The sequence below is a fragment of the Diachasmimorpha longicaudata genome, chromosome 7 (assembly GCF_034640455.1).
Source record: "Diachasmimorpha longicaudata isolate KC_UGA_2023 chromosome 7, iyDiaLong2, whole genome shotgun sequence".
NCBI lineage: Eukaryota > Metazoa > Arthropoda > Insecta > Hymenoptera > Braconidae > Diachasmimorpha > Diachasmimorpha longicaudata.
In genome coordinates, this window is record NC_087231.1 from 977,352 (window position 1) to 1,047,887 (window position 70,536).

A 70,536-nucleotide genomic window follows, 5' to 3' on the forward strand; every position below is an offset into this window, starting at 1 on the left:
AGAGAGAGACAGAGAGAGACAGAGAGTTAGAGAGAGGCAGGGACAGACAGAGAGTGACAGAGAGAGACAGAGAAACAAAGAGAGCCAGAGAGAACGGAGAGCGGCAGAAAGCTAATGATCAAGACAGACAGAGAGAGACGGAGAGAGACAGAGAGAGACAGAGAGAGACGGAGAGAGGCGGAGAGAGACAGAGAGAGACGGAGAGAGGCGGAGAGAGACAGAGACAGACAGAGAGAGACAGAGAGAGACGGAGAGAGGCGGAGAGAGACAGAGAGAGACAGAGGGAGACAGAGAGAGGCAAGGAGAGACAGAGAGGGACAGAAAGAGAGAGAGAGAGACAGAGAGAAGTAGAGAGAAACAGCGAGAGATGGAGAGAGGCAGAGAGGGACAGAGAGACACCGAGGAAGACAGAGAAAGACAGAGAAAGTCAGAGCGGGACAGAGAGGGACAGAGAGAGGCAGATAGACAGAGACGGAGACAGACAGAGAGAGAGAGAGACAGAGAGAGACGGAGAGAGACAGAGAGGCAAGGAGAGACAGAGGGACAGAAAGAGAGAGAGAGAGACAGAGAGAAGTAGAGAGAAACAGCGAGAGATAGAGAGAGACAGAGAGGGACAGAGAGAGGGTGATAGAGAGAGACGGAGAGAGGGAGAGAGAGACAGAGAGAGATAGAGAAACAAAGAGAGCCAGAGAGAACGGAGAGCGGCAGAAAGCTAATGATCAAGACAGACAGAGAGGGACAGAGAGAGGCAGAGTGAGGCAGTGAGAGACAAAGAGAGACAGAGAGAGACGGAGAGAGACCGATAGAGGCGGAGAGAGACAGAGAGAGACAGAGACAGAGAGAGAGAGGCAAGGAGAGACAGAGAGGGACAGAAAGAGACAGAGACGGAGAGAGACAGAAAGAGACATAGAGGGACAGAGAGAGGCAGATAGAGAGAGAAGGAGACAGACAGAGAGAGAGACGGAGAGAGACCGAGAGAGGCGGAGAGAGACAGAGAGAGACAGAGACAGAGAGAGAGAGACAAAGAGTGACAGAGAGAAGTAGAGAGGGACAGAGAGAGGCAGATAGAGAGAGACGGAGAGCGGCAGAAAGCTAATGATCAAGACAGACAGAGAGAGACCGAGAAAGATAGAGAGAGACAGAGAGAGACGGAGAGAGGCGGAGAGAGACAGAGGGAGACAGAGAGTGGCAAGGGGCGACAGAGAGGGACAGAAAGAGGCAGAGAGGGACAGAAAGAGACAGAGAGAGACAGAGAAAAGTAGAGTGAGACAGAGAGAGGCAGAGAGATGCAGAGAGAGAAAAAGAGAGAGAGAAAGAGAGACAGAGAGAGGCAGAGAGAGACAGAGAGAGACAGAGAGACACAGAGGGAGACAGAGAGCGGCAAGGAGAGACAGAGAGGGACAGAAACAGAGAGAGAGGGACAGAGAGAAGTAGAGAGAAACAGCGAGAGATGGAGAGAGACAGAGAGTGACAGAGAGACACCGAGAAAGACAGAGAAAGTCCGAGCGGGACAGAGAGGGACAGAGAGGGACAGAGAGAGGCAGATAGACAGAGACGGAGACAGACAGAGAGAGAGAGAGACGGAGAGAGCCAGAGAGAGACGGAGAGAGACCGAGAGGGACAGAGAGAGACAGAGGGAGACAGAGAGAGGCAAGGAGAGACAGAGAGGGACAGAAAGAGACAGAGAGAGACAGAGAGGGACAGAAAGAGACAGAGAGAGACAGAGACAAGTAGAGAGAAACAGCGAGAGATAGAGAGAGACAGAGAGTGACAGAGAGACACCGAGAAAGACAGAGAAAGTCAAAGAGGGACAGAGAAAGACAGAGATAGACAGAAAGAGACAGAGAGAGACAGATAGAGAGAGACGGAGAGAGGGAGAGAGAGACAGGAGGGTAGAGACAGAGACCGGGAGAGACAGAGAGAGACAGAGAGAAGTAGAGAGAAGCAGGGAGAGATAGAGAGAGACAGAGAGGGACAGAGAGAGGCAGATAGAGAGAGACGGCGAGAGGGAGAGAGAGACAGAGAGAGACAGAGAGAGACAGAGAGTTAGAGAGAGGCAGGGACAGACAGAGAGAGACAGAGAGAGGCAACGAGAGACAGAGAGGGACAGAGACGGAGAGAGACAGAGAGAGACGGAGAGAGACGGAGAGAGGCGGAGAGAGACAGAGAGAGACAGAGAGAGACAGAGGGAGACAGAGAGAGGCAAGGAGAGACAGAGAGGGACAGAAAGAGAGAGAGAGAGACAGAGAGAAGTAGAGACAAACAGCGAGAGATAGAGAGAGACAGAGAGGGACAGAGAGAGACGGAGAGAGGCGGAGAGAGACAGAGCGAGACAGAGGGAGACAGAGAGAGGCAAGGAGAGACAGAGAGGGACAGAAAGAGAGAGAGAGAGACAGAGAGAAGTAGAGAGAAACAGCGAGAGATGGAGAGAGACAGAGAGTGACAGAGAGACACAGAGAGAGTCAGAGAGAGGCAAGGAGAGACAGAGAGGGACAGAAGGAGACAGAGAGAGACAGAGAAAAGTAGAGAGAAACAGCGAGAGATAGAGAGAGATAGAGAGGGAGAGAGAGGGGCAGATAGAGAGAGACGGAGAGAGAGAGAGAGAGACAGAGAGAGACGGAGAGAGGCTGAGAGAGACAGAGAGAGAGACGGAGAGCGACCGAGAGAGGCGGAGAGAGACAGAGAGAGACAGAGAAAGAGAGAGAGAGGCAAGGAGAGACAGAGAGGGACAGAAAGAGACAGAGACGGAGAGAGACAGAAAGAGACATAGAGGGACAGAGAGAGGCAGATAGAGAGAGAAGGAGACAGACAGAGAGAGAGACGGAGAGAGACCGAGAGAGGCGGAGAGAGACAGAGAGAGACAGAGACAGAGAGAGGGAGACAAAGAGTGACAGAGAGAAGTAGAGAGGGACAGAGAGAGGCAGATAGAGAGAGACGGAGAGCGGCAGAAAGCTAATGATCAAGACAGACAGAGAGAGACCGAGAAAGATAGAGAGAGACAGAGAGAGACGGAGAGAGGCGGAGAGAGACAGAGAGAGACAGAGGGAGACAGAGAGTGGCAAGGGGCGACAGAGAGGGACAGAAAGAGGCAGAGAGGGACAGAATGAGACAGAGAGAGACAGAAAGAAGTAGAGAGAGACAGAGAGAGGCAGATAGAGGGAGAGAGAGGCAGAGAGAGAGAAAGAGAGAGAGAAAGAGAGACAGAGAGAGGCAGAGAGAGACAGAGAGAGACAGAGAGAGACAGAGAGACACACAGAGAGGCAAGGAGAGATAGAGAGGGACACAAGGAGACAGAGAGAGACAGAGAAAAGTAGAGAGAAACAGCGAGAGATAGAGAGAGATAGAGAGGGACAGAGAGGGGCAGATAGAGAGAGACGGAGAGAGGGAGAGAGAGACAGAGAGAGACGGAGAGAGGCGGAATACAGAGAGAGACAGAGAGAGGCAAGGAGAGACAGAGAGGGACAGAAAGAGACAGAGAGAGACAGAGAGGGAGAGAAAGAGACAGAGAGAGACAAAGAGAAGTAGAGAGAAACAGCGAGAGATAGAGAGAGACAGAGAGTGACAGAGAGACACCGAGAAAGACAGAGAAAGTCAGAGAGGGACAGAGAGAGACAGAGATAGACAGAAAGAGACAGAGAGAGACAGATAGAGAGAGACGGAGAGAGGGAGAGAGAGACAGGAGGGTAGAGACAGAGACCGGGAGAGACAGAGAGAGACAGAGAGAAGTAGAGAGAAACAGGGAGAGATAGAGAGAGACAGAGAGGGACAGAGAGAGGCAGATAGAGAGAGACGGCGAGAGGGAGAGAGAGACAGAGAGAGACAGAGAGAGACAGAGGGAGACAGAGAGAGACAGATAGAGACAGAGAGAGACAGAGAGAGACAGAGAGTTAGAGAGAGGCAGGGACAGACAGAGAGAGACAGAGAGAGGCAACGAGAGACAGAGAGGGACAGAGACGGAGAGAGACAGAGAGAGACGGAGAGAGCCAGAGAGAGACAGAGAGAGACGGAGAGAGGCGGAGAGAGACAGAGAGAGACAGAGAGAGACAGAGGGAGACAGAGAGAGGCAAGGAGAGACAGAGAGGGACAGAAAGAGAGAGAGAGGGACAGAGAGAAGTAGAGAGAAACAGCGAGAGATGGAGAGAGACAGAGAGTGACAGAGAGACACCGAGAAAGACAGAGAAAGTCCGAGCGGGACAGAGAGGGACAGAGAGAGGCAGATAGACAGAGACGGAGACAGACCGAGAGAGAGAGAGAGACAGAGAGAGACGGAGAGAGACAGAGAGAGACAGAGAGAGACGGAGAGAGGCGGAGAGAGACAGAGAGAGACAGAGAGAGACAGAGGGAGACAGAGAGAGGCAAGGAGAGACAGAGAGGGACAGAAAGAGAGAGAGAGAGACAGAGAGAAGTAGAGACAAATAGCGAGAGATAGAGAGAGACAGAGAGGGACAGAGAGAGACGGAGAGAGGCGGAGAGAGACAGAGCGAGACAGAGGGAGACAGAGAGAGGCAAGGAGAGACAGAGAGGGACAGAAAGAGAGAGAGAGAGACAGAGAGAAGTAGAGAGAAACAGCGAGAGATGGAGAGAGACAGAGAGTGACAGAGAGACACAGAGAGAGACAGAGAGAGGCAAGGAGAGACAGAGAGGGACAGAAGGAGACAGAGAGAGACAGAGAAAAGTAGAGAGAAACAGCGAGAGATAGAGAGAGATAAAGAGGGAGAGAGAGGGGCAGATAGAGAGAGACGGAGAGAGAGAGAGAGACAGAGAGAGACGGAGAGAGGCTGAGAGAGACAGAGAGAGAGACGGAGAGAGACCGAGAGAGGCGGAGAGAGACAGAGAGAGACAGAGAAAGAGAGAGAGAGGCAAGGAGAGACAGAGAGGGACAGAAAGAGACAGAGACGGAGAGAGACAGAAAGAGACATAGAGGGACAGAGAGAGGCAGATAGAGAGAGAAGGAGACAGACAGAGAGGGACAGAGAGAGACAGAGAAACAAAGAGAGCCAGAGAGAACGGAGAGCGGCAGAAAGCTAATGATCAAGACAGACAGAGAGAGACGGAGAGAGACAGAGAGAGACAGAGAGAGACGGAGAGAGGCGGAGAGAGACAGAGAGAGACGGAGAGAGGCGGAGAGAGACAGAGACAGACAGAGAGAGACAGAGAGAGACGGAGAGAGGCGGAGAGAGACAGAGAGAGACAGAGGGAGACAGAGAGAGGCAAGGAGAGACAGAGAGGGACAGAAAGAGAGAGAGAGACAGAGAGAAGTAGAGAGAAACAGCGAGAAATGGAGAGAGACAGAGAGGGACAGAGAGACACCGAGGAAGACAGAGAAAGACAGAGAAAGTCAGAGCGGGACAGAGAGGGACAGAGAGAGGCAGATAGACAGAGACGGAGACAGACAGAGAGAGAGAGAGACAGAGAGAGACGGAGAGAGACAGAGAGGCAAGGAGAGACAGAGGGACAGAAAGAGAGAGAGAGAGACAGAGAGAAGTAGAGAGAAACAGCGAGAGATAGAGAGAGACAGAGAGGGACAGAGAGAGGGTGATAGAGAGAGACGGAGAGAGGGAGAGAGAGACAGAGAGAGATAGAGAAACAAAGCGAGCCAGAGAGAACGGAGAGCGGCAGAAAGCTAATGATCAAGACAGACAGAGAGGGACAGAGAGAGGCAGAGTGAGGCAGTGAGAGACAAAGAGAGACAGAGAGAGACGGAGAGAGACCGATAGAGGCGGAGAGAGACAGAGAGAGAGAGGCAAGGAGAGACAGAGAGGGACAGAAAGAGACAGAGACGGAGAGAGACAGAAAGAGACATAGAGGGACAGAGAGAGGCAGATAGAGAGAGAAGGAGACAGACAGAGAGAGAGACGGAGAGAGACCGAGAGAGGCGGAGAGAGACAGAGAGAGACAGAGACAGAGAGAGAGAGACAAAGAGTGACAGAGAGAAGTAGAGAGGGACAGAGAGAGGCAGATAGAGAGAGACGGAGAGCGGCAGAAAGCTAATGATCAAGACAGACAGAGAGAGACCGAGAAAGATAGAGAGAGACAGAGAGAGACGGAGAGAGGCGGAGAGAGACAGAGAGAGACAGAGGGAGACAGAGAGTGGCAAGGGGCGACAGAGAGGGACAGAAAGAGGCAGAGAGGGACAGAAAGAGACAGAGAGAGACAGAGAGAAGTAGAGAGAGACAGAGAGAGACAGATAGAGGGAGAGAGAGGCAGAGAGAGAGAAAGAGAGAGAGAAAGAGAGACAGAGAGAGGCAGAGAGAGACAGAGAGAGACAGAGAGAGACAGAGAGACACAGAGAGAGGCAAGGAGAGATAGAGAGGGACACAAGGAGACAGAGAGAGACAGAGAAAAGTAGAGAGAAACAGCGAGAGATAGAGAGAGATAGAGAGGGACAGAGAGGGGCAGATAGAGAGAGACGGAGAGAGGGAGAGAGAGACAGAGAGAGACGGAGAGAGGCGGAATACAGAGAGAGACAGAGAGAGGCAAGGAGAGACAGAGAGGGACAGAAAGAGACAGAGAGAGACAGAGAGGGAGAGAAAGAGACAGAGAGAGACAGAGAGAAGTAGAGAGAAACAGCGAGAGATAGAGAGAGACAGAGAGTGACAGAGAGAGGCATGGAGAGACAGAGAGGGACAGAAAGAGAGAGAGAGGGACAGAGAGAAGTAGAGAGAAACAGCGAGAGATGGAGAGAGACAGAGAGTGACAGAGAGACACCGAGAAAGACAGAGAAAGTCCGAGCGGGACAGAGAGGGACAGAGAGAGGCAGATAGACAGAGACGGAGACAGACAGAGAGAGAGAGACGGAAAGAGCCAGAGAGAGACGGAGAGAGACCGAGAGAGGCGGAGAGAGACAGAGAGAGAGAGAGGCAAGGAGAGACAGAGAGGGACAGAAAGAGACAGAGACGGAGAGAGACAGAAAGAGACATAGAGGGACAGAGAGAGGCAGATAGAGAGAGAAGGAGACAGACAGAGAGAGAGACGGAGAGAGACCGAGAGAGGCGGAGAGAGACAGAGAGAGACAGAGAGAGAGAGACAGAGAGTGACAGAGAGAGACAGAGCAACAAAGAGAGCCAGAGAGAACGGAGAGCGCCAGAAAGCTAATGATCAAGACAGACAGAGAGAGACGGAGAGAGACAGAGAGAGACAGAGAGAGTCGGAGAGAGGCGGAGAGAGACAGAGAGAGACAGAGGGAGACAGAGAGAGGCAAGGAGAGACAGAGAGGGACAGAAAGAGAGAGAGAGGGACAGAAAGAGACAGAGAGAGACAGAGAGAAGTAGAGAGGGACAGAGAGAGGCAGATAGAGGTTAGGAGAGACAGAGAGGGACAGAAAGAGAGAGAGAGAGAGACAGAGAGGGACAGAAAGAGAGAGAGAGAGACAGAGAGAAGTAGAGACAAACAGCGAGAGATAGAGAGAGACAGAGAGGGACAGAGAGAGACGGAGAGAGGCGGAGAGAGACAGAGTGAGACAGAGGGAGACAGAGAGAGGCAAGGAGAGACAGAGAGGGACAGAAAGAGAGAGAGAGAGACAGAGAGAAGTAGAGAGAAACAGCGAGAGATGGAGAGAGACAGAGAGTGACAGAGAGACACAGAGAGAGACAGAGAGAGGCAAGGAGAGACAGAGAGGGACAGAAGGAGACAGAGAGAGACAGAGAAAAGTAGAGAGAAACAGCGAGAGATAGAGAGAGATAGAGAGGGAGAGAGAGGGGCAGATAGAGAGAGACGGAGAGAGAGAGAGAGAGACAGAGAGAGACGGAGAGAGGCTGAGAGAGACAGAGAGAGAGACGGAGAGAGACCGAGAGAGGCGGAGAGAGACAGAGAGAGACAGAGAAAGAGAGAGAGAGGCAAGGAGAGACAGAGATGGACAGAAAGAGGCAGAGAGAGACAGAAAGAGACAGAGAGAGACAGAGAAAAGTAGAGTGAGACAGAGAGAGGCAGAGAGATGCAGAGAGAGAAAAAGAGAGAGAGAAAGAGAGACAGAGAGAGGCAGAGAGAGACAGAGAGAGACAGAGAGACACAGAGGGAGACAGAGAGCGGCAAGGAGAGACAGAGAGGGACAGAAAGAGAGAGAGAGGGACAGAGAGAAGTAGAGAGAAACAGCGAGAGATGGAGAGAGACAGAGAGTGACAGAGAGACACCGAGAAAGACAGAGAAAGTCCGAGCGGGACAGAGAGGGACAGAGAGGGACAGAGAGAGGCAGATAGACAGAGACGGAGACAGACAGAGAGAGAGAGACGGAGAGAGCCAGAGAGAGACGGAGAGAGACCGAGAGGGACAGAGAGAGACAGAGGGAGACAGAGAGAGGCAAGGAGAGACAGAGAGGGACAGAAAGAGACAGAGAGAGACAGAGAGGGACAGAAAGAGACAGAGAGAGACAGAGACAAGTAGAGAGAAACAGCGAGAGATAGAGAGAGACAGAGAGTGACAGAGAGACACCGAGAAAGACAGAGAAAGTCAAAGAGGGACAGAGAGAGACAGAGATAGACAGAAAGAGACAGAGAGAGACAGATAGAGAGAGACGGAGAGAGGGAGAGAGAGACAGGAGGGTAGAGACAGAGACCGGGAGAGACAGAGAGAGACAGAGAGAAGTAGAGAGAAGCAGGGAGAGATAGAGAGAGACAGAGAGGGACAGAGAGAGGCAGATAGAGAGAGACGGCGAGAGGGAGAGAGAGACAGAGAGAGACAGAGAGAGACAGAGAGTTAGAGAGAGGCAGGGACAGACAGAGAGAGACAGAGAGAGGCAACGAGAGACAGAGAGGGACAGAGACGGAGAGAGACAGAGAGAGACGGAGAGAGACGGAGAGAGGCGGAGAGAGACAGAGAGAGACAGAGAGAGACAGAGGGAGACAGAGAGAGGCAAGGAGAGACAGAGAGGGACAGAAAGAGAGAGAGAGAGACAGAGAGAAGTAGAGACAAACAGCGAGAGATAGAGAGAGACAGAGAGGGACAGAGAGAGACGGAGAGAGGCGGAGAGAGACAGAGCGAGACAGAGGGAGACAGAGAGAGGCAAGGAGAGACAGAGAGGGACAGAAAGAGAGAGAGAGAGACAGAGAGAAGTAGAGAGAAACAGCGAGAGATGGAGAGAGACAGAGAGTGACAGAGAGACACAGAGAGAGACAGAGAGAGGCAAGGAGAGACAGAGAGGGACAGAAGGAGACAGAGAGAGACAGAGAAAAGTAGAGAGAAACAGCGAGAGATAGAGAGAAATAGAGAGGGAGAGAGAGGGGCAGATAGAGAGAGACGGAGAGAGAGAGAGAGAGACAGAGAGAGACGGAGAGAGGCTGAGAGAGACAGAGAGAGAGACGGAGAGCGACCGAGAGAGGCGGAGAGAGACAGAGAGAGACAGAGAAAGAGAGAGAGAGGCAAGGAGAGACAGAGAGGGACAGAAAGAGACAGAGACGGAGAGAGACAGAAAGAGACATAGAGGGACAGAGAGAGGCAGATAGAGAGAGAAGGAGACAGACAGAGAGAGAGACGGAGAGAGACCGAGAGAGGCGGAGAGAGACAGAGAGAGACAGAGACAGAGAGAGAGAGACAAAGAGTGACAGAGAGAAGTAGAGAGGGACAGAGAGAGGCAGATAGAGAGAGACGGAGAGCGGCAGAAAGCTAATGATCAAGACAGACAGAGAGAGACCGAGAAAGATAGAGAGAGACAGAGAGAGACGGAGAGAGGCGGAGAGAGACAGAGAGAGACAGAGGGAGACAGAGAGTGGCAAGGGGCGACAGAGAGGGACAGAAAGAGGCAGAGAGGGACAGAAAGAGACAGAGAGAGACAGAGAGAAGTAGAGAGAGACAGAGAGAGGCAGATAGAGGGAGAGAGAGGCAGAGAGAGAGAAAGAGAGAGAGAAAGAGAGACAGAGAGAGGCAGAGAGAGACAGAGAGAGACAGAGAGAGACAGAGAGACACAGAGAGAGGCAAGGAGAGATAGAGAGGGACACAAGGAGACAGAGAGAGACAGAGAAAAGTAGAGAGAAACAGCGAGAGATAGAGAGAGATAGAGAGGGACAGAGAGGGCAGATAGAGAGAGACGGAGAGAGGGAGAGAGAGACAGAGAGAGACGGAGAGAGGCGGAATACAGAGAGAGACAGAGAGAGGCAAGGAGAGACAGAGAGGGACAGAAAGAGACAGAGAGAGACAGAGAGGGAGAGAAAGAGACAGAGAGAGACAAAGAGAAGTAGAGAGAAACAGCGAGAGATAGAGAGAGACAGAGAGTGACAGAGAGACGCCGAGAAAGACAGAGAAAGTCAGAGAGGGACAGAGAGAGACAGAGATAGACAGAAAGAGACAGAGAGAGACAGATAGAGAGAGACGGAGAGAGGGAGAGAGAGACAGGAGGGTAGAGACAGAGACCGGGAGAGACAGAGAGAGACAGAGAGAAGTAGAGAGAAACAGGGAGAGATAGAGAGAGACAGAGAGGGACAGAGAGAGGCAGATAGAGAGAGACGGCGAGAGGGAGAGAGAGACAGAGAGAGACAGAGAGAGACAGATGGAGACAGAGAGAGACGGAGAGAGGCGGAGAGAGACAGAGAGTGACAGAGAGACACAGAGAGAGACAGAGAGAGGCAAGGAGAGACAGAGAGGGACAGAAGGAGACAGAGAGAGACAGAGAAAAGTAGAGAGAAACAGCGAGAGATAGAGAGAGATAGAGAGGGAGAGAGAGGGGCAGATAGAGAGAGACGGAGAGAGAGAGAGAGAGACAGAGAGAGACGGAGAGAGGCTGAGAGAGACAGAGAGAGAGACGGAGAGAGACCGAGAGAGGCGGAGAGAGACAGAGAGAGACAGAGAAAGAGAGAGAGAGGCAAGGAGAGACAGAGAGGGACAGAAAGAGACAGAGACGGAGAGAGACAGAAAGAGACATAGAGGGACAGAGAGAGGCAGATAGAGAGAGAAGGAGACAGACAGAGAGGGACAGAGAGAGACAGAGAAACAAAGAGAGCCAGAGAGAACGGAGAGCGGCAGAAAGCTAATGATCAAGACAGACAGAGAGAGACGGAGAGAGGCGGAGAGAGACAGAGAGAGACGGAGAGAGGCGGAGAGAGACAGAGAGAGACGGAGAGAGGCAGATAGACAGAGACGGAGACAGACAGAGAGAGAGAGACAGAGAGAGACGGAGAGAGACAGAGAGGCAAGGAGAGACAGAGGGACAGAAAGAGAGAGAGAGAGACAGAGAGAAGTAGAGAGAAACAGCGAGAGATAGAGAGAGACAGAGAGGGACAGAGAGAGGGTGATAGAGAGAGACGGAGAGAGGGAGAGAGAGACAGAGAGAGATAGAGAAACAAAGCGAGCCAGAGAGAACGGAGAGCGGCAGAAAGCTAATGATCAAGACAGACAGAGAGGGACAGAGAGAGGCAGAGTGAGGCAGTGAGAGACAAAGAGAGACAGAGAGAGACGGAGAGAGACCGATAGAGGCGGAGAGAGACAGAGAGAGAGAGGCAAGGAGAGACAGAGAGGGACAGAAAGAGACAGAGACGGAGAGAGACAGAAAGAGACATAGAGGGACAGAGAGAGGCAGATAGAGAGAGAAGGAGACAGACAGAGAGAGAGACGGAGAGAGACCGAGAGAGGCGGAGAGAGACAGAGAGAGACAGAGACAGAGAGAGAGAGACAAAGAGTGACAGAGAGAAGTAGAGAGGGACAGAGAGAGGCAGATAGAGAGAGACGGAGAGCGGCAGAAAGCTAATGATCAAGACAGACAGAGAGAGACCGAGAAAGATAGAGAGAGACAGAGAGAGACGGAGAGAGGCGGAGAGAGACAGAGAGAGACAGAGGGAGACAGAGAGTGGCAAGGGGCGACAGAGAGGGACAGAAAGAGGCAGAGAGGGACAGAAAGAGACAGAGAGAGACAGAGAGAAGTAGAGAGAGACAGAGAGAGGCAGATAGAGGGAGAGAGAGGCAGAGAGAGAGAAAGAGAGAGAGAAAGAGAGACAGAGAGAGGCAGAGAGAGACAGAGAGAGACAGAGAGAGACAGAGAGACACAGAGAGAGGCAAGGAGAGATAGAGAGGGACACAAGGAGACAGAGAGAGACAGAGAAAAGTAGAGAGAAACAGCGAGAGATAGAGAGAGATAGAGAGGGACAGAGAGGGGCAGATAGAGAGAGACGGAGAGAGGGAGAGAGAGACAGAGAGAGACGGAGAGAGGCGGAATACAGAGAGAGACAGAGAGGGACAGAAAGAGACAGAGAGAGACAGAGAGGGAGAGAAAGAGACAGAGAGAGACAGAGAGAAGTAGAGAGAAACAGCGAGAGATAGAGAGAGACAGAGAGTGACAGAGAGAGGCATGGAGAGACAGAGAGGGACAGAAAGAGTGAGAGAGGGACAGAGAGAAGTAGAGAGAAACAGCGAGAGATGGAGAGAGACAGAGAGTGACAGAGAGACACCGAGAAAGACAGAGAAAGTCCGAGCGGGACAGAGAGGGACAGAGAGAGGCAGATAGACAGAGACGGAGACAGACAGAGAGAGAGAGACGGAAAGAGCCAGAGAGAGACGGAGAGAGACCGAGAGAGGCGGAGAGAGACAGAGAGAGAGAGAGAGGCAAGGAGAGACAGAGAGGGACAGAAAGAGACAGAGACGGAGAGAGACAGAAAGAGACATAGAGGGACAGAGAGAGGCAGATAGAGAGAGAAGGAGACAGACAGAGAGAGAGACGGAGAGAGACCGAGAGAGGCGGAGAGAGACAGAGAGAGAGAGACAGAGAGTGACAGAGAGAGACAGAGCAACAAAGAGAGCCAGAGAGAACGGAGAGCGCCAGAAAGCTAATGATCAAGACAGACAGAGAGAGACGGAGAGAGACAGAGAGAGACAGAGAGAGTCGGAGAGAGGCGGAGAGAGACAGAGAGAGACAGAGGGAGACAGAGAGAGGCAAGGAGAGACAGAGAGGGACAGAAAGAGAGAGAGAGGGACAGAAAGAGACAGAGAGAGACAGAGAGAAGTAGAGAGGGACAGAGAGAGGCAGATAGAGAGAGACGGAGAGCGGCAGAAAGCTAATGATCAAGACAGACAGAGAGAGACGGAGAAAGACAGAGAGAGACAGAGAGAGACGGAGAGAGGCGGAGAAAGACAGAGAGAGACAGAGGGAGACAGAGAGAGGCAAGGAGAGACAGAGAGGGACAGAAAGAGAGAGAGAGGGACAAAGAGAAGTTGAGAGAAACAGCGAGAGATGGAGAGAGACAGAGAGTGACAGAGAGACACCGAGAAAGACAGAGAAAGTCCGAGCGGGACAGAGAGGGACAGAGAGAGGCAGATAGACAGAGACGGAGACAGACAGAGAGAGAGAGACGGAAAGAGCCAGAGAGAGACGGAGAGAGACCGAGAGAGGCGAAGAGAGACAGAGAGAGAGAGAGGCAAGGAGAGACAGAGAGGGACAGAAAGAGACAGAGACGGAGAGAGACAGAAAGAGACATAGAGGGACAGAGAGAGGCAGATAGAGAGAGAAGGAGACAGACAGAGAGAGAGACGGAGAGAGACCGAGAGAGGCGGAGAGAGACAGAGAGAGACAGAGAGAGAGACAGAGAGTGACAGAGAGAGACAGAGCAACAAAGAGAGCCAGAGAGAACGGAGAGCGGCAGAAAGCTAATGATCAAGACAGACAGAGAGAGACGGAGAGAGACAGAGAGAGACAGAGAGACTCGGAGAGAGGCGGAGAGAGACAGAGAGAGACAGAGGGAGACAGAGAGAGGCAAGGAGAGACAGAGAGGGACAGAAAGAGGCAGAGAGGGACAGAAAGAGACAGAGAGAGACAGAGAGAAGTAGAGAGGGACAGAGAGAGGCAGATAGAGAGAGACGGAGAGCGGCAGAAAGCTAATGATCAAGACAGACAGAGAGAGACGGAGAAAGACAGAGAGAGACAGAGAGAGACGGAGAGAGGCGGAGAGAGACAGAGAGAGACAGAGGGAGACAGAGAGAGGCAAGGGGAGACAGAGAGGGACAGAAAGAGGCAGAGAGGGACAGAAAGAGACAGAGAGAGACAGAGAGAAGTAGAGAGAGACAGAGAGAGGCAGATAGAGGGAGAGAGAGGCAGAGAGAGAGAAAGAGAGACAGAGAGAGGCAGAGAGAGACAGAGAGAGACAGAGAGAGACAGAGAGACACAGAGACAGGCAAGGAGAGATGGAGAGGGACACAAGGAGACAGAGAGAGGCGGAGAGAGACAGAGAGAGACAGAGGGAGACAGAGAGAGGCAAGGAGAGACAGAGAGGGACAGAAAGAGACAGAGAGAGACAGAGACAAGTAGAGAGAAACAGCGAGAGATAGAGAGAGACAGAGAGTGACAGAGAGACACCGAGAAAGACAGAGAAAGTCAGAGAGGGACAGAGAGAGACAGAGATAGACAGAAAGAGACAGAGAGAGACAGATAGAGAGAGAGACAGATAGAGAGAGCCGGAGAGAGGGAGAGAGAGACAGGAGGGTAGAGACAGAGACCGGGAGAGACAGAGAGAGACAGAGAGAAGTAGAGAGAAACAGGGAGAGATAGAGAGAGACAGAGAGGGACAGAGAGAGGCAGATAGAGAGAGACGGCGAGAGGGAGAGAGATACAGAGAGAGACAGAGAGAGACAGAGGGAGACAGAGAGAGACAGATAGAGACAGAGAGAGACAGAGAGAGACAGAGAGTTAGAGAGAGGCAGGGACAGACAGAGAGAGACAGAGAGAGGCCAGGAGAGACAGAGAGGGACAGAGACGGAGAGAGACAGAAAGAGACAGAGACGGAGAGAGACAGAGAGAGACGGAGAGAGCCAGAGAGAGACAGAGAGAGACGGAGAGAGGCGGAGAGAGACAGAGAGAGACAGAGGGAGACAGAGAGAGGCAAGGAGAGACAGAGAGGGACAGAAAGAGAAAGAGAGGGACAGAGAGAAGTAGAGAGAAACAGCGAGAGATGGAGAGAGACAGAGAGTGACAGAGAGACACCGAGAAAGACAGAGAAAGTCCGAGCGGGACAGAGAGGGACAGAGAGAGGCAGATAGACAGAGACGGAGACAGACAGAGAGAGAGAGACAGAGAGAGACGGAGAGAGACAGAGAGGCAAGGAGAGACAGAGGGACAGAAAGAGAGAGAGAGAGAGACAGAGAGAAGTAGAGAGAAACAGCGAGAGATAGAGAGAGACAGAGAGGGACAGAGAGAGGGTGATAGAGAGAGACGGAGAGAGGGAGAGAGAGACAGAGAGAGATAGAGAAACAAAGAGAGCCAGAGAGAACGGAGAGCGGCAGAAAGCTAATGATCAAGATAGACATAGAGGGACAGAGAGAGGCAGAGTGAGGCAGTGAGAGACAAAGAGAGACAGAGAGAGACGGAGAGAGACCGATAGAGGCGGAGAGAGACAGAGAGAGACAGAGACAGAGAGAGAGAGGCAAGGAGAGACAGAGAGGGACAGAAAGAGACAGAGACGGAGAGAGACAGAAAGAGACATAGAGGGACAGAGAGAGGCAGATAGAGAGAGAAGGAGACAGACAGAGAGAGAGACGGAGAGAGACCGAGAGAGGCGGAGAGAGACAGAGAGAGACAGAGACAGAGAGAGAGAGACAAAGAGTGACAGAGAGAAGTAGAGAGGGACAGAGAGAGGCAGATAGAGAGAGACGGAGAGCGGCAGAAAGCTAATGATCAAGACAGACAGAGAGAGACCGAGAAAGATAGAGAGAGACAGAGAGAGACGGAGAGAGGCGGAGAGAGACAGAGAGAGACAGAGGGAGACAGAGAGTGGCAAGGGGCGACAGAGAGGGACAGAAAGAGGCAGAGAGGGACAGAAAGAGACAGAGAGAGACAGAGAGAAGTAGAGAGAGACAGAGAGAGGCAGATAGAGGGAGAGAGAGGCAGAGAGAGAGAAAGAGAGAGAGAAAGAGAGACAGAGAGAGGCAGAGAGAGACAGAGAGAGAGACAGAGACAAGTAGAGAGAAACAGCGAGAGATAGAGAGAGACAGAGAGTGACAGAGAGACACCGAGAAAGACAGAGAAAGTCAAAGAGGGACAGAGAGAGACAGAGATAGACAGAAAGAGACAGAGAAAGACAGATAGAGAGAGAGACAGATAGAGAGAGACGGAGAGAGGGAGAGCGAGACAGGAGGGTAGAGACAGAGACCGGGAGAGACAGAGAGAGACAGAGAGAAGTAGAGAGAAACAGGGAGAGATAGAGAGAGACAGAGAGGGACAGAGAGAGGCAGATAGAGAGAGACGGCGAGAGGGAGAGAGAGACAGAGAGAGACAGAGAGAGACAGAGAGTTAGAGAGAGGCAGGGACAGACAGAGAGAGGCAACGAGAGACAGAGAGGGTCAGAGACGGAGAGAGACAGAGAGAGGCAACGAGAGACAGAGAGGGTCAGAGACGGAGAGAGACAGAGAGAGACGGAGAGAGCCAGAGAGAGACAGAGAGAGACAGAGGGAGACAGAGAAAGGCAAGGAGAGACAGAGAGGGACAGAAAGAGAGAGAGAGAGACAGAGAGAAGTAGAGAGAAACAGCGAGAGATGGAGAGAGACAGAGAGGGACAGAGAGACACCGAGGAAGACAGAGAAAGACAGAGAAAGTCAGTGCGGGACAGAGAGGGACAGAGAGAGGCAGATAGACAGAGACGGAGACAGACAGAGAGAGAGAGACAGAGAGAGACGGAGAGAGACAGAGAGGCAAGGAGAGACAGAGGGACAGAAAGAGAGAGAGAGAGACAGAGAGAAGTAGAGAGAAACAGCGAGAGATAGAGAGAGACAGAGAGGGACAGAGAGAGGGTGATAGAGAGAGACGGAGAGAGGGAGAGAGAGACAGAGAGAGATAGAGAAACAAAGAGAGCCAGAGAGAACGGAGAGCGGCAGAAAGCTAATGATCAAGACAGACAGAGAGGGACATAGAGAGGCAGAGTGAGGCAGTGAGAGACAAAGAGAGACAGAGAGAGACGGAGAGAGACCGATAGAGGCGGAGAGAGACAGAGAGAGACAGAGACAGAGAGAGAGAGGCAAGGAGAGACAGAGAGGGACAGAAAGAGACAGAGACGGAGAGAGACAGAAAGAGACATAGAGGGACAGAGAGAGGCAGATAGAGAGAGAAGGAGACAGACAGAGAGAGAGACGGAGAGAGACCGAGAGAGGCGGAGAGAGACAGAGAGAGACAGAGACAGAGAGAGAGAGACAAAGAGTGACAGAGAGAAGTAGAGAGGGACAGAGAGTGGCAGATAGAGAGAGACGGAGAGCGGCAGAAAGCTAATGATCAAGACAGACAGAGAGAGACCGAGAAAGATAGAGAGAGACAGAGAGAGACGGAGAGAGGCGGAGAGAGACAGAGAGAGACAGAGGGAGACAGAGAGTGGCAAGGGGCGACAGAGAGGGACAGAAAGAGGCAGAGAGGGACAGAAAGAGACAGAGAGAGACAGAGAGAAGTAGAGAGAGACAGAGAGAGGCAGATAGAGGGAGAGAGAGGCAGAGAGAGAGAAAGAGAGAGAGAAAGAGAGACAGAGAGAGGCAGAGAGAGACAGAGAGAGACAGAGAGAGACAGAGCGACACAGAGAGAGGCAAGGAGAGATAGAGAGGGACACAAGGAGACAGAGAGAGACAGAGAAAAGTAGAGAGAAACAGCGAGAGATAGAGAGAGATAGAGAGGGACAGAGAGGGGCAGTTAGAGAGAGACGGAGAGAGGGAGAGAGAAACAGAGAGAGACGGAGAGAGGCGGAATACAGAGAGAGACAGAGAGAGGCAAGGAGAGACAGAGAGGGACAGAAAGAGACAGAGAGAGACAGAGAGGGAGAGAAAGAGACAGAGAGAGACAGAGAGAAGTAGAGAGAAACAGCGAGAGATAGAGAGAGACAGAGAGAGACAGAGAGGGACAGAGAGAGGGTGATAGAGAGAGACGGAGAGAGGGAGAGAGAGACAGAGAGAGATAGAGAAACAAAGAGAGCCAGAGAGAACGGAGAGCGGCAGAAAGCTAATGATCAAGACAGACAGAGAGGGACAGAGAGAGGCAGAGTGAGGCAGTGAGAGACAAAGAGAGACAGAGAGAGACGGAGAGAGACCGATAGAGGCGGAGAGAGACAGAGAGAGACAGAGACAGAGAGAGAGAGGCAAGGAGAGACAGAGAGGGACAGAAAGAGACAGAGACGGAGAGAGACAGAAAGAGACATAGAGGGACAGAGAGAGGCAGATAGAGAGAGAAGGAGACAGACAGAGAGAGAGACGGAGAGAGACCGAGAGATGCGGAGAGAGACAGAGAGAGACAGAGACAGAGAGAGAGAGACAAAGAGTGACAGAGAGAAGTAGAGAGGGACAGAGAGAGGCAGATAGAGAGAGACGGAGAGCGGCAGAACGCTAATGATCAAGACAGACAGAGAGAGACCGAGAAAGATAGAGAGAGACAGAGAGAGACGGAGAGAGGCGGAGAGAGACAGAGAGAGACAGAGGGAGACAGAGAGTGGCAAGGGGCGACAGAGAGGGACAGAAAGAGGCAGAGAGGGACAGAAAGAGACAGAGATAGACAGAAAGAGACAGAGAGAGACAGATAGAGAGAGACGGAGAGAGGGAGAGAGAGACAGGAGGGTAGAGACAGAGACCGGGAGAGACAGAGAGAGACGGAGAGAGCCAGAGAGAGACAGAGAGAGACGGAGAGAGGCGGAGAGAGACAGAGAGAGACAGAGAGAGACAGAGGGAGACAGAGAGAGGCAAGGAGAGACAGAGAGGGACAGAAAGAGAGAGAGAGGGACAGAGAGAAGTAGAGAGAAACAGCGAGAGATGGAGAGAGACAGAGAGTGACAGAGAGACACCGAGAAAGACAGAGAAAGTCCGAGCGGGACAGAGAGGGACAGAGAGAGGCAGATAGACAGAGACGGAGACAGACCGAGAGAGAGAGACAGAGAGAGACGGAGAGAGACAGAGAGTGACAGAGAGACACCGAGAAAGACAGAGAAAGTCCGAGCGGGACAGAGAGGGACAGAGAGGGACAGAGAGAGGCAGATAGACAGAGACGGAGACAGACAGAGAGAGAGAGAGACGGAGAGAGCCAGAGAGAGACGGAGAGAGACCGAGAGGGACAGAGAGAGACAGAGAGAGACAGAGAGAGGCAAGGAGAGACAGAGAGGGACAGAAAGAGACAGAGAGAGACAGAGAGGGACAGAAAGAGCCAGAGAGAGACAGAGACAAGTAGAGAGAAACAGCGAGAGATAGAGAGAGACAGAGAGTGACAGAGAGACACCGAGAAAGACAGAGAAAGTCAAAGAGGGACAGAGAAAGACAGAGATAGACAGAAAGAGACAGAGAGAGACAGATAGAGAGAGAGACAGATAGAGAGAGACGGAGAGAGGGAGAGAGAGACAGGAGGGTAGAGACAGAGACCGGGAGAGACAGAGAGAGACAGAGAGAAGTAGAGAGAAACAGGGAGAGATAGAGAGAGACAGAGAGGGACAGAGAGGGACAGAGTGAGGCATCTAGAGAGAGACGGCGAGAGGGAGAGAGAGACAGAGAGAGACAGAGAGAGACAGAGAGTTAGAGAGAGGCAGGGACAGACAGAGAGAGACAGAGAGAGGCAACGAGAGACAGAGAGGGACAGAGACGGAGAGAGACAGAGAGAGACGGAGAGAGCCAGAGAGAGACAGAGAGAGACGGAGAGAGGCGGAGAGAGACAGAGAGAGACAGAGAGAGACAGAGGGAGACAGAGAGAGGCAAGGAGAGACAGAGAGGGACAGAAAGATAGAGAGAGGGACAGAGAGAAGTAGAGAGAAACAGCGAGAGATGGAGAGAGACAGAGAGTGACAGAGAGACACCGAGAAAGACAGAGAAAGTCCGAGCGGGACAGAGAGGGACAGAGAGAGGCAGATAGACAGAGACGGAGACAGACCGAGAGAGAGAGAGAGACAGAGAGAGACGGAGAGAGACAGAGAGAGACAGAGAGAGACGGAGAGAGGCGGAGAGAGACAGAGAGAGACAGAGAGAGACAGAGGGAGACAGAGAGAGGCAAGGAGAGACAGAGAGGGACAGAAAGAGAGAGAGAGAGACAGAGAGAAGTAGAGACAAACAGCGAGAGATAGAGAGAGACAGAGAGGGACAGAGAGAGACGGAGAGAGGCGGAGAGAGACAGAGCGAGACAGAGGGAGACAGAGAGAGGCAAGGAGAGACAGAGAGGGACAGAAAGAGACAGAGACGGAGAGAGACAGAAAGAGACATAGAGGGACAGAGAGAGGCAGATAGAGAGAGAAGGAGACAGACAGAGAGAGAGACGGAGAGAGACCGAGAAACAAAGAGAGCCAGAGAGAACGGAGAGCGGCAGAAAGCTAATGATCAAGACAGACAGAGAGAGACGGAGAGAGACAGAGAGAGACAGAGAGAGACGGAGAGAGGCGGAGAGAGACAGAGAGAGACGGAGAGAGGCGGAGAGAGACAGAGACAGACAGAGAGAGACAGAGAGAGACGGAGAGAGGCGGAGAGAGACAGAGAGAGACAGAGGGAGACAGAGAGAGGCAAGGAGAGACAGAGAGGGACAGAAAGAGAGAGAGAGAGAGAGAGAGAAGTAGAGAGAAACAGCGAGAGATGGAGAGAGACAGAGAGGGACAGAGAGACACCGAGGAAGACAGAGAAAGACAGAGAAAGTCAGTGCGGGACAGAGAGGGACAGAGAGAGGCAGATAGACAGAGACGGAGACAGACAGAGAGAGAGAGAGAGACAGAGAGAGACGGAGAGAGACAGAGAGGCAAGGAGAGACAGAGGGACAGAAAGAGAGAGAGAGAGACAGAGAGAAGTAGAGAGAAACAGCGAGAGATAGAGAGAGACAGAGAGGGACAGAGAGAGGGTGATAGAGAGAGACGGAGAGAGGGAGAGAGAGACAGAGAGAGATAGAGAAACAAAGAGAGCCAGAGAGAACGGAGAGCGGCAGAAAGCTAATGATCAAGACAGACAGAGAGGGACAGAGAGAGGCAGAGTGAGGCAGTGAGAGACAAAGAGAGACAGAGAGAGACGGAGAGAGACCGATAGAGGCGGAGAGAGACAGAGAGAGACAGAGACAGAGAGAGAGCGGCAAGGAGAGACAGAGAGGGACAGAAAGAGACAGAGACGGAGAGAGACAGAAAGAGACATAGAGGGACAGAGAGAGGCAGATAGAGAGAGAAGGAGACAGACAGAGAGAGAGACGGAGAGAGACCGAGAGAGGCGGAGAGAGACAGAGAGAGACAGAGACAGAGAGAGAGAGACAAAGAGTGACAGAGAGAAGTAGAGAGGGACAGATAGAGGCAGATAGAGAGAGACGGAGAGCGGCAGAAAGCTAATGATCAAGACAGACAGAGAGAGACCGAGAAAGATAGAGAGAGACAGAGAGAGACGGAGAGAGGCGGAGAGAGACAGAGAGAGACAGAGGGAGACAGAGAGTGGCAAGGGGCGACAGAGAGGGACAGAAAGAGGCAGAGAGGGACAGAAAGAGACAGAGAGAGACAGAGAGAAGTAGAGAGAGACAGAGAGAGGCAGATAGAGGGAGAGAGAGGCAGAGAGAGAGAAAGAGAGAGAGAAAGAGAGACAGAGAGAGGCAGAGAGAGACAGAGAGGGACAGAGAGAGACAGAGATAGACAGAAAGAGACAGAGAGAGACAGATAGAGAGAGACGGAGAGAGGGAGAGAGAGACAGGAGGGTAGAGACAGAGACCGGGAGAGACAGAGAGAGACAGAGAGAAGTAGAGAGAAACAGGGAGAGATAGAGAGAGACAGAGAGGGACAGAGAGAGGCAGATAGAGAGAGACGGCGAGAGGGAGAGAGAGACAGAGAGAGACAGAGAGAGACAGAGAGAGACAGAGAGTTAGAGAGAGGCAGGGACAGACAGAGAGAGACAGAGAGAGGCAACGAGAGACAGAGAGGGACAGAGACGGAGAGAGACAGAGAGAGACGGAGAGAGCCAGAGAGAGACAGAGAGAGACGGAGAGAGGCGGAGAGAGACAGAGAGAGACAGAGAGAGACAGAGGGAGACAGAGAGAGGCAAGGAGAGACAGAGAGGGACAGAAAGAGAGAGAGAGGGACAGAGAGAAGTAGAGAGAAACAGCGAGAGATGGAGAGAGACAGAGAGTGACAGAGAGACACCGAGAAAGACAGAGAAAGTCCGAGCGGGACAGAGAGGGACAGAGAGAGGCAGATAGACAGAGACGGAGACAGACCGAGAGAGAGAGACAGAGAGAGACGGAGAGAGACAGAGAGAGACAGAGAGAGACGGAGAGAGGCGGAGAGAGACAGAGAGAGACAGAGAGAGACAGAGGGAGACAGAGAGAGGCAAGGAGAGACAGAGAGGGACAGAAAGAGAGAGAGAGAGAGACAGAGAGGGACAGAAAGAGAGAGAGAGAGACAGAGAGAAGTAGAGACAAACAGCGAGAGATAGAGAGAGACAGAGAGGGACAGAGAGAGACGGAGAGAGGCGGAGAGAGACAGAGCGAGACAGAGGGAGACAGAGAGAGGCAAGGAGAGACAGAGAGGGACAGAAAGAGAGAGAGAGAGACAGAGAGAAGTAGAGAGAAACAGCGAGAGATGGAGAGAGACAGAGAGTGACAGAGAGACACAGAGAGAGACAGAGAGAGGCAAGGAGAGACAGAGAGGGACAGAAGGAGACAGAGAGAGACAGAGAAAAGTAGAGAGAAACAGCGAGAGATAGAGAGAGATAGAGAGGGAGAGAGAGGGGCAGATAGAGAGAGACGGAGAGAGAGAGAGAGAGACAGAGAGAGACGGAGAGAGGCTGAGAGAGACAGAGAGAGAGACGGAGAGAGACCGAGAGAGGCGGAGAGAGACAGAGAGAGACAGAGAAAGAGAGAGAGAGGCAAGGAGAGACAGAGAGGGACAGAAAGAGACAGAGACGGAGAGAGACAGAAAGAGACATAGAGGGACAGAGAGAGGCAGATAGAGAGAGAAGGAGACAGACAGAGAGAGAGACGGAGAGAGACCGAGAGAGGCGGAGAGAGACAGAGAGAGACAGAGACAGAGAGAGAGAGACAAAGAGTGACAGAGAGAAGTAGAGAGGGACAGAGAGAGGCAGATAGAGAGAGACGGAGAGCGGCAGAAAGCTAATGATCAAGACAGACAGAGAGAGACCGAGAAAGATAGAGAGAGACAGAGAGAGACGGAGAGAGGCGGAGAGAGACAGAGAGAGACAGAGGGAGACAGAGAGTGGCAAGGGGCGACAGAGAGGGACAGAAAGAGGCAGATAGAGGGAGAGAGAGGCAGAGAGAGAGAAAGAGAGAGAGAAAGAGAGACAGAGAGAGGCAGAGAGAGACAGAGAGAGACAGAGAGAGACAGAGAGACACAGAGAGAGGCAAGGAGAGATAGAGAGGGACACAAGGAGACAGAGAGAGAGACAGAGAAAAGTAGAGAGAAACAGCGAGAGATAGAGAGAGATAGAGAGGGACAGAGAGGGGCAGATAGAGAGAGACGGAGAGAGGGAGAGAGAGACAGAGAGAGACGGAGAGAGGCGGAATACAGAGAGAGACAGAGAGAGGCAAGGAGAGACAGAGAGGGACAGAAAGAGACAGAGAGAGACAGAGAGGGAGAGAAAGAGACAGAGAGAGACAGAGAGAAGTAGAGAGAAACAGCGAGAGATAGAGAGAGACAGAGAGTGACAGAGAGACACCGAGAAAGACAGAGAAAGTCAGAGAGGGACAGAGAGAGACAGAGATAGACAGAAAGAGACAGAGAGAGACAGATAGAGAGAGACGGAGAGAGGGAGAGAGAGACAGGAGGGTAGAGACAGAGACCGGGAGAGACAGAGAGAGACAGAGAGAAGTAGAGAGAAACAGGGAGAGATAGAGAGAGACAGAGAGGGACAGAGAGAGGCAGATAGAGAGAGACGGCGAGAGGGAGAGAGAGACAGAGAGAGACAGAGAGAGACAGAGGGAGACAGAGAGAGACAGATAGAGACAGAGAGAGACAGAGAGAGACAGAGAGTTAGAGAGAGGCAGGGACAGACAGAGAGAGACAGAGAGAGGCAACGAGAGACAGAGAGGGACAGAGACGGAGAGAGACAGAGAGAGACGGAGAGAGCCAGAGAGAGACAGAGAGAGACGGAGAGAGGCGGAGAGAGACAGAGAGAGACAGAGAGAGACAGAGGGAGACAGAGAGAGGCAAGGAGAGACAGAGAGGGACAGAAAGAGAGAGAGAGGGACAGAGAGAAGTAGAGAGAAACAGCGAGAGATGGAGAGAGACAGAGAGTGACAGAGAGACACCGAGAAAGACAGAGAAAGTCCGAGCGGGACAGAGAGGGACAGAGAGAGGCAGATAGACAGAGACGGAGACAGACCGAGAGAGAGAGAGAGACAGAGAGAGACGGAGAGAGACAGAGAGAGACAGAGAGAGACGGAGAGAGGCGGAGAGAGACAGAGAGAGACAGAGAGAGACAGAGGGAGACAGAGAGAGGCAAGGAGAGACAGAGAGGGACAGAAAGAGAGAGAGAGAGACAGAGAGAAGTAGAGACAAATAGCGAGAGATAGAGAGAGACAGAGAGGGACAGAGAGAGACGGAGAGAGGCGGAGAGAGACAGAGCGAGACAGAGGGAGACAGAGAGAGGCAAGGAGAGACAGAGAGGGACAGAAAGAGAGAGAGAGAGACAGAGAGGAGTAGAGAGAAACAGCGAGAGATGGAGAGAGACAGAGAGTGACAGAGAGACACAGAGAGAGACAGAGAGATGCAAGGAGAGACAGAGAGGGACAGAAGGAGACAGAGAGAGACAGAGAAAAGTAGAGAGAAACAGCGAGAGATAGAGAGAGATAGAGAGGGAGAGAGAGGGGCAGATAGAGAGAGACGGAGAGAGAGAGAGAGACAGAGAGAGACGGAGAGAGGCTGAGAGAGACAGAGAGAGAGACGGAGAGAGACCGAGAGAGGCGGAGAGAGACAGAGAGAGACAGAGAAAGAGAGAGAGAGGCAAGGAGAGACAGAGAGGGACAGAAAGAGACAGAGACGGAGAGAGACAGAAAGAGACATAGAGGGACAGAGAGAGGCAGATAGAGAGAGAAGGAGACAGACAGAGAGGGACAGAGAGAGACAGAGAAACAAAGAGAGCCAGAGAGAACGGAGAGCGGCAGAAAGCTAATGATCAAGACAGACAGAGAGAGACGGAGAGAGACAGAGAGAGACAGAGAGAGACGGAGAGAGGCGGAGAGAGACAGAGAGAGACGGAGAGAGGCGGAGAGAGACAGAGACAGACAGAGAGAGACAGAGAGAGACGGAGAGAGGCGGAGAGAGACAGAGAGAGACAGAGGGAGGCAAGAAGAGACAGAGAGGGACAGAAAGAGAGAGAGAGAGACAGAGAGAAGTAGAGAGAAACAGCGAGAGATGGAGAGAGACAGAGAGGGACAGAGAGACACCGAGGAAGACAGAGAAAGACAGAGAAAGTCAGAGCGGGACAGAGAGGGACAGAGAGAGGCAGATAGACAGAGACGGAGACAGACAGAGAGAGAGAGAGAGACAGAGAGAGACGGAGAGAGACAGAGAGGCAAGGAGAGACAGAGGGACAGAAAGAGAGAGAGAGAGACAGAGAGAAGTAGAGAGAAACAGCGAGAGATAGAGAGAGACAGAGAGGGACAGAGAGAGGGTGATAGAGAGAGACGGAGAGAGGGAGAGAGAGACAGAGAGAGATAGAGAAAAAAAGAGAGCCAGAGAGAACGGAGAGCGGCAGAAAGCTAATGATCAAGACAGACAGAGAGGGACAGAGAGAGGCAGAGTGAGGCAGTGAGAGACAAAGAGAGACAGAGAGAGACGGAGAGAGACCGATAGAGGCGGAGAGAGACAGAGAGAGACAGAGACAGAGAGAGAGAGGCAAGGAGAGACAGAGAGGGACAGAAAGAGACAGAGACGGAGAGAGACAGAAAGAGACATAGAGGGACAGAGAGAGGCAGATAGAGAGAGAAGGAGACAGACAGAGAGAGAGACGGAGAGAGACCGAGAGAGGCGGAGAGAGACAGAGAGAGACAGAGACAGAGAGAGAGAGACAAAGAGTGACAGAGAGAAGTAGAGAGGGACAGAGAGAGGCAGATAGAGAGAGACGGAGAGCGGCAGAAAGCTAATGATCAAGACAGACAGAGAGAGACCGAGAAAGATAGAGAGAGACAGAGAGAGACGGAGAGAGGCGGAGAGAGACAGAGAGAGACAGAGGTAGACAGAGAGTGGCAAGGGGCGACAGAGAGGGACAGAAAGAGGCAGAGAGGGACAGAAAGAGACAGAGAGAGACAGAGAGAAGTAGAGAGAGACAGAGAGAGGCAGATAGAGGGAGAGAGAGGCAGAGAGAGAGAAAGAGAGAGAGAAAGAGAGACAGAGAGAGGCAGAGAGAGACAGAGAGAGACAGAGAGAGACAGAGAGACACAGAGAGAGGCAAGGAGAGATAGAGAGGGACACAAGGAGACAGAGAGAGACAGAGAAAAGTAGAGAGAAACAGCGAGAGATAGAGAGAGATAGAGAGGGACAGAGAGGGGCAGATAGAGAGAGACGGAGAGAGGGAGAGAGAGACAGAGAGAGACGGAGAGAGGCGGAATACAGAGAGAGACAGAGAGAGGCAAGGAGAGACAGAGAGGGACAGAAAGAGACAGAGAGAGACAGAGAGGGAGAGAAAGAGACAGAGAGAGACAGAGAGAAGTAGAGAGAAACAGCGAGAGATAGAGAGAGACAGAGGGAGACAGAGAGAGGCAAGGAGAGACAGAGAGGGACAGAAAGAGAGAGAGAGGGACAGAGAGAAGTTGAGAGAAACAGCGAGAGATGGAGAGAGACAGAGAGACACCGAGAAAGTCAGAGAAAGTCCGAGCGGGACAGAGAGGGACAGAGAGAGGCAGATAGACAGAGACGGAGACAGACAGAGAGAGAAGGAGACAGACAGAGAGAGAGACGGAGAGAGACCGAGAGAGGCGGAGAGAGACAGAGAGAGACAGAGAGAGAGACAGAGAGTGACAGAGAGAGACAGAGCAACAAAGAGAGCCAGAGAGAACGGAGAGCGGCAGAAAGCTAATGATCAAGACAGACAGAGAGAGACGGAGAGAGACAGAGAGAGACAGAGAGAGTCGGAGAGAGGCGGAGAGAGACAGAGAGAGACAGAGGGAGACAGAGAGAGGCAAGGAGAGACAGAGAGGGACAGAAAGAGGCAGAGAGGGACAGAAAGAGACAGAGAGAGACAGAGAGAAGTAGAGAGGGACAGAGAGAGGCAGATAGAGAGAGACGGAGAGCGGCAGAAAGCTAATGATCAAGACAGACAGAGAGAGACGGAGAAAGACAGAGAGAGACAGAGAGAGACGGAGAGAGGCGGAGAGAGACAGAGAGAGACAGAGGGAGACAGAGAGAGGCAAGGGGAGACAGAGAGGGACAGAAAGAGGCAGAGAGGGACAGAAAGAGACAGAGAGAGACAGAGAGAAGTAGAGAGAGACAGAGAGAGGCAGATAGAGGGAGAGAGAGGCAGAGAGAGAGAAAGAGAGACAGAGAGAGGCAGAGAGAGACAGAGAGAGACAGAGAGAGACAGAGAGACACAGAGACAGGCAAGGAGAGATGGAGAGGGACACAAGGAGACAGAGAGAGGCGGAGAGAGACAGAGAGAGACAGAGGGAGACAGAGAGAGGCAAGGAGAGACAGAGAGGGACAGAAAGAGACAGAGAGAGACAGAGACAAGTAGAGAGAAACAGCGAGAGATAGAGAGAGACAGAGAGTGACAGAGAGACACCGAGAAAGACAGAGAAAGTCAGAGAGGGACAGAGAGAGACAGAGATAAACAGAAAGAGACAGAGAGAGACAGATAGAGAGAGAGACAGATAGAGAGAGACGGAGAGAGGGAGAGAGAGACAGGAGGGTAGAGACAGAGACCGGGAGAGACAGAGAGAGACAGAGAGAAGTAGAGAGAAACAGGGAGAGATAGAGAGAGACAGAGAGGGACAGAGAGAGGCAGATAGAGAGAGACGGCGAGAGGGAGAGAGATACAGAGAGAGACAGAGAGAGACAGAGGGAGACAGAGAGAGACAGATAGAGACAGAGAGAGACAGAGAGAGACAGAGAGTTAGAGAGAGGCAGGGACAGACAGAGAGAGACAGAGAGAGGCAAGGAGAGACAGAGAGGGACAGAGACGGAGAGAGACAGAAAGAGACAGAGACGGAGAGAGACAGAGAGAGACGGAGAGAGCCAGAGAGAGACAGAGAGAGACGGAGAGAGGCGGAGAGAGACAGAGAGAGACAGAGGGAGACAGAGAGAGGCAAGGAGAGACAGAGAGGGACAGAAAGAGAAAGAGAGGGACAGAGAGAAGTAGAGAGAAACAGCGAGAGATGGAGAGAGACAGAGAGTGACAGAGAGACACCGAGAAAGACAGAGAAAGTCCGAGCGGGACAGAGAGGGACAGAGAGAGGCAGATAGACAGAGACGGAGACAGACAGAGAGAGAGACAGAGAGAGACGGAGAGAGACAGAGAGGCAAGGAGAGACAGAGGGACAGAAAGAGAGAGAGAGAGAGACAGAGAGAAGTAGAGAGAAACAGCGAGAGATAGAGAGAGACAGAGAGGGACAGAGAGAGGGTGATAGAGAGAGACGGAGAGAGGGAGAGAGAGACAGAGAGAGATAGAGAAACAAAGAGAGCCAGAGAGAACGGAGAGCGGCAGAAAGCTAATGATCAAGACAGACAGAGAGGGACAGAGAGAGGCAGAGTGAGGCAGTGAGAGACAAAGAGAGACAGAGAGAGACGGAGAGAGACCGATAGAGGCGGAGAGAGACAGAGAGAGACAGAGACAGAGAGAGAGAGGCAAGGAGAGACAGAGAGGGACAGAAAGAGACAGAGACGGAGAGAGACAGAAAGAGACATAGAGGGACAGAGAGAGGCAGATAGAGAGAGAAGGAGACAGACAGAGAGAGAGACGGAGAGAGACCGAGAGAGGCGGAGAGAGACAGAGAGAGACAGAGACAGAGAGAGAGAGACAAAGAGTGACAGAGAGAAGTAGAGAGGGACAGAGAGAGGCAGATAGAGAGAGACGGAGAGCGGCAGAAAGCTAATGATCAAGACAGACAGAGAGAGACCGAGAAAGATAGAGAGAGACAGAGAGAGACGGAGAGAGGCGGAGAGAGACAGAGAGAGACAGAGGGAGACAGAGAGTGGCAAGGGGCGACAGAGAGGGACAGAAAGAGGCAGAGAGGGACAGAAAGAGACAGAGAGAGACAGAGAGAAGTAGAGAGAGACAGAGAGAGGCAGATAGAGGGAGAGAGAGGCAGAGAGAGAGAAAGAGAGAGAGAGAGAGAGACAGAGAGAGGCAGAGAGAGACAGAGAGAGACAGAGAGAGACAGAGAGACACAGAGAGAGGCAAGGAGAGATAGAGAGGGACACAAGGAGACAGAGAGAGACAGAGAAAAGTAGAGAGAAACAGCGAGAGATAGAGAGAGATAGAGAAGGACAGAGAGGGGCAGATAGAGAGAGACGGAGAGAGGGAGAGAGAGACAGAGAGAGACGGAGAGAGGCGGAATACAGAGCGAGACAGAGAGAGGCAAGGAGAGACAGAGAGGGACAGAAAGAGACAGAGAGAGACAGAGAGGGAGAGAAAGAGACAGAGAGAGACAGAGAGAAGTAGAGAGAAACAGCGAGAGATAGAGAGAGACAGAGAGTGACAGAGAGACACCGAGAAAGACAGAGAAAGTCAGAGAGGGACAGAGAGAGACAGAGATAGACAGAAAGAGACAGAGAGAGACAGATAGAGAGAGACGGAGAGAGGGAGAGAGAGACAGGAGGGTCGAGACAGAGACCGGGAGAGACAGAGAGAGACAGAGAGAAGTAGAGAGAAACAGGGAGAGATAGAGAGAGACAGAGAGGGACAGAGAGAGGCAGATAGAGAGAGACGGCGAGAGGGAGAGAGAGACAGAGAGAGACAGAGAGAGACAGATGGAGACAGAGAGAGACAGATAGAGACAGAGAGAGACAGAGAGAGACAGAGAGTTAGAGAGAGGCAGGGACAGACAGAGAGACAGAGAGAGGCAACGAGAGACAGAGAGGGACAGAGACGGAGAGAGACAGAGAGAGACGGAGAGAGCCAGAGAGAGACAGAGAGAGACGGAGAGAGGCGGAGAGAGACAGAGAGAGACAGAGAGAGACAGAGGGAGACAGAGAGAGGCAAGGAGAGACAGAGAGGGACAGAAAGAGAGAGAGAGGGACAGAGAGAAGTAGAGAGAAACAGCGAGAGATGGAGAGAGACAGAGAGTGACAGAGAGACACCGAGAAAGACAGAGAAAGTCCGAGCGGGACAGAGAGGGACAGAGAGAGGCAGATAGACAGAGACGGAGACAGACCGAGAGAGAGAGAGACAGAGAGAGACGGAGAGAGACAGAGAGAGACAGAGAGAGACGGAGAGAGGCGGAGAGAGACAGAGAGAGACAGAGAGAGACAGAGGGAGACAGAGAAAGAGAGAGAGAGGCAAGGAGAGACAGAGAGGGACAGAAAGAGACAGAGACGGAGAGAGACAGAAAGAGACATAGAGGGACAGAGAGAGGCAGATAGAGAGAGAAGGAGACAGACAGAGAGTGACAGAGAGAGACAGAGAAACAAAGAGAGCCAGAGAGAACGGAGAGCGGCAGAAAGCTAATGATCAAGACAGACAGAGAGAGACGGAGAGAGACAGAGAGAGACAGAGAGAGACGGAGAGAGGCGGAGAGAGACAGAGAGAGACGGAGAGAGGCGGAGAGAGACAGAGACAGACAGAGAGAGACAGAGAGAGACGGAGAGAGGCGGAGAGAGACAGAGAGAGACAGAGGGAGACAGAGAGAGGCAAGGAGAGACAGAGAGGGACAGAAAGAGAGAGAGAGAGACAGAGAGAAGTAGAGAGAAACAGCGAGAGATGGAGAGAGACAGAGAGGGACAGAGAGACACCGAGGAAGACAGAGAAAGACAGAGAAAGTCAGAGCGGGACAGAGAGGGACAGAGAGAGGCAGATAGACAGAGACGGAGACAGACAGAGAGAGAGAGAGACAGAGAGAGACGGAGAGAGACAGAGAGGCAAGGAGAGACAGAGGGACAGAAAGAGAGAGAGAGAGACAGAGAGAAGTAGAGAGAAACAGCGAGAGATAGAGAGAGACAGAGAGTGACAGAGAGACACCGAGAAAGACAGAGAAAGTCAGAGAGGGACAGAGAGAGACAGAGATAGACAGAAAGAGACAGAGAGAGACAGATAGAGAGAGACGGAGAGAGGGAGAGAGAGACAGGAGGGTAGAGACAGAGACCGGGAGAGACAGAGAGAGACAGAGAGAAGTAGAGAGAAACAGGGAGAGATAGAGAGAGACAGAGAGGGACAGAGAGAGGCAGATAGAGAGAGACGGCGAGAGGGAGAGAGAGACAGAGAGAGACAGAGAGAGACAGAGGGAGACAGAGAGAGACAGATAGAGACAGAGAGAGACAGAGAAAGACAGAGAGTTAGAGAGAGGCAGGGACAGACAGAGAGAGACGGAGAGAGGCAACGAGAGACAGAGAGGGACAGAGACGGAGAGAGACAGAGAGAGACGGAGAGAGCCAGAGAGAGACAGAGAGAGACGGAGAGAGGCGGAGAGAGACAGAGAGAGACAGAGAGAGACAGAGGGAGACAGAGAGAGGCAAGGAGAGACAGAGAGGGACAGAAAGAGAGAGAGAGAGACAGAGAGAAGTAGAGAGAAACAGCGAGAGATGGAGAGAGACAGAGAGGGACAGAGAGACACCGAGGAAGACAGAGAAAGACAGAGAAAGTCAGAGCGGGACAGAGAGGGACAGAGAGAGGCAGATAGACAGAGACGGAGACAGACAGAGAGAGAGAGAGACAGAGAGAGACGGAGAGAGACAGAGAGAGACAGAGAGAGACGGAGAGAGACGGAGAGAGGCGGAGACAGACAGAGAGAGACAGCGAAAGACAGAGGGAGACAGAGAGAGGCAAGGAGAGACAGAGAGGGACAGAAAGAGAGAGAGAGAGAGACAGAGAGGGACAGAAAGAGAGAGAGAGAGACAGAGAGAAGTAGAGACAAACAGCGAGAGATAGAGAGAGACAGAGAGGGACAGAGAGAGACGGAGAGAGGCGGAGAGAGACAGAGCGAGACAGAGGGAGACAGAGAGAGGCAAGGAGAGACAGAGAGGGACAGAAAGAGAGAGAGGGAGAGACAGAGAGAAGTAGAGAGAAACAGCGAGAGATGGAGAGAGACAGAGAGTGACAGAGAGACACAGAGAGAGACAGAGAGAGGCAAGGAGAGACAGAGAGGGACAGAAGGAGACAGAGAGAGACAGAGAAAAGTAGAGAGAAACAGCGAGAGATAGAGAGAGATAGAGAGGGAGAGAGAGGGGCAGATAGAGAGAGACGGAGAGAGAGAGAGAGAGACAGAGAGAGACGGAGAGAGGCTGAGAGAGACAGAGAGAGAGACGGAGAGAGACCGAGAGAGGCGGAGAGAGACAGAGAGAGACAGAGAAAGAGAGAGAGAGGCAAGGAGAGACAGAGAGGGACAGAAAGAGACAGAGACGGAGAGAGACAGAAAGAGACATAGAGGGACAGAGAGAGGCAGATAGAGAGAGAAGGAGACAGACAGAGAGGGACAGAGAGAGACAGAGAAACAAAGAGAGCCAGAGAGAACGGAGAGCGGCAGAAAGCTTATGATCAAGACAGACAGAGAGAGACGGAGAGAGACAGAGAGAGACAGAGAGAGACGGAGAGAGGCGGAGAGAGACAGAGAGAGACGGAGAGAGGCGGAGAGAGACAGAGACAGACAGAGAGAGACAGAGAGAGACGGAGAGAGGCGGAGAGAGACAGAGAGAGACAGAGGGAGACAGAGAGAGGCAAGGAGAGACAGAGAGGGACAGAAAGAGAGAGAGAGAGACAGAGAGAAGTAGAGAGAAACAGCGAGAGATGGAGAGAGACAGAGAGGGACAGAGAGACACCGAGGAAGACAGAGAAAGACAGAGAAAGTCAGAGCGGGACAGAGAGAGGCAGATAGACAGAGACGGAGACAGACAGAGAGAGAGAGAGACAGAGAGAGACGGAGAGAGACAGAGAGGCAAGGAGAGACAGAGGGACAGAAAGAGAGAGAGAGAGACAGAGAGAAGTAGAGAGAAACAGCGAGAGATAGAGAGAGACAGAGAGGGACAGAGAGAGGGTGATAGAGAGAGACGGAGAGAGGGAGAGAGAGACAGAGAGAGATAGAGAAACAAAGAGAGCCAGAGAGAACGGAGAGCGGCAGAAAGCTAATGATCAAGACAGACAGAGAGGGACAGAGAGAGGCAGAGTGAGGCAGTGAGAGACAAAGAGAGACAGAGAGAGACGGAGAGAGACCGATAGAGGCGGAGAGAGACAGAGAGAGAGAGGCAAGGAGAGACAGAGAGGGACAGAAAGAGACAGAGACGGAGAGAGACAGAAAGAGACATAGAGGGACAGAGAGAGGCAGATAGAGAGAGAAGGAGACAGACAGAGAGAGAGACGGAGAGAGACCGAGAGAGGCGGAGAGAGACAGAGAGAGACAGAGACAGAGAGAGAGAGACAAAGAGTGACAGAGAGAAGTAGAGAGGGACAGAGAGAGGCAGATAGAGAGAGACGGAGAGCGGCAGAAAGCTAATGATCAAGACAGACAGAGAGAGACCGAGAAAGATAGAGAGAGACAGAGAGAGACGGAGAGAGGCGGAGAGAGACAGAGAGAGACAGAGGGAGACAGAGAGTGGCAAGGGGTGACAGAGAGGGACAGAAAGAGGCAGAGAGGGACAGAAAGAGACAGAGAGAGACAGAGAGAAGTAGAGAGAGACAGAGAGAGGCAGATAGAGGGAGAGAGAGGCAGAGAGAGAGAAAGAGAGAGAGAAAGAGAGACAGAGAGAGGCAGAGAGAGACAGAGAGAGACAGAGAGAGACAGAGAGACACAGAGAGAGGCAAGGAGAGATAGAGAGGGACACAAGGAGACAGAGAGAGACAGAGAAAACTAGAGAGAAACAGCGAGAGATAGAGAGAGATAGAGAGGGACAGAGAGGGGCAGATAGAGAGAGACGGAGAGAGGGAGAGAGAGACAGAGAGAGACGGAGAGAGGCGGAATACAGAGAGAGACAGAGAGAGGCAAGGAGAGACAGAGAGGGACAGAAAGAGACAGAGAGAGACAGAGAGGGAGAGAAAGAGACAGAGAGAGACAGAGAGAAGTAGAGAGAAACAGCGAGAGATAGAGAGAGACAGAGAGTGACAGAGAGAGGCATGGAGAGACAGAGAGGGACAGAAAGAGAGAGAGAGGGACAGAGAGAAGTAGAGAGAAACAGCGAGAGATGGAGAGAGACAGAGAGTGACAGAGAGACACCGAGAAAGACAGAGAAAGTCCGAGCGGGACAGAGAGGGACAGAGAGAGGCAGATAGACAGAGACGGAGACAGACAGAGAGAGAGAGACGGAAAGAGCCAGAGAGAGACGGAGAGAGACCGAGAGAGGCGGAGAGAGACAGAGAGAGAAAGAGGCAAGGAGAGACAGAGAGGGACAGAAAGAGACAGAGACGGAGAGAGACAGAAAGAGACATAGAGGGACAGAGAGAGGCAGATAGAGAGAGGAGACAGACAGAGAGAGAGACGGAGAGAGACCGAGAGAGGCGGAGAGAGACAGAGAGAGACAGAGAGAGAGAGACAGAGAGTGACAGAGAGAGACAGAGCAACAAAGAGAGCCAGAGAGAACGGAGAGCGGCAGAAAGCTAATGATCAAGACAGACAGAGAGAGACGGAGAGAGACAGAGAGAGACAGAGAGAGTCGGAGAGAGGCGGAGAGAGACAGAGAGAGACAGAGGGAGACAGAGAGAGGCAAGGAGAGACAGAGAGGGACAGAAAGAGAGAGAGAGGGACAGAAAGAGACAGAGAGAGACAGAGAGAAGTAGAGAGGGACAGAGAGAGGCAGATAGAGAGAGACGGAGAGCGGCAGAAAGCTAATGATCAAGACAGACAGAGAGAGACGGAGAAAGACAGAGAGAGACAGAGAGAGACGGAGAGAGGCGGAGAGAGACAGAGAGAGACAGAGGGAGACAGAGAGAGGCAAGGGGAGACAGAGAGGGACAGAAAGAGGCAGAGAGAGACAGAGAGGGAGAGAAAAGGACAGAGAGAGACAGAGAGAAGTAGAGAGAAACAGCGAGAGATAGAGAGAGACAGAGGGAGACAGAGAGAGGCAAGGAGAGACAGAGAGGGACAGAAAGAGAGAGAGAGGGACAGAGAGAAGTAGAGAGAAACAGCGAGAGATGGAGAGAGACAGAGAGTGACAGAGAGACACCGAGAAAGACAGAGAAAGTCCGAGCGGGACAGAGAGGGACAGAGAGAGGCAGATAGACAGAGACGGAGACAGACAGAGAGAGAGAGACGGAAAGAGCCAGAGAGAGACGGAGAGAGACCGAGAGAGGCGGAGAGAGACAGAGAGAGAGAGAGGCAAGGAGAGACAGAGAGGGACAGAAAGAGACAGAGACGGAGAGAGACAGAAAGAGACATAGAGGGACAGAGAGAGGCAGATAGAGAGCGGAGACAGACAGAGAGAGAGACGGAGAGAGACCGAGAGAGGCGGAGAGAGACAGAGAGAGACAGAGAGAGAGAGACAGAGAGTGACAGAGAGAGACAGAGCAACAAAGAGAGCCAGAGAGAACGGAGAGCGGCAGAAAGCTAATGATCAAGACAGACAGAGAGAGACGGAGAGAGACAGAGAGAGACAGAGAGAGTCGGAGAGAGGCGGAGAGAGACAGAGAGAGACAGAGGGAGACAGAGAGAGGCAAGGAGAGACAGAGAGGGACAGAAAGAGAGAGAGAGGGACAGAAAGAGACAGAGAGAGACAGAGAGAAGTAGAGAGGGACAGAGAGAGGCAGATAGAGAGAGACGGAGAGCGGCAGAAAGCTAATGATCAAGACAGACAGAGAGAGACGGAGAAAGACAGAGAGAGACAGAGAGAGACGGAGAGAGGCGGAGAGAGACAGAGAGAGACAGAGGGAGACAGAGAGAGGCAAGGGGAGACAGAGAGGGACAGAAAGAGGCAGAGAGAGACAGAGAGGGAGAGAAAGGGACAGAGAGAGACAGAGAGAAGTAGAGAGAAACAGCGAGAGATAGAGAGAGACAGAGGGAGACAGAGAGAGGCAAGGAGAGACAGAGAGGGACAGAAAGAGAGAGAGAGGGACAGAGAGAAGTAGAGAGAAACAGCGAGAGATGGAGAGAGACAGAGAGTGACAGAGAGACACCGAGAAAGACAGAGAAAGTCCGAGCGGGACAGAGAGGGACAGAGAGAGACGGAGAGAGGCGGAGAGAGACAGAGAGAGACAGAGGGAGACAGAGAGAGGCAAGGGGAGACAGAGAGGGACAGAAAGAGGCAGAGAGGGACAGAAAGAGACAGAGAGAGACAGAGAGAAGTAGAGAGAGACAGAGAGAGGCAGATAGAGGGAGAGAGAGGCAGAGAGAGAGAAAGAGAGACAGAGAGAGGCAGAGAGAGACAGAGAGAGACAGAGAGAGACAGAGAGACACAGAGACAGGCAAGGAGAGATGGAGAGGGACACAAGGAGACAGAGAGAGGCGGAGAGAGACAGAGAGAGACAGAGGGAGACAGAGAGAGGCAAGGAGAGACAGAGAGGGACAGAAAGAGACAGAGAGAGACAGAGACAAGTAGAGAGAAACAGCGAGAGATAGAGAGAGACAGAGAGTGACAGAGAGACACCGAGAAAGACAGAGAAAGTCAGAGAGGGACAGAGAGAGACAGAGATAGACAGAAAGAGACAGAGAGAGACAGATAGAGAGAGAGACAGATAGAGAGAGACGGAGAGAGGGAGAGAGAGACAGGAGGGTAGAGACAGAGACCGGGAGAGACAGAGAGAGACAGAGAGAAGTAGAGAGAAACAGGGAGAGATAGAGAGAGACAGAGAGGGACAGAGAGAGGCAGATAGAGAGAGACGGCGAGAGGGAGAGAGATACAGAGAGAGACAGAGAGAGACAGAGGGAGACAGAGAGAGACAGATAGAGACAGAGAGAGACAGAGAGAGACAGAGAGTTAGAGAGAGGCAGGGACAGACAGAGAGAGACAGAGAGAGGCAAGGAGAGACAGAGAGGGACAGAGACGGAGAGAGACAGAAAGAGACAGAGACGGAGAGAGACAGAGAGAGACGGAGAGAGCCAGAGAGAGACAGAGAGAGACGGAGAGAGGCGGAGAGAGACAGAGAGAGACAGAGGGAGACAGAGAGAGGCAAGGAGAGACAGAGAGGGACAGAAAGAGAAAGAGAGGGACAGAGAGAAGTAGAGAGAAACAGCGAGAGATGGAGAGAGACAGAGAGTGACAGAGAGACACCGAGAAAGACAGAGAAAGTCCGAGCGGGACAGAGAGGGACAGAGAGAGGCAGATAGACAGAGACGGAGACAGACAGAGAGAGAGAGACAGAGAGAGACAGAGAGAGACGGAGAGAGACAGAGAGAGACAGAGAGAGACGGAGAGAGGCGGAGAGAGACAGAGAGAGACAGAGAGAGACAGAGACAGAGAGCGAGAGGCAAGGAGAGACAGAGAGGGACAGAAAGAGACAGAGACGGAGAGAGACAGAAAGAGACATAGAGGGACAGAGAGAGGCAGATAGAGAGAGAAGGAGACAGACAGAGAGTGACAGAGAGAGACAGAGAAACAAAGAGAGCCAGAGAGAACGGAGAGCGGCAGAAAGCTAATGATCAAGACAGACAGAGAGAGACGGAGAGAGACAGAGAGAGACAGAGGGAGACAGAGAGAGGCAAGGAGAGACAGAGAGGGACAGAAAGAGAGAGAGAGAGACAGAGAGAAGTAGAGAGAAACAGCGAGAGATGGAGAGAGACAGAGAGGGACAGAGAGACACCGAGGAAGACAGAGAAAGACAGAGAAAGTCAGAGAGGGACAGAGAGAGACAGAGATAGACAGAAAGAGACAGAGTGAGACAGATAGAGAGAGACGGAGAGAGGGAGAGAGAGACAGGAGGGTAGAGACAGAGACCGGGAGAGACAGAGAGAGACAGAGGGAAGTAGAGAGAAACAGGGAGAGATAGAGAGAGACAGAGAGGGACAGAGAGAGGCAGATAGAGAGAGACGGCGAGAGGGAGAGAGAGACAGAGAGAGACAGAGAGAGACAGAGGAAGACAGAGAGAGACAGATAGAGACAGAGAGAGACAGAGAGAGACAGAGAGTTAGAGAGAGGCAGGGACAGACAGAGAGAGACAGAGAGAGGCAACGAGAGACAGAGAGGGACAGAGACGGAGAGAGACAGAGAGAGACGGAGAGAGCCAGAGAGAGACAGAGAGAGACGGAGAGAGGCGGAGAGAGACAGAGAGAGACAGAGAGAGACAGAGGGAGACAGAGAGAGGCAAGGAGAGACAGAGAGGGACAGAAAGAGAGAGAGAGGGACAGAGAGAAGTAGAGAGAAACAGCGAGAGATGGAGAGAGACAGAGAGTGACAGAGAGACACCGAGAAAGACAGAGAAAGTCCGAGCGGGACAGAGAGGGACAGAGAGAGGCAGATAGACAGAGACGGAGACAGACCGAGAGAGAGAGACAGAGAGAGACGGAGAGAGACAGAGAGAGACAGAGAGTGACGGAGAGAGGCGGAGAGAGACAGAGAGAGACAGAGAGAGACAGAGGGAGACAGAGAGAGGCAAGGAGAGACAGAGAGGGACAGAAAGAGAGAGAGAGAGACAGAGAGGGACAGAAAGAGAGAGAGAGAGACAGAGAGAAGTAGAGACAAACAGCGAGAGATAGAGAGAGACAGAGAGGGACAGAGAGGGACAGTAAGAGACGGAGAGAGGCGGAGAGAGACGGAGCGAGACAGAGGGAGACAGAGAGAGGCAAGGAGAGACAGAGAGGGACAGAAAGAGAGAGAGAGAGACAGAGAGAAGTAGAGAGAAACAGCGAGAGATGGAGAGAGACAGAGAGTGACAGAGAGACACAGAGAGAGACAGAGAGAGGCAAGGAGAGACAGAGAGGGACAGAAGGAGACAGAGAGAGACAGAGAAAAGTAGAGAGAAACAGCGAGAGATGGAGAGAGACAGAGAGTGACAGAGAGACACAGAGAGAGACAGAGAGAGGCAAGGAGAGACAGAGAGGGACAGAAGGAGACAGAGAGAGACAGAGAAAAGTAGAGAGAAACAGCGAGAGATAGAGAGAGATAGAGAGGGAGAGAGAGGGGCAGATAGAGAGAGACGGAGAGAGAGAGAGAGAGAGAGACAGAGAGAGACGGGGAGAGGCTGAGAGAGACAGAGAGAGAGACGGAGAGAGACCGAGAGAGGCGGAGAGAGACAGAGAGAGACAGAGAAAGAGAGAGAGAGGCAAGGAGAGACAGAGAGGGACAGAAAGAGGCAGAGAGGGACAGAAAGAGACAGAGAGAGACAGAGAAAAGTAGAGTGAGACAGAGAGAGGCAGAGAGATGCAGAGAGAGAAAAAGAGAGAGAGAAAGAGAGACAGAGAGAGGCAGAGAGAGACAGAGAGAGACAGAGAGACACAGAGGGAGACAGAGAGCGGCAAGGAGAGACAGAGAGGGACAGAAAGAGAGAGAGAGGGACAGAGAGAAGTAGAGAGAAACAGCGAGAGATGGAGAGAGACAGAGAGTGACAGAGAGACACCGAGAAAGACAGAGAAAGTCCGAGCGGGACAGAGAGGGACAGAGAGGGACAGAGAGAGGCAGATAGACAGAGACGGAGACAGACAGAGAGAGAGAGAGACGGAGAGAGCCAGAGAGAGACGGAGAGAGACCGAGAGGGACAGAGAGAGACAGAGAGAGACAGAGAGGGACAGAAAGAGACAGAGAGAGAGACAGAGACAAGTAGAGAGAAACAGCGAGAGATAGAGAGTGACAGAGAGTGACAGAGAGACACCGAGAAAGACAGAGAAAGTCAAAGAGGGACAGAGAGAGACAGAGATAGACAGAAAGAGACAGAGAGAGACAGATAGAGAGAGAGACAGATAGAGAGAGACGGAGAGAGGGAGAGCGAGACAGGAGGGTAGAGACAGAGACCGGGAGAGACAGAGAGAGACAGAGAGAAGTAGAGAGAAACAGGGAGAGATAGAGAGAGACAGAGAGGGACAGAGAGAGGCAGATAGAGAGAGACGGCGAGAGGGAGAGAGAGACAGAGAGAGACAGAGAGAGACAGAGAGTTAGAGAGAGGCAGGGACAGACAGAGAGAGGCAACGAGAGACAGAGAGGGTCAGAGACGGAGAGAGACAGAGAGAGACGGAGAGAGCCAGAGAGAGACAGTGAGAGACGGAGAGAGGCGGAGAGAGACAGAGAGAGACAGAGAGAGACAGAGGGAGACAGAGAGAGGCAAGGAGAGACAGAGAGGGACAGAAAGAGAGAGAGAGGGACAGAGAGAAGTAGAGAGAAACAGCGAGAGATGGAGAGAGACAGAGAGTGACAGAGAGACACCGAGAAAGACAGAGAAAGTCCGAGCGGGACAGAGAGGGACAGAGAGAGGCAGATAGACAGAGACGGAGACAGACCGAGAGAGAGAGAGAGACAGAGAGAGACGGAGAGAGACAGAGAGAGACAGAGAGAGACGGAGAGAGGCGGAGAGAGACAGAGAGAGACAGAGAGAGAGAGAGAGACAGAGAGAAGTAGAGAGAAACAGCGAGAGATGGAGAGAGACAGAGAGTGACAGAGAGACACCGAGAAAGACAGAGAAAATCCGAGCGGGACAGAGAGGGACAGAGAGAGGCAGATAGACAGAGACGGAGACAGACAGAGAGAGAGAGACGGAGAGAGCCAGAGACAGACGGAGAGAGACCGAGAGAGGCGGAGAGAGACAGAGAGAGACGGAGAGAGGCGGAGAGAGACAGAGAGAGACAGAGGGAGACAGAGAGAGGCAAGGGGAGACAGAGAGGGACAGAAAGAGGCAGAGAAGGACAGAAAGAGACAGAGAGAGACAGAGAGAAGTAGAGAGAGACAGAGAGAGGCAGATAGAGGGAGAGAGAGGCAGAGAGAGAGAAAGAGAGACAGAGAGAGGCAGAGAGAGACAGAGAGAGACAGAGAGAGACAGAGGGAGACAGAGAGAGGCAAGGAGAGACAGAGAGGGACAGAAAGAGAGAGAGAGACAGAGAGAAGTAGAGAGAAACAGCGAGAGATGGAGAGAGACAGAGAGGGACAGAGAGACACCGAGGAAGACAGAGAAAGGCAGAGAAAGTCAGAGCGGGACAGAGAGGGACAGAGAGAGGCAGATAGACAGAGAGAGACGGAGAGAGACAGAGAGAGACAGAGAGAGACGTAGAGAGGCGGAGAGAGACAGAGAGAGACAGAGGGAGACAGAGAGAGGCAAGGAGAGACAGAGAGGGACAGAAGGAGACAGAGAGAGACAGAGAAAAGTAGAGAGAAACAGCGAGAGATAGAGAGAGATAGAGACGGAGAGAGGGGCAGATAGAGAGAGACGGAGAGAGAGAGAGACAGAGAGAGACGGAGAGAGGCTGACAGAGACAGAGAGAGAGACGGAGAGAGACCGAGAGAGGCGGAGAGAGACAGAGAGAGACAGAGAAAGAGAGAGAGAGGCAAGGAGAGACAGAGAGGGACAGAAAGAGACAGAGACGGAGAGAGACAGAAAGAGACATAGAGGGACAGAGAGAGGCAGATAGAGAGAGAAGGAGACAGACAGAGAGTGACAGAGAGAGACAGAGAAACAAAGAGAGCCAGAGAGAACGGAGAGCGGCAGAAAGCTAATGATCAAGACAGACAGAGAGAGACGGAGAGAGACAGAGAGAGACAGAGAGAGACGGAGAGAGGCGGAGAGAGACAGAGAGAGACAGAGAGAGACGGAGAGAGGCGGAGAGAGACAGAGAGAGACAGAGGGAGACAGAGAGTGGCAAGGGGAGACAGAGAGGGACAGAAAGAGGCAGAGAGGGACAGAAAGAGACACAGAGAGACAGAGAGAAGTAGAGAGAGACAGAGAGAGGCAGATAGAGGGAGAGAGAGGCAGTGAGAGAGAAAGAGAGAGAGAAAGAGAGACAGAGAGAGGCAGAGAGAGACAGAGAGAGACAGAGAGAGACAGAGAGACACAGAGAGAGGCAAGGAGAGATAGAGAGGGACACAAGGAGACAGAGAGAGACAGAGAAAAGTAGTGAGAAACAGCGAGAGATAGAGAGAGATAGAGAGGGACAGAGAGGGGCAGATAGAGAGAGACGGAGAGAGGGAGAGAGAGACAGAGAGAGGCGGAATACAGAGAGAGACAGAGAGAGGCAAGGAGAGACAGAGAGGGACAGAAAGAGACAGAGAGAGACAGAGAGGGAGAGAAAGAGACAGAGAGAGACAGAGAGAAGTAGAGAGAAACAGCGAGAGATAGAGAGAGACAGAGAGTGAGTGAGAGACACCGAGAAAGACAGAGAAAGTCAGAGAGGGACAGAGAGAGACAGAGATAGACAGAAAGAGACAGAGAGAGACAGATAGAGAGAGACGGAGAGAGGGAGAGAGAGACAGGAGGGTAGAGACAGAGACCGGGAGAGACAGAGAGAGACAGAGAGAAGTAGAGAGAAACAGGGAGAGATAGAGAGAGACAGAGAGGGACAGAGAGAGGCAGATAGAGAGAGACGGCGAGAGGGAGAGAGAGACAGAGAGAGACAGAGAGAGACAGAGGGAGACAGAGAGAGACAGATAGAGACAGAAAGAGACAGAGAGAGACAGAGAGTTAGAGAGAGGCAGGAACAGACAGAGAGAGACAGAGAGAGGCAAGGAGAGACAGAGAGGGACAGAGACGGAAAGAGACAGAAAGAGACAGAGACGGAGAGAGACAGAGAGAGACGGAGAGAGCCAGAGAGAGACAGAGAGAGACGGAGAGAGGCGGAGAGAGACAGAGAGAGACAGAGGGAGACAGAGAGAGGCAAGGAGAGACAGAGAGGGACAGAAAGAGAGAGAGAGGGACAGAGAGAAGTAGAGAGAAACAGCGAGAGATGGAGAGAGACAGAGAGTGACAGAGAGACACCGAGAAAGACAGAGAAGGTCCGAGCGGGACAGAGAGGGACAGAGAGAGGCAGATAGACAGAGACGGAGACAGACAGAGAGAGAGAGACGGAGAGAGCCAGAGAGAGACGGAGAGAGACCGAGAGAGGCGGAGAGAGACAGAGAGAGACAGAGACAGAGAGAGAGAGAGAGACAGAGAGTGACAGAGAGAGACAGAGAAACAAAGAGAGCCAGAGAGAACGGAGAGCGGCAGAAAGCTAATGATCAAGACAGACAGAGAGAGACGGAGAGAGACAGAGAGAGACAGAGAGAGACGGAGAGAGGCGGAGAGAGACAGAGAGAGACAGAGGGAGACAGAGAGAGGCAAGGAGAGACAGAGAGGGACAGAAAGAGGCAGAGAGGGACAGAAAGAGACAGAGAGAGACAGAGAGAAGTAGAGAGGGACAGAGAGAGGCAGATAGAGAGAGACGGAGAGCGGCAGAAAGCTAATGATCAAGACAGACAGAGAGAGACGGAGAAAGACAGAGAGAGACAGAGAGAGACGGAGAGAGGCGGAGAGAGACAGAGAGAGACAGAGGGAGACAGAGAGAGGCAAGGAGAGACAGAGAGGGACAGAAAGAGAGAGAGAGGGACAGAGAGAAGTAGAGAGAAACAGCGAGAGATGGAGAGAGACAGAGAGTGACAGAGAGACACCGAGAAAGACAGAGAAGGTCCGAGCGGGACAGAGAGGGACCGAGAGAGGCAGATAGACAGAGACGGAGACAGACAGAGAGAGAGAGACGGAGAGAGCCAGAGAGAGACGGAGAGAGACCGAGAGAGGCGGAGAGAGACAGAGAGAGACAGAGACAGAGAGAGAGAGGCAAGGAGAGACAGAGAGGGACAGAAAGAGACAGAGACGGAGAGAGACAGAAAGAGACATAGAGGGACAGAGAGAGGCAGATAGAGAGAGAAGGAGACAGACAGAGAGAGAGACGGAGAGAGACCGAGAGAGGCGGAGAGAGACAGAGAGAGACAGAGAGGGACAGAGAGAGACAGAGGGGGACAGAGAGAGGCAGATAGAGAAAGACGGAGAGAGGGAGAGAGAGACAGAGGGAGACCGAGAGAGGCAGAGAGAGACAGAGAGAGACAGAGAGACACAGAGAGAGACAGAGAGAGGCAAGGAGAGAGAGAGAGGGACAGAAGGAGACAGAGAGAGACAGAGAAAAGTAGAGAGAAACAGCGAGAGATAGAGAGAGATAGAGAGGGAGAGAGAGGGGCAGATAGAGAGAGACGGAGAGAGAGAGAGAGAGACAGAGAGAGACGGAGAGAGGCTGAGAGAGACAGAGAGAGAGACGGAGAGTGACCGAGAGAGGCGGAGAGAGACAGAGAGAGACAGAGAAAGAGAGAGAGAGGCAAGGAGAGACAGAGAGGGACAGAAAGATACAGAGACGGAGAGAGACAGAAAGAGACATAGAGGGACAGAGAGAGGCAGATAGAGAGAGAAGGAGACAGACAGAGAGTGACAGAGAGAGACAGAGAAACAAAGAGAGCCAGAGAGAACGGAGAGCGGCAGAAAGCTAATGATCAAGACAGACAGAGAGAGACGGAGAGACACAGAGAGAGAAAGAGAGAGACGGAGAGAGGCGGAGCGAGACAGAGAGAGACGGAGAGAGGCGGAGAGAGACAGAGAGAGACAGAGGAAGACAGAGAGAGGCAAGGAGAGACAGAGAGGGACAGAAAGAGAGAGAGAGAGACAGAGAGAAGTAGAGAGAAACAGCGAGAGATCTAGAGAGACAGAGAGGGACAGAGAGACACCGAGGAAGACAGAGAAAGACAGAGAAAGTCAGAGCGGGACAGAGAGGGACAGAGAGAGGCAGATAGACAGAGACGGAGACAGACAGAGAGAGAGAGAGAGACAGAGAGAGACGGAGAGAGACAGAGAGGCAAGGAGAGACAGAGGGACAGAAAGAGAGAGAGAGAGAGACAGAGAGGAGTAGAGAGAAACAGCGAGAGATAGAGAGAGACAGAGAGGGACAGAGAGAGGGTGATAGAGAGAGACGGAGAGAGGGAGAGAGAGACAGAGAGAGATAGAGAAACAAAGAGAGCCAGAGAGAACGGAGAGCGGCAGAAAGCTAATGATCAAGACAGACAGAGAGGGACAGAGAGAGGCAGAGTGAGGCAGTGAGAGACAAAGAGAGACAGAGAGAGACGGAGAGAGACCGATAGAGGCGGAGAGAGACAGAGAGAGACAGAGACAGAGAGAGAGAGGCAAGGAGAGACAGAGAGGGACAGAAAGAGACAGAGACGGAGAGAGACAGAAAGAGACATAGAGGGACAGAGAGAGGCAGATAGAGAGAGAAGGAGACAGACAGAGAGAGAGACGGAGAGAGACCGAGAGAGGCGGAGAGAGACAGAGAGAGACAGAGACAGAGAGAGAGAGACAGAGAGTGACAGAGAGAGACAGAGAAACAAAGAGAGCCAGAGAGAACGGAGAGCGGCAGAAAGCTAATGATCAAGACAGACAGAGAGAGACGGAGAGAGACAGAGAGAGAAAGAGAGAGACGGAGAGAGGCGGAGAGGGACAGAGAGAGACAGAGGGAGACAGAGAGAGGCAAGGAGAGACAGAGAGGGACAGAAAGAGACAGAGAGAGACAGAGACAAGTAGAGAGAAACAGCGAGAGATAGAGAGAGACAGAGAGTGACAGAGAGACACCGAGAAAGACAGAGAAAGTCAGAGAGGGACAGAGAGAGACAGAGATAGACAGAAAGAGACAGAGAGAGACAGATAGAGAGAGACGGAGAGAGGGAGAGAGAGACAGGAGGGTAGAGACAGAGACCGGGAGAGACAGAGAGAGACAGAGAGAAGTAGAGAGAAACAGGGAGAGATAGAGAGAGACAGAGAGGGACAGAGAGAGGCAGATAGAGAGAGACGGCGAGAGGGAGAGAGAGACAGAGAGAGACAGAGAGAGACAGAGGGAGACAGAGAGAGACAGATAGAGACAGAGAGAGACAGAGAGAGACAGAGACAGAGAGAGAGAGTGACAGAGAGTGACAGAGAGAGACAGAGAAACAAAGAGAGCCAGAGAGAACGGAGAGCGGCAGAAAGCTAATGATCAAGACAGACAGAGAGAGACGGAGAGAGACAGAGAGAGACAGAGAGAGACGGAGAGAGGCGGAGAGAGATAGAGAGAGACAGAGGGAGACAGAGAGATGCAAGGAGAGACAGAGAGGGACAGAAAGAGACAGAGAGAAGTAGAGAGGGACAGAGAGAGGCAGATAGAGAGAGACGGAGAGCGGCAGAAAGCTAATGATCAAGACAGACAGAGAGAGACGGAGAAAGACAGAGAGAGACAGAGAGAGACGGAGAGAGGCGGAGAGAGGGAGAGAGAGGCAGAGAGAGAGAAAGAGAGAGAGAAAGAGAGACAGAGAGAGGCAGAGAGAGACAGAGAGAGACAGAGAGAGACAGAGAGACACAGAGAGAGGCAAGGAGAGATAGAGAGGGACACAAGGAGACAGAGAGAGAGACAGAGAAAAGTAGAGAGAAACAGCGAGAGATAGAGAGAGATAGAGAGGGACAGAGAGGGGCAGATAGAGAGAGACGGAGAGAGGGAGAGAGAGACAGAGAGAGACGGAGAGAGGCGGAATACAGAGAGAGACAGAGAGAGGCAAGGAGAGACAGAGAGGGACAGAAAGAGACAGAGAGAGACAGAGAGGGAGAGAAAGAGACAGAGAGAGACAGAGAGAAGTAGAGAGAAACAGCGAGAGATAGAGAGAGACAGAGAGTGACAGAGAGACACCGAGAAAGACAGAGAAAGTCAGAGAGGGACAGAGAGAGACAGAGATAGACAGAAAGAGACAGAGAGAGACAGATAGAGAGAGACGGAGAGAGGGAGAGAGAGACAGGAGGGTAGAGACAGAGATCGGGAGAGACAGAGAGAGACAGAGAGAAGTAGAGAGAAACAGGGAGAGATAGAGAGAGACAGAGAGGGACAGAGAGAGGCAGATAGAGAGAGACGGCGAGAGGGAGAGAGAGACAGAGAGAGACAGAGAGAGACAGAGGGAGACAGAGAGAGACAGATAGAGACAGAAAGAGACAGAGAGAGACAGAGAGTTAGAGAGAGGCAGGAACAGACGGAGAGAGACAGAGAGAGGCAAAGAGAGACAGAGAGGGACAGAGACGGAAAGAGACAGAAAGAGACATAGACGGAGAGAGACAGAGAGAGACGGAGAGAGCCAGAGTGAGACAGAGAGAGACGGAGAGAGGCGGAGAGAGACAGAGAGAGACAGAGGGAGACAGAGAGAGGCAAGGAGAGACAGAGAGGGACAGAAAGAGAGAGAGAGGGACAGAGAGAAGTAGAGAGAAACAGCGAGAGATGGAGAGAGACAGAGAGTGACAGAGAGACACCGAGAAAGACAGAGAAAGTCCGAGCGGGACAGAGAGGGACAGAGAGAGGCAGATAGACAGAGACGGAGACAGACAGAGAGAGAAAGACGGAGAGAGCCAGAGAGAGACGGAGAGAGACCGAGAGAGGCGGAGAGAGACAGAGAGAGACAGAGACAGAGAGAGAGAGGCAAGGAGAGACAGAGAGGGACAGAAAGAGACAGAGACGGAGAGAGACAGAAAGAGACATAGAGGGACAGAGAGAGGCAGATAGAGAGAGAAGGAGACAGACAGAGAGAGAGACGGAGAGAGACCGAGAGAGGCGGAGAGAGACAGAGAGAGAGAGACAGAGAGTGACAGAGAGAGACAGAGAGTGACAGAGAGAGACCGAGAAACAAAGAGAGCCAGAGAGAACGGAGAGCGGCAGAAAGCTAATGCTCAAGACAGACAGAGAGAGACGGAGAAAGACAGAGAGAGACAGAGAGAGACGGAGAGAGGCGGAGAGAGACAGAGAGAGACAGAGGGAGACAGAGAGAGGCAAGGGGAGACAGAGAGGGACAGAAAGAGGCAGAGAGGGACAGAAAGAGACAGAGAGAGACAGAGAGTAGTAGAGAGAGACAGAGAGAGGCAGATAGAGGGAGAGAGAGGCAGAGAGAGAGAAAGAGAGACAGAGAGAGGCAGAGAGAGACAGAGAGAGACAGAGAGAGACAGAGAGACACAGAGAGAGGCAAGCAGAGATGGAGAGGGACACAAGGAGACAGAGAGAGACAGAGAAAAGTAGAGAGAAACAGCGAGAGATAGAGAGAGACAGAGGGAGACAGAGAGAGGCAAGGAGAGACAGAGAGGGACAAAAAGAGGCAGAGAGGGACAGAAAGAGACAGAGAGAGACAGAGAGAAGTAGAGAGGGACAGAGAGAGGCAGATAGAGAGAGACGGAGAGCGGCAGAAAGCTAATGATCAAGACAGACAGAGAGAGACGGAGAAAGACAGAGAGAGACAGAGAGAGACGGAGAGAGGCGGAGAGAGACAGAGAGAGACAGAGGGAGACAGAGAGTGGCAAGGGAAGACAGAGAGGGACAGAAAGAGGCAGAGAGGGACAGGAAGAGACAGAGAGAGACAGAGAGAAGTAGAGAGAGACAGAGAGAGGCAGATAGAGCGAGAGAGAGGCAGAGAGAGAGAAAGAGAGAGAGAAAGAGAGACAGAGAGAGGCAGAGAGAGACAGAGAGAGACAGAGGGAGACAGAGAGACACAGAGAGAGGCAAGGAGAGATAGAGAGGGACACAAGGAGACAGAGAGAGACAGAGAAAAGTAGAGAGAAACAGCGAGAGATAGAGAGAGATAGAGAGGGACAGAGAGAGGCAGATAGAGAGAGACGGAGAGAGGGAGAGAGAGACAGAGAGAGACGGAGAGAGGCGGAATACAGAGAGAGACAGAGAGAGGCAAGGAGAGACAGAGAGGGACAGAAAGAGACAGAGAGAGACAGAGAGACACAGAGAGAGGCAAGGAGAGATGGAGAGGGACACAAGGAGACAGAGAGAGACAGAGAAAAGTAGAGAGAAACAGCGAGAGATAGAGAGAGATAGAGAGGGAGAGAGAGGGGCAGATAGAGAGAGACGGAGAGAGGGAGAGAGAGACAGAGAGAGACGGAGAGAGGCGGAGAGAGACAGAGAGAGACAGAGGGAGACAGAGAGAGGCAAGGAGAGACAGAGAGGGACAGAAAGAGACAGAGAGAGACAGAGAGGGACAGAGAGAGACAGAGGGGGACAGAGAGAGGCAGATAGAGAAAGACGGAGAGAGGGAGAGAGAGACAGAGGGAGACCGAGAGAGGCAGAGAGAGACAGAGAGAGACAGAGAGACACAGAGAGAGACAGAGAGAGGCAAGGAGAGAGAGAGAGGGACAGAAGGAGACAGAGAGAGACAGAGAAAAGTAGAGAGAAACAGCGAGAGATAGAGAGAGATAGAGAGGGAGAGAGAGGGGCAGATAGAGAGAGACGGAGAGAGAGAGACAGAGAGAGACGGAGAGAGGCTGAGAGAGACAGAGAGAGAGACGGAGAGTGACCGAGAGAGGCGGAGAGAGACAGAGAGAGACAGAGACAGACAGAGAGAGACAGAGAGAGACGGAGAGAGGCGGAGAGAGACAGAGAGAGACAGAGGAAGACAGAGAGAGGCAAGGAGAGACAGAGAGGGACAGAAAGAGAGAGAGAGAGACAGAGTGAAGTAGAGAGAAACAGCGAGAGATGGAGAGAGACAGAGAGGGACAGAGAGACACCGAGGAAGACAGAGAAAGGCAGAGAAAGTCAGAGCGGGACAGAGAGGGACAGAGAGAGGCAGAGACGGAGAGAGACAGAAAGAGACATAGAGGGACAGAGAGAGGCAGATAGAGAGAGAAGGAGACAGACAGAGAGAGAGACGGAGAGAGACCGAGAGAGGCGGAGAGAGACAGAGAGAGACAGAGACAGAGAGAGAGAGACAGAGAGTGACAGAGAGAGACAGAGAAACAAAGAGAGCCAGAGAGAACGGAGAGCGGCAGAAAGCTAATGATCAAGACAGACAGAGAGAGACGGAGAGAGACAGAGAGAGAAAGAGAGAGACGGAGAGAGGCGGAGAGGGACAGAGAGAGACAGAGGGAGACAGAGAGAGGCAAGGAGAGACAGAGAGGGACAGAAAGAGACAGAGAGAGACAGAGACAAGTAGAGAGAAACAGCGAGAGATAGAGAGAGACAGAGAGTGACAGAGAGACACCGAGAAAGACAGAGAAAGTCAGAGAGGGACAGAGAGAGACAGAGATAGACAGAAAGAGACAGAGAGAGACAGATAGAGAGAGACGGAGAGAGGGAGAGAGAGACAGGAGGGTAGAGACAGAGACCGGGAGAGACAGAGAGAGACAGAGAGAAGTAGAGAGAAACAGGGAGAGATAGAGAGAGACAGAGAGGGACAGAGAGAGGCAGATAGAGAGAGACGGCGAGAGGGAGAGAGAGACAGAGAGAGACAGAGAGAGACAGAGGGAGACAGAGAGAGACAGATAGAGACAGAGAGAGACAGAGAGAGACAGAGACAGAGAGAGAGAGTGACAGAGAGTGACAGAGAGAGACAGAGAAACAAAGAGAGCCAGAGAGAACGGAGAGCGGCAGAAAGCTAATGATCAAGACAGACAGAGAGAGACGGAGAGAGACAGAGAGAGACAGAGAGAGACGGAGAGAGGCGGAGAGAGATAGAGAGAGACAGAGGGAGACAGAGAGATGCAAGGAGAGACAGAGAGGGACAGAAAGAGACAGAGAGAAGTAGAGAGGGACAGAGAGAGGCAGATAGAGAGAGACGGAGAGCGGCAGAAAGCTAATGATCAAGACAGACAGAGAGAGACGGAGAAAGACAGAGAGAGACAGAGAGAGACGGAGAGAGGCGGAGAGAGGGAGAGAGAGGCAGAGAGAGAGAAAGAGAGAGAGAAAGAGAGACAGAGAGAGGCAGAGAGAGACAGAGAGAGACAGAGAGAGACAGAGAGACACAGAGAGAGGCAAGGAGAGATAGAGAGGGACACAAGGAGACAGAGAGAGAGACAGAGAAAAGTAGAGAGAAACAGCGAGAGATAGAGAGAGATAGAGAGGGACAGAGAGGGGCAGATAGAGAGAGACGGAGAGAGGGAGAGAGAGACAGAGAGAGACGGAGAGAGGCGGAATACAGAGAGAGACAGAGAGAGGCAAGGAGAGACAGAGAGGGACAGAAAGAGACAGAGAGAGACAGAGAGGGAGAGAAAGAGACAGAGAGAGACAGAGAGAAGTAGAGAGAAACAGCGAGAGATAGAGAGAGACAGAGAGTGACAGAGAGACACCGAGAAAGACAGAGAAAGTCAGAGAGGGACAGAGAGAGACAGAGATAGACAGAAAGAGACAGAGAGAGACAGATAGAGAGAGACGGAGAGAGGGAGAGAGAGACAGGAGGGTAGAGACAGAGATCGGGAGAGACAGAGAGAGACAGAGAGAAGTAGAGAGAAACAGGGAGAGATAGAGAGAGACAGAGAGGGACAGAGAGAGGCAGATAGAGAGAGACGGCGAGAGGGAGAGAGAGACAGAGAGAGACAGAGAGAGACAGAGGGAGACAGAGAGAGACAGATAGAGACAGAAAGAGACAGAGAGAGACAGAGAGTTAGAGAGAGGCAGGAACAGACGGAGAGAGACAGAGAGAGGCAAAGAGAGACAGAGAGGGACAGAGACGGAAAGAGACAGAAAGAGACATAGACGGAGAGAGACAGAGAGAGACGGAGAGAGCCAGAGAGAGACAGAGAGAGACGGAGAGAGGCGGAGAGAGACAGAGAGAGACAGAGGGAGACAGAGAGAGGCAAGGAGAGACAGAGAGGGACAGAAAGAGAGAGAGAGGGACAGAGAGAAGTAGAGAGAAACAGCGAGAGATGGAGAGAGACAGAGAGTGACAGAGAGACACCGAGAAAGACAGAGAAAGTCCGAGCGGGACAGAGAGGGACAGAGAGAGGCAGATAGACAGAGACGGAGACAGACAGAGAGAGAAAGACGGAGAGAGCCAGAGAGAGACGGAGAGAGACCGAGAGAGGCGGAGAGAGACAGAGAGAGACAGAGACAGAGAGAGAGAGGCAAGGAGAGACAGAGAGGGACAGAAAGAGACAGAGACGGAGAGAGACAGAAAGAGACATAGAGGGACAGAGAGAGGCAGATAGAGAGAGAAGGAGACAGACAGAGAGAGAGACGGAGAGAGACCGAGAGAGGCGGAGAGAGACAGAGAGAGAGAGACAGAGAGTGACAGAGAGAGACAGAGAGTGACAGAGAGAGACCGAGAAACAAAGAGAGCCAGAGAGAACGGAGAGCGGCAGAAAGCTAATGCTCAAGACAGACAGAGAGAGACGGAGAAAGACAGAGAGAGACAGAGAGAGACGGAGAGAGGCGGAGAGAGACAGAGAGAGACAGAGGGAGACAGAGAGAGGCAAGGGGAGACAGAGAGGGACAGAAAGAGGCAGAGAGGGACAGAAAGAGACAGAGAGAGACAGAGAGTAGTAGAGAGAGACAGAGAGAGGCAGATAGGGGGAGAGAGAGGCAGAGAGAGAGAAAGAGAGACAGAGAGAGGCAGAGAGAGACAGAGAGAGACAGAGAGAGACAGAGAGACACAGAGAGAGGCAAGCAGAGATGGAGAGGGACACAAGGAGACAGAGAGAGACAGAGAAAAGTAGAGAGAAACAGCGAGAGATAGAGAGAGACAGAGGGAGACAGAGAGAGGCAAGGAGAGACAGAGAGGGACAAAAAGAGGCAGAGAGGGACAGAAAGAGACAGAGAGAGACAGAGAGAAGTAGAGAGGGACAGAGAGAGGCAGATAGAGAGAGACGGAGAGCGGCAGAAAGCTAATGATCAAGACAGACAGAGAGAGACGGAGAAAGACAGAGAGAGACAGAGAGAGACGGAGAGAGGCGGAGAGAGACAGAGAGAGACAGAGGGAGACAGAGAGTGGCAAGGGAAGACAGAGAGGGACAGAAAGAGGCAGAGAGGGACAGGAAGAGACAGAGAGAGACAGAGAGAAGTAGAGAGAGACAGAGAGAGGCAGATAGAGCGAGAGAGAGGCAGAGAGAGAGAAAGAGAGAGAGAAAGAGAGACAGAGAGAGGCAGAGAGAGACAGAGAGAGACAGAGGGAGACAGAGAGACACAGAGAGAGGCAAGGAGAGATAGAGAGGGACACAAGGAGACAGAGAGAGACAGAGAAAAGTAGAGAGAAACAGCGAGAGATAGAGAGAGATAGAGAGGGACAGAGAGAGGCAGATAGAGAGAGACGGAGAGAGGGAGAGAGAGACAGAGAGAGACGGAGAGAGGCGGAATACAGAGAGAGACAGAGAGAGGCAAGGAGAGACAGAGAGGGACAGAAAGAGACAGAGAGAGACAGAGAGACACAGAGAGAGGCAAGGAGAGATGGAGAGGGACACAAGGAGACAGAGAGAGACAGAGAAAAGTAGAGAGAAACAGCGAGAGATAGAGAGAGATAGAGAGGGAGAGAGAGGGGCAGATAGAGAGAGACGGAGAGAGGGAGAGAGAGACAGAGAGAGACGGAGAGAGGCGGAGAGAGACAGAGAGAGACAGAGGGAGACAGAGAGAGGCAAGGAGAGACAGAGAGGGACAGAAAGAGACAGAGAGAGACAGAGAGGGACAGAGAGAGACAGAGGGGGACAGAGAGAGGCAGATAGAGAAAGACGGAGAGAGGGAGAGAGAGACAGAGGGAGACCGAGAGAGGCAGAGAGAGACAGAGAGAGACAGAGAGACACAGAGAGAGACAGAGAGAGGCAAGGAGAGAGAGAGAGGGACAGAAGGAGACAGAGAGAGACAGAGAAAAGTAGAGAGAAACAGCGAGAGATAGAGAGAGATAGAGAGGGAGAGAGAGGGGCAGATAGAGAGAGACGGAGAGAGAGAGACAGAGAGAGACGGAGAGAGGCTGAGAGAGACAGAGAGAGAGACGGAGAGTGACCGAGAGAGGCGGAGAGAGACAGAGAGAGACAGAGACAGACAGAGAGAGACAGAGAGAGACGGAGAGAGGCGGAGAGAGACAGAGAGAGACAGAGGAAGACAGAGAGAGGCAAGGAGAGACAGAGAGGGACAGAAAGAGAGAGAGAGAGACAGAGTGAAGTAGAGAGAAACAGCGAGAGATGGAGAGAGACAGAGAGGGACAGAGAGACACCGAGGAAGACAGAGAAAGGCAGAGAAAGTCAGAGCGGGACAGAGAGGGACAGAGAGAGGCAGATAGACAGAGAGAGACGGAGAGAGACAGAGAGAGACAGAGAGAGACGTAGAGAGACGTAGAGAGGCGGAGAGAGACAGAGAGAGACAGAGGGAGACAGAGAGAGGCAAGGAGAGACAGAGAGGGACAGAAGGAGACAGAGAGAGACAGAGAAAAGTAGAGAGAAACAGCGAGAGATAGAGAGAGATAGAGACGGAGAGAGGGGCAGATAGAGAGAGACGGAGAGAGAGAGAGACAGAGAGAGACGGAGAGAGGCTGACAGAGACAGAGAGAGAGACGGAGAGAGACCGAGAGAGGCGGAGAGAGACAGAGAGAGACAGAGAAAGAGAGAGAGAGGCAAGGAGAGACAGAGAGGGACAGAAAGAGACAGAGACGGAGAGAGACAGAAAGAGACATAGAGGGACAGAGAGAGGCAGATAGAGAGAGAAGGAGACAGACAGAGAGTGACAGAGAGAGACAGAGAAACAAAGAGAGCCAGAGAGAACGGAGAGCGGCAGAAAGCTAATGATCAAGACAGACAGAGAGAGACGGAGAGAGACAGAGAGAGACAGAGAGAGACGGAGAGAGGCGGAGAGAGACAGAGAGAGACAGAGAGAGACGGAGAGAGGCGGAGAGAGACAGAGAGAGACAGAGGGAGACAGAGAGTGGCAAGGGGAGACAGAGAGGGACAGAAAGAGGCAGAGAGGGACAGAAAGAGACACAGAGAGACAGAGAGAAGTAGAGAGAGACAGAGAGAGGCAGATAGAGGGAGAGAGAGGCAGTGAGAGAGAAAGAGAGAGAGAAAGAGAGACAGAGAGAGGCAGAGAGAGACAGAGAGAGACAGAGAGAGACAGAGAGACACAGAGAGAGGCAAGGAGAGATAGAGAGGGACACAAGGAGACAGAGAGAGACAGAGAAAAGTAGTGAGAAACAGCGAGAGATAGAGAGAGATAGAGAGGGACAGAGAGGGGCAGATAGAGAGAGACGGAGAGAGGGAGAGAGAGACAGAGAGAGGCGGAATACAGAGAGAGACAGAGAGAGGCAAGGAGAGACAGAGAGGGACAGAAAGAGACAGAGAGAGACAGAGAGGGAGAGAAAGAGACAGAGAGAGACAGAGAGAAGTAGAGAGAAACAGCGAGAGATAGAGAGAGACAGAGAGTGAGTGAGAGACACCGAGAAAGACAGAGAAAGTCAGAGAGGGACAGAGAGAGACAGAGATAGACAGAAAGAGACAGAGAGAGACAGATAGAGAGAGACGGAGAGAGGGAGAGAGAGACAGGAGGGTAGAGACAGAGACCGGGAGAGACAGAGAGAGACAGAGAGAAGTAGAGAGAAACAGGGAGAGATAGAGAGAGACAGAGAGGGACAGAGAGAGGCAGATAGAGAGAGACGGCGAGAGGGAGAGAGAGACAGAGAGAGACAGAGAGAGACAGAGGGAGACAGAGAGAGACAGATAGAGACAGAAAGAGACAGAGAGAGACAGAGAGTTAGAGAGAGGCAGGAACAGACAGAGAGAGACAGAGAGAGGCAGAGGGGGACAGAGAGAGGCAGATAGAGAAAGACGGAGAGAGGGAGAGAGAGACAGAGGGAGACCGAGAGAGGCAGAGAGAGACAGAGAGAGACAGAGAGACACAGAGAGAGACAGAGAGAGGCAAGGAGAGAGAGAGAGGGACAGAAGGAGACAGAGAGAGACAGAGAAAAGTAGAGAGAAACAGCGAGAGATAGAGAGAGATAGAGAGGGAGAGAGAGGGGCAGATAGAGAGAGACGGAGAGAGAGAGAGAGAGACAGAGAGAGACGGAGAGAGGCTGAGAGAGACAGAGAGAGAGAGACGGAGAGTGACCGAGAGAGGCGGAGAGAGACAGAGAGAGACAGAGAAAGAGAGAGAGAGGCAAGGAGAGACAGAGAGGGACAGAAAGATACAGAGACGGAGAGAGACAGAAAGAGACATAGAGGGACAGAGAGAGGCAGATAGAGAGAGAAGGAGACAGACAGAGAGTGACAGAGAGAGACAGAGAAACAAAGAGAGCCAGAGAGAACGGAGAGCGGCAGAAAGCTAATGATCAAGACAGACAGAGAGAGACGGAGAGACACAGAGAGAGAAAGAGAGAGACGGAGAGAGGCGGAGCGAGACAGAGAGAGACGGAGAGAGGCGGAGAGAGACAGAGAGAGACAGAGGAAGACAGAGAGAGGCAAGGAGAGACAGAGAGGGACAGAAAGAGAGAGAGAGAGACAGAGAGAAGTAGAGAGAAACAGCGAGAGATCTAGAGAGACAGAGAGGGACAGAGAGACACCGAGGAAGACAGAGAAAGACAGAGAAAGTCAGAGCGGGACAGAGAGGGACAGAGAGAGGCAGATAGACAGAGACGGAGACAGACAGAGAGAGAGAGAGAGACAGAGAGAGACGGAGAGAGACAGAGAGGCAAGGAGAGACAGAGGGACAGAAAGAGAGAGAGAGAGAGACAGAGAGGAGTAGAGAGAAACAGCGAGAGATAGAGAGAGACAGAGAGGGACAGAGAGAGGGTGATAGAGAGAGACGGAGAGAGGGAGAGAGAGACAGAGAGAGATAGAGAAACAAAGAGAGCCAGAGAGAACGGAGAGCGGCAGAAAGCTAATGATCAAGACAGACAGAGAGGGACAGAGAGAGGCAGAGTGAGGCAGTGAGAGACAAAGAGAGACAGAGAGAGACGGAGAGAGACCGATAGAGGCGGAGAGAGACAGAGAGAGACAGAGACAGAGAGAGAGAGGCAAGGAGAGACAGAGAGGGACAGAAAGAGACAGAGACGGAGAGAGACAGAAAGAGACATAGAGGGACAGAGAGAGGCAGATAGAGAGAGAAGGAGACAGACAGAGAGAGAGACGGAGAGAGACCGAGAGAGGCGGAGAGAGACAGAGAGAGACAGAGACAGAGAGAGAGAGACAGAGAGTGACAGAGAGAGACAGAGAAACAAAGAGAGCCAGAGAGAACGGAGAGCGGCAGAAAGCTAATGATCAAGACAGACAGAGAGAGACGGAGAGAGACAGAGAGAGAAAGAGAGAGACGGAGAGAGGCGGAGAGGGACAGAGAGAGACAGAGGGAGACAGAGAGAGGCAAGGAGAGACAGAGAGGGACAGAAAGACACAGAGAGAGACAGAGACAAGTAGAGAGAAACAGCGAGAGATAGAGAGAGACAGAGAGTGACAGAGAGACACCGAGAAAGACAGAGAAAGTCAGAGAGGGACAGAGAGAGACAGAGATAGACAGAAAGAGACAGAGAGAGACAGATAGAGAGAGACGGAGAGAGGGAGAGAGAGACAGGAGGGTAGAGACAGAGACCGGGAGAGACAGAGAGAGACAGAGAGAAGTAGAGAGAAACAGGGAGAGATAGAGAGAGACAGAGAGGGACAGAGAGAGGCAGATAGAGAGAGACGGCGAGAGGGAGAGAGAGACAGAGAGAGACAGAGAGAGACAGAGGGAGACAGAGAGAGACAGATAGAGACAGAGAGAGACAGAGAGAGACAGAGACAGAGAGAGAGAGAGTGACAGAGAGTGACAGAGAGAGACAGAGAAACAAAGAGAGCCAGAGAGAACGGAGAGCGGCAGAAAGCTAATGATCAAGACAGACAGAGAGAGACGGAGAGAGACAGAGAGAGACAGAGAGAGACGGAGAGAGGCGGAGAGAGATAGAGAGAGACAGAGGGAGACAGAGTGATGCAAGGAGAGACAGAGAGGGACAGAAAGAGACAGAGAGAAGTAGAGAGGGACAGAGAGAGGCAGATAGAGAGAGACGGAGAGCGGCAGAAAGCTAATGATCAAGACAGACAGAGAGAGACGGAGAAAGACAGAGAGAGACAGAGAGAGACGGAGAGAGGCGGAGAGAGGGAGAGAGAGGCAGAGAGAGAGAAAGAGAGAGAGAAAGAGAGACAGAGAGAGGCAGAGAGAGACAGAGAGAGACAGAGAGAGACAGAGAGACACAGAGAGAGGCAAGGAGAGATAGAGAGGGACACAAGGAGACAGAGAGAGAGACAGAGAAAAGTAGAGAGAAACAGCGAGAGATAGAGAGAGATAGAGAGGGACAGAGAGGGGCAGATAGAGAGAGACGGAGAGAGGGAGAGAGAGACAGAGAGAGACGGAGAGAGGCGGAATACAGAGAGAGACAGAGAGAGGCAAGGAGAGACAGAGAGGGACAGAAAGAGACAGAGAGAGACAGAGAGGGAGAGAAAGAGACAGAGAGAGACAGAGAGAAGTAGAGAGAAACAGCGAGAGATAGAGAGAGACAGAGAGTGACAGAGAGACACCGAGAAAGACAGAGAAAGTCAGAGAGGGACAGAGAGAGACAGAGATAGACAGAAAGAGACAGAGAGAGACAGATAGAGAGAGACGGAGAGAGGGAGAGAGAGACAGGAGGGTAGAGACAGAGATCGGGAGAGACAGAGAGAGACAGAGAGAAGTAGAGAGAAACAGGGAGAGATAGAGAGAGACAGAGAGGGACAGAGAGAGGCAGATAGAGAGAGACGGCGAGAGGGAGAGAGAGACAGAGAGAGACAGAGAGAGACAGAGGGAGACAGAGAGAGACAGATAGAGACAGAAAGAGACAGAGAGAGACAGAGAGTTAGAGAGAGGCAGGAACAGACGGAGAGAGACAGAGAGAGGCAAAGAGAGACAGAGAGGGACAGAGACGGAAAGAGACAGAAAGAGACATAGACGGAGAGAGACAGAGAAAGACGGAGAGAGCCAGAGAGAGACAGAGAGAGACGGAGAGAGGCGGAGAGAGACAGAGAGAGACAGAGGGAGACAGAGAGAGGCAAGGAGAGACAGAGAGGGACAGAAAGAGAGAGAGAGGGACAGAGAGAAGTAGAGAGAAACAGCGAGAGATGGAGAGAGACAGAGAGTGACAGAGAGACACCGAGAAAGACAGAGAAAGTCCGAGCGGGACAGAGAGGGACAGAGAGAGGCAGATAGACAGAGACGGAGACAGACAGAGAGAGAAAGACGGAGAGAGCCAGAGAGAGACGGAGAGAGACCGAGAGAGGCGGAGAGAGACAGAGAGAGACAGAGACAGAGAGAGAGAGGCAAGGAGAGACAGAGAGGGACAGAAAGAGACAGAGACGGAGAGAGACAGAAAGAGACATAGAGGGACAGAGAGAGGCAGATAGAGAGAGAAGGAGACAGACAGAGAGAGAGACGGAGAGAGACCGAGAGAGGCGGAGAGAGACAGAGAGAGAGAGACAGAGAGTGACAGAGAGAGACAGAGAGTGACAGAGAGAGACCGAGAAACAAAGAGAGCCAGAGAGAACGGAGAGCGGCAGAAAGCTAATGCTCAAGACAGACAGAGAGAGACGGAGAAAGACAGAGAGAGACAGAGAGAGACGGAGAGAGGCGGAGAGAGACAGAGAGAGACAGAGGGAGACAGAGAGAGGCAAGGGGAGACAGAGAGGGACAGAAAGAGGCAGAGAGGGACAGAAAGAGACAGAGAGAGACAGAGAGTAGTAGAGAGAGACAGAGAGAGGCAGATAGAGGGAGAGAGAGGCAGAGAGAGAGAAAGAGAGACAGAGAGAGGCAGAGAGAGACAGAGAGAGACAGAGAGAGACAGAGAGACACAGAGAGAGGCAAGCAGAGATGGAGAGGGACACAAGGAGACAGAGAGAGACAGAGAAAAGTAGAGAGAAACAGCGAGAGATAGAGAGAGACAGAGGGAGACAGAGAGAGGCAAGGAGAGACAGAGAGGGACAAAAAGAGGCAGAGAGGGACAGAAAGAGACAGAGAGAGACAGAGAGAAGTAGAGAGGGACAGAGAGAGGCAGATAGAGAGAGACGGAGAGCGGCAGAAAGCTAATGATCAAGACAGACAGAGAGAGACGGAGAAAGACAGAGAGAGACAGAGAGAGACGGAGAGAGGCGGAGAGAGACAGAGAGAGACAGAGGGAGACAGAGAGTGGCAAGGGAAGACAGAGAGGGACAGAAAGAGGCAGAGAGGGACAGGAAGAGACAGAGAGAGACAGAGAGAAGTAGAGAGAGACAGAGAGAGGCAGATAGAGCGAGAGAGAGGCAGAGAGAGAGAAAGAGAGAGAGAAAGAGAGACAGAGAGAGGCAGAGAGAGACAGAGAGAGACAGAGGGAGACAGAGAGACACAGAGAGAGGCAAGGAGAGATAGAGAGGGACACAAGGAGACAGAGAGAGACAGAGAAAAGTAGAGAGAAACAGCGAGAGATAGAGAGAGATAGAGAGGGACAGAGAGAGGCAGATAGAGAGAGACGGAGAGAGGGAGAGAGAGACAGAGAGAGACGGAGAGAGGCGGAATACAGAGAGAGACAGAGAGAGGCAAGGAGAGACAGAGAGGGACAGAAAGAGACAGAGAGAGACAGAGAGACACAGAGAGAGGCAAGGAGAGATGGAGAGGGACACAAGGAGACAGAGAGAGACAGAGAAAAGTAGAGAGAAACAGCGAGAGATAGAGAGAGATAGAGAGGGAGAGAGAGGGGCAGATAGAGAGAGACGGAGAGAGGGAGAGAGAGACAGAGAGAGACGGAGAGAGGCGGAGAGAGACAGAGAGAGACAGAGGGAGACAGAGAGAGGCAAGGAGAGACAGAGAGGGACAGAAAGAGACAGAGAGAGACAGAGAGGGACAGAGAGAGACAGAGGGGGACAGAGAGAGGCAGATAGAGAAAGACGGAGAGAGGGAGAGAGAGACAGAGGGAGACCGAGAGAGGCAGAGAGAGACAGAGAGAGACAGAGAGACACAGAGAGAGACAGAGAGAGGCAAGGAGAGAGAGAGAGGGACAGAAGGAGACAGAGAGAGACAGAGAAAAGTAGAGAGAAACAGCGAGAGATAGAGAGAGATAGAGAGGGAGAGAGAGGGGCAGATAGAGAGAGACGGAGAGAGAGAGACAGAGAGAGACGGAGAGAGGCTGAGAGAGACAGAGAGAGAGACGGAGAGTGACCGAGAGAGGCGGAGAGAGACAGAGAGAGACAGAGACAGACAGAGAGAGACAGAGAGAGACGGAGAGAGGCGGAGAGAGACAGAGAGAGACAGAGGAAGACAGAGAGAGGCAAGGAGAGACAGAGAGGGACAGAAAGAGAGAGAGAGAGACAGAGTGAAGTAGAGAGAAACAGCGAGAGATGGAGAGAGACAGAGAGGGACAGAGAGACACCGAGGAAGACAGAGAAAGGCAGAGAAAGTCAGAGCGGGACAGAGAGGGACAGAGAGAGGCAGATAGACAGAGACGGAGACAGACAGAGAGGGAGAGAGACAGAGAGAGACGGAGAGAGACAGAGAGGCAAGGAGAGACAGAGGGACAGAAAGAGAGAGAGAGAGACAGAGAGGAGTAGAGAGAAACAGCGAGAGATAGAGAGAGACAGAGAGGGACAGAGAGAGGGTGATAGAGAGAGACGGAGAGAGGGAGAGAGAGACAGAGAGAGATAGAGAAACAAAGAGAGCCAGAGAGAACGGAGAGCGGCAGAAAGCTAATGATCAAGACAGACAGAGAGGGACAGAGAGAGGCAGAGTGAGGCAGTGAGAGACAAAGAGAGACAGAGAGAGACGGAGAGAGACCGATAGAGGCGGAGAGAGACAGAGAGAGACAGGGACAGAGAGAGAGAGGCAAGGAGAGACAGAGAGGGACAGAAAGAGACAGAGACGGAGAGAGACAGAAAGAGACATAGAGGGACAGAGAGAGGCAGATAGAGAGAGAAGGAGACAGACAGAGAGAGAGAGACGGAGAGAGACCGAGAGAGGCGGAGAGAGACAGAGAGAGACAGAGACAGAGAGAGAGAGACAGAGAGTGACAGAGACAGAGAAACAAAGAGAGCCAGAGAGAACGGAGAGCGGCAGAAAGCTAATGATCAAGACAGACAGAGAGAGACGGAGAGAGACAGAGAGAGAAAGAGAGAGACGGAGAGAGGCGGAGAGAGACAGAGAGAGACAGAGGGAGACAGAGAGAGGCAAGGAGAGACAGAGAGGGACAGAAAGAGACAGAGAGAAACAGAGACAAGTAGAGAGAAACAGCGAGAGATAGAGAGAGACAGAGAGTGACAGAGAGACACCGAGAAAGACAGAGAAAGTCAGAGAGGGACAGAGAGAGACAGAGATAGACAGAAAGAGACCGAGAGAGACAGATAGAGAGAGACGGAGAGAGGGAGAGAGAGACAGGAGGGTAGAGACAGAGACCGGGAGAGACAGAGAGAGACAGAGAGAAGTAGAGAGAAACAGGGAGAGATAGAGAGAGACAGAGAGGGACAGAGAGAGGCAGATAGAGAGAGACGGCGAGAGGGAGAGAGAGACAGAGAGAGACAGAGAGATACAGAGGGAGACAGAGAGAGACAGATAGAGACAGAGAGAGACAGAGAGAGACAGAGACAGAGAGAGAGTGACAGAGAGTGACAGAGAGAGACAGAGAAACAAAGAGAGCCAGAGAGAACGGAGAGCGGCAGAAAGCTAATGATCAAGACAGACAGAGAGAGACGGAGAGAGACAGAGAGAGACAGAGAGAGACGGAGAGAGGCGGAGAGAGACAGAGAGAGACAGAGGGAGACAGAGAGATGCAAGGAGAGACAGAGAGGGACAGAAAGAGACAGAGAGAGACAGAGAGAAGTAGAGAGGGACAGAGAGAGGCAGATAGAGAGAGACGGAGAGCGGCAGAAAGCTAATGATCAAGACAGACAGAGAGAGACGGAGAAAGACAGAGAGAGACAGAGAGAGACGGAGAGAGGCGGAGAGAGGGAGAGAGAGGCAGAGAGAGAGAAAGAGAGAGAGAAAGAGAGACAGAGAGAGGCAGAGAGAGACAGAGAGAGACAGAGAGAGACAGAGAGACACAGAGAAAGACAGAGAAAGTCAGAGAGGGACAGAGAGAGACAGAGATAGACAGAAAGAGACAGAGAGAGACAGATAGAGAGAGACGGAGAGAGGGAGAGAGAGAGGCAGATAGAGAGAGACGGCGAGAGGGAGAGAGAGACAGAGAGAGACAGAGAGAGACAGAGGGAGACAGAGAGAGACAGATAGAGACAGAAAGAGACAGAGAGAGACAGAGAGTTAGAGAGAGGCAGGAACAGACAGAGAGAGACAGAGAGAGGCAAGGAGAGACAGAGAGGGACAGAGACGGAAAGAGACAGAAAGAGACAGAGACGGAGAGAGACAGAGAGAGACGGAGAGAGCCAGAGAGAGACAGAGAGAGACGGAGAGAGGCGGAGAGAGACAGAGAGAGACAGAGGGAGACAGAGAGAGGCAAGGAGAGACAGAGAGGGACAGAAAGAGAGAGAGAGGGACAGAGAGAAGTAGAGAGAAACAGCGAGAGATGGAGAGAGACAGAGAGTGACAGAGAGACACCGAGAAAGACAGAGAAGGTCCGAGCGGGACAGAGAGGGACAGAGAGAGGCAGATAGACAGAGACGGAGACAGACAGAGAGAGAGAGACGGAGAGAGCCAGAGAGAGACGGAGAGAGACCGAGAGAGGCGGAGAGAGACAGAGAGAGACAGAGACAGAGAGAGAGAGAGAGACAGAGAGTGACAGAGAGAGACAGAGAAACAAAGAGAGCAAGAGAGAACGGAGAGCGGCAGAAAGCTAATGATCAAGACAGACAGAGAGAGACGGAGAGAGACAGAGAGAGACAGAGAGAGACGGAGAGAGGCGGAGAGAGACAGAGAGAGACAGAGGGAGACAGAGAGAGGCAAGGAGAGACAGAGAGGGACAGAAAGAGGCAGAGAGGGACAGAAAGAGACAGAGAGAGACAGAGAGAAGTAGAGAGGGACAGAGAGAGGCAGATAGAGAGAGACGGAGAGCGGCAGAAAGCTAATGATCAAGACAGACAGAGAGAGACGGAGAAAGACAGAGAGAGACAGAGAGAGACGGAGAGAGGCGGAGAGAGACAGAGAGAGACAGAGGGAGACAGAGAGAGGCAAGGAGAGACAGAGAGGGACAGAAAGAGAGAGAGAGGGACAGAGAGAAGTAGAGAGAAACAGCGAGAGATGGAGAGAGACAGAGAGTGACAGAGAGACACCGAGAAAGACAGAGAAGGTCCGAGCGGGACAGAGAGGGACCGAGAGAGGCAGATAGACAGAGACGGAGACAGACAGAGAGAGAGAGACGGAGAGAGCCAGAGAGAGACGGAGAGAGACCGAGAGAGGCGGAGAGAGACAGAGAGAGACAGAGACAGAGAGAGAGAGGCAAGGAGAGACTGAGAGGGACAGAAAGAGACAGAGACGGAGAGAGACAGAAAGAGACATAGAGGGACAGAGAGAGCCAGATAGAGAGAGAAGGAGACAGACAGAGAGAGAGACGGAGAGAGACCGAGAGAGGCGGAGAGAGACAGAGAGAGACAGAGACAGAGAGAGAGAGAGAGACAGAGAGTGACAGAGAGAGACAGAGAAACAAAGAGAGCCAGAGAGAACGGAGAGCGGCAGAAAGCTAATGATCAAGACAGACAGAGAGAGACGGAGAGAGACAGAGAGAGACAGAGAGAGACGGAGAGAGGCGGAGAGAGACAGAGAGAGACAGAGGGAGACAGAGAGAGGCAAGGAGAGACAGAGAGGGACAGAAAGAGGCAGAGAGGGACAGAAAGAGACAGAGAGAGGCAGAGAGAAGTAGAGAGGGACAGAGAGAGGCAGATAGAGAGAGACGGAGAGCGGCAGAAAGCTAATGATCAAGACAGACAGAGAGAGACGGAGAAAGACAGAGAGAGACAGAGAGAGACAGAGGGAGACAGAGAGAGGCAAGGAGAGACAGAGAGGGACAGAAAGAGACAGAGAGAGACAGAGAGGGACAGAGAGAGACAGAGGGGGACAGAGAGAGGCAGATAGAGAAAGACGGAGAGAGGGAGAGAGAGACAGAGGGAGACCGAGAGAGGCAGAGAGAGACAGAGAGAGACAGAGAGACACAGAGAGAGACAGAGAGAGGCAAGGAGAGAGAGAGAGGGACAGAAGGAGACAGAGAGAGACAGAGAAAAGTAGAGAGAAACAGCGAGAGATAGAGAGAGATAGAGAGGGAGAGAGAGGGGCAGATAGAGAGAGACGGAGAGAGAGAGAGAGAGACAGAGAGAGACGGAGAGAGGCTGAGAGAGACAGAGAGAGAGACGGAGAGTGACCGAGAGAGGCGGAGAGAGACAGAGAGAGACAGAGAAAGAGAGAGAGAGGCAAGGAGAGACAGAGAGGGACAGAAAGATACAGAGACGGAGAGAGACAGAAAGAGACATAGAGGGACAGAGAGAGGCAGATGGAGAGAGAAGGAGACAGACAGAGAGTGACAGAGAGAGACAGAGAAACAAAGAGAGCCAGAGAGAACGGAGAGCGGCAGAAAGCTAATGATCAAGACAGACAGAGAGAGACGGAGAGACAGAGAGAGAAAGAGAGAGACGGAGAGAGGCGGAGAGAGACAGAGAGAGACGGAGAGAGGCGGAGAGAGACAGAGACAGACAGAGAGAGACAGAGAGAGACGGAGAGAGGCGGAGAGAGACAGAGAGAGACAGAGGAAGACAGAGAGAGGCAAGGAGAGACAGAGAGGGACAGAAAGAGAGAGAGAGAGACAGAGAGAAGTAGAGAGAAACAGCGAGAGATCTAGAGAGACAGAGAGGGACAGAGAGACACCGAGGAAGACAGAGAAAGACAGAGAAAGTCAGAGCGGGACAGAGAGGGACAGAGAGAGGCAGATAGACAGAGACGGAGACAGACAGAGAGAGAGAGAGAGACAGAGAGAGACGGAGAGAGACAGAGAGGCAAGGAGAGACAGAGGGACAGAAAGAGAGAGAGAGAGAGACAGAGAGGAGTAGAGAGAAACAGCGAGAGATAGAGAGAGACAGAGAGGGACAGAGAGAGGGTGATAGAGAGAGACGGAGAGAGGGAGAGAGAGACAGAGAGAGATAGAGAAACAAAGAGAGCCAGAGAGAACGGAGAGCGGCAGAAAGCTTATGATCAAGACAGACAGAGAGGGACAGAGAGAGGCAGAGTGAGGCAGTGAGAGACAAAGAGAGACAGAGAGAGACGGAGAGAGACCGATAGAGGCGGAGAGAGACAGAGAGAGACAGAGACAGAGAGAGAGAGGCAAGGAGAGACAGAGAGGGACAGAAAGAGACAGAGACGGAGAGAGACAGAAAGAGACATAGAGGGACAGAGAGAGGCAGATAGAGAGAGAAGGAGACAGACAGAGAGAGAGACGGAGAGAGACCGAGAGAGGCGGAGAGAGACAGAGAGAGACAGAGACAGAGAGAGAGAGACAGAGAGTGACAGAGAGAGACAGAGAAACAAAGAGAGCCAGAGAGAACGGAGAGCGGCAGAAAGCTAATGATCAAGACAGACAGAGAGAGACGGAGAGAGACAGAGAGAGAAAGAGAGAGACGGAGAGAGGCGGAGAGGGACAGAGAGAGACAGAGGGAGACAGAGAGAGGCAAGGAGAGACAGAGAGGGACAGAAAGAGACAGAGAGAGACAGAGACAAGTAGAGAGAAACAGCGAGAGATAGAGAGAGACAGAGAGTGACAGAGAGACACCGAGAAAGACAGAGAAAGTCAGAGAGGGACAGAGAGAGACAGAGATAGACAGAAAGAGACAGAGAGAGACAGATAGAGAGAGACGGAGAGAGGGAGAGAGAGACAGGAGGGTAGAGACAGAGACCGGGAGAGACAGAGAGAGACAGAGAGAAGTAGAGAGAAACAGGGAGAGATAGAGAGAGACAGAGAGGGACAGAGAGAGGCAGATAGAGAGAGACGGCGAGAGGGAGAGAGAGACAGAGAGAGACAGAGAGAGACAGAGGGAGACAGAGAGAGACAGATAGAGACAGAGAGAGACAGAGAGAGACAGAGACAGAGAGAGAGAGTGACAGAGAGTGACAGAGAGAGACAGAGAAACAAAGAGAGCCAGAGAGAACGGAGAGCGGCAGAAAGCTAATGATCAAGACAGACAGAGAGAGACGGAGAGAGACAGAGAGAGACAGAGAGAGACGGAGAGAGGCGGAGAGAGACAGAGAGAGACAGAGGGAGACAGAGAGATGCAAGGAGAGACAGAGAGGGACAGAAAGAGACAGAGAGAAGTAGAGAGGGACAGAGAGAGGCAGATAGAGAGAGACGGAGAGCGGCAGAAAGCTAATGATCAAGACAGACAGAGAGAGACGGAGAAAGACAGAGAGAGACAGAGAGAGACGGAGAGAGGCGGAGAGAGGGAGAGAGAGGCAGAGAGAGAGAAAGAGAGAGAGAAAGAGAGACAGAGAGAGGCAGAGAGAGACAGAGAGAGACAGAGAGAGACAGAGAGACACAGAGAGAGGCAAGGAGAGATAGAGAGGGACACAAGGAGACAGAGAGAGAGACAGAGAAAAGTAGAGAGAAACAGCGAGAGATAGAGAGAGATAGAGAGGGACAGAGAGGGGCAGATAGAGAGAGACGGAGAGAGGGAGAGAGAGACAGAGAGAGACGGAGAGAGGCGGAATACAGAGAGAGACAGAGAGAGGCAAGGAGAGACAGAGAGGGACAGAAAGAGACAGAGAGAGACAGAGAGGGAGAGAAAGAGACAGAGAGAGACAGAGAGAAGTAGAGAGAAACAGCGAGAGATAGAGAGAGACAGAGAGTGACAGAGAGACACCGAGAAAGACAGAGAAAGTCAGAGAGGGACAGAGAGAGACAGAGATAGACAGAAAGAGACAGAGAGAGACAGATAGAGAGAGACGGAGAGAGGGAGAGAGAGACAGGAGGGTAGAGACAGAGATCGGGAGAGACAGAGAGAGACAGAGAGAAGTAGAGAGAAACAGGGAGAGATAGAGAGAGACAGAGAGGGACAGAGAGAGGCAGATAGAGAGAGACGGCGAGAGGGAGAGAGAGACAGAGAGAGACAGAGAGAGACAGAGGGAGACAGAGAGAGACAGATAGAGACAGAAAGAGACAGAGAGAGACAGAGAGTTAGAGAGAGGCAGGAACAGACGGAGAGAGACAGAGAGAGGCAAAGAGAGACAGAGAGGGACAGAGACGGAAAGAGACAGAAAGAGACATAGACGGAGAGAGACAGAGAGAGACGGAGAGAGCCAGAGAGAGACAGAGAGAGACGGAGAGAGGCGGAGAGAGACAGAGAGAGACAGAGGGAGACAGAGAGAGGCAAGGAGAGACAGAGAGGGACAGAAAGAGAGAGAGAGGGACAGAGAGAAGTAGAGAGAAACAGCGAGAGATGGAGAGAGACAGAGAGTGACAGAGAGACACCGAGAAAGACAGAGAAAGTCCGAGCGGGACAGAGAGGGACAGAGAGAGGCAGATAGACAGAGACGGAGACAGACAGAGAGAGAAAGACGGAGAGAGCCAGAGAGAGACGGAGAGAGACCGAGAGAGGCGGAGAGAGACAGAGAGAGACAGAGACAGAGAGAGAGAGGCAAGGAGAGACAGAGAGGGACAGAAAGAGACAGAGACGGAGAGAGACAGAAAGAGACATAGAGGGACAGAGAGAGGCAGATAGAGAGAGAAGGAGACAGACAGAGAGAGAGACGGAGAGAGACCGAGAGAGGCGGAGAGAGACAGAGAGAGACAGAGACAGAGAGAGAGAGACAGAGAGTGACAGAGAGAGACAGAGAGTGACAGAGAGAGACCGAGAAACAAAGAGAGCCAGAGAGAACGGAGAGCGGCAGAAAGCTAATGCTCAAGACAGACAGAGAGAGACGGAGAAAGACAGAGAGAGACAGAGAGAGACGGAGAGAGGCGGAGAGAGACAGAGAGAGACAGAGGGAGACAGAGAGAGGCAAGGGGAGACAGAGAGGGACAGAAAGAGGCAGAGAGGGACAGAAAGAGACAGAGAGAGACAGAGAGTAGTAGAGAGAGACAGAGAGAGGCAGATAGAGGGAGAGAGAGGCAGAGAGAGAGAAAGAGAGACAGAGAGAGGCAGAGAGAGACAGAGAGAGACAGAGAGAGACAGAGAGACACAGAGAGAGGCAAGCAGAGATGGAGAGGGACACAAGGAGACAGAGAGAGACAGAGAAAAGTAGAGAGAAACAGCGAGAGATAGAGAGAGACAGAGGGAGACAGAGAGAGGCAAGGAGAGACAGAGAGGGACAAAAAGAGGCAGAGAGGGACAGAAAGAGACAGAGAGAGACAGAGAGAAGTAGAGAGGGACAGAGAGAGGCAGATAGAGAGAGACGGAGAGCGGCAGAAAGCTAATGATCAAGACAGACAGAGAGAGACGGAGAAAGACAGAGAGAGACAGAGAGAGACGGAGAGAGGCGGAGAGAGACAGAGAGAGACAGAGGGAGACAGAGAGTGGCAAGGGAAGACAGAGAGGGACAGAAAGAGGCAGAGAGGGACAGAAAGAGACAGAGAGAGACAGAGAGAAGTAGAGAGAGACAGAGAGAGGCAGATAGAGCGAGAGAGAGGCAGAGAGAGAGAAAGAGAGAGAGAAAGAGAGACAGAGAGAGGCAGAGAGAGACAGAGAGAGACAGAGGGAGACAGAGAGACACAGAGAGAGGCAAGGAGAGATAGAGAGGGACACAAGGAGACAGAGAGAGACAGAGAAAAGTAGAGAGAAACAGCGAGAGATAGAGAGAGATAGAGAGGGACAGAGAGAGGCAGATAGAGAGAGACGGAGAGAGGGAGAGAGAGACAGAGAGAGACGGAGAGAGGCGGAATACAGAGAGAGACAGAGAGAGGCAAGGAGAGACAGAGAGGGACAGAAAGAGACAGAGAGAGACAGAGAGACACAGAGAGAGGCAAGGAGAGATGGAGAGGGACACAAGGAGACAGAGAGAGACAGAGAAAAGTAGAGAGAAACAGCGAGAGATAGAGAGAGATAGAGAGGGAGAGAGAGGGGCAGATAGAGAGAGACGGAGAGAGGGAGAGAGAGACAGAGAGAGACGGAGAGAGGCGGAGAGAGACAGAGAGAGACAGAGGGAGACAGAGAGAGGCAAGGAGAGACAGAGAGGGACAGAAAGAGACAGAGAGAGACAGAGAGGGACAGAGAGAGACAGAGGGGGACAGAGAGAGGCAGATAGAGAAAGACGGAGAGAGGGAGAGAGAGACAGAGGGAGACCGAGAGAGGCAGAGAGAGACAGAGAGAGACAGAGAGACACAGAGAGAGACAGAGAGAGGCAAGGAGAGAGAGAGAGGGACAGAAGGAGACAGAGAGAGACAGAGAAAAGTAGAGAGAAACAGCGAGAGATAGAGAGAGATAGAGAGGGAGAGAGAGGGGCAGATAGAGAGAGACGGAGAGAAAGAGAGAGACAGAGAGAGACGGAGAGAGGCTGAGAGAGACAGAGAGAGAGACGGAGAGTGACCGAGAGAGGCGGAGAGAGACAGAGAGAGACAGAGACAGACAGAGAGAGACAGAGAGAGACGGAGAGAGGCGGAGAGAGACAGAGAGAGACAGAGGAAGACAGAGAGAGGCAAGGAGAGACAGAGAGGGACAGAAAGAGAGAGAGAGAGACAGAGAGAAGTAGAGAGAAACAGCGAGAGATGGAGAGAGACAGAGAGGGACAGAGAGACACCGAGGAAGACAGAGAAAGACAGAGAAAGTCAGAGCGGGACAGAGAGGGACAGAGAGAGGCAGATAGACAGAGACGGAGACAGACAGAGAGAGAGAGAGACAGAGAGAGACGGAGAGAGACAGAGAGGCAAGGAGAGACAGAGGGACAGAAAGAGAGAGAGAGAGACAGAGAGGAGTAGAGAGAAACAGCGAGAGATAGAGAGAGACAGAGAGGGACAGAGAGAGGGTGATAGAGAGAGACGGAGAGAGGGAGAGAGAGACAGAGAGAGATAGAGAAACAAAGAGAGCCAGAGAGAACGGAGAGCGGCA